Here is a 70,155-nt window from a genome sequence, read left to right as displayed (position 1 = left end):
TAAGGAATAACAATTCCATTCCATTGCAGAGGAAAGCTCTATCAATATACCTATAAATCGGACTGTCTCCACTTTTTTGCATTTCTACATATAGATAGATGTTTTCAGGTCATACCCCAATGTACCGATAAATAGTACAAAGAAGCATGTGTAGAGAAGCCTTTGGTAGCTTGCCTCGGAAATGATTTTGAAAAGGTCTGATGTCTTCAATTCATCTCTCATAAGTTAACTCTGAAAACTTGTGCTGACAGTTTAAGCATTCATACTGTTAAGAGGATATCTTGCCAGGAAAAGGATTTTAGAAATCTGGATTTCTGCCCGTTTTTGGTACTATTCTAATTATATTGTCTTTGCAGTTTAATTTCCTGGAATAGCCACAGTAGAGTCTTTTAGTAAAATCTGACTGCACCAGTGCTGGGCAGTGTACCTGTTTCACTATTTTGTTGTTGAAAAAACAGAACACACCCTTTTCCACCCCAGAAACCATGGAGCTTATTGGATGTAGAAACCGACAGGTAGATTCATGGGTTCTTCCCCCTCCTTGTCCCGTACTGGTTTGTCCTTTTACAGTAGGAATGAAGAAGTTGTCAATTCTCTTTTCCTCAGAAGAATTTATGGATGAACGAACGTTAGATTTATAGGTTCTGACACACTGAGAAAGTGAAAGCTGATTAGCTGAAAAGGGAAATGTAATACGATTCAGACTGCTCACATCCTCTTTTTTTTTTTTCTTTTTCTAACACCTGATTGTCTCAAAAGTGCGTCAAATGATTGGAAGGAAAATTCTGCCACTAAGGATACAATGCTTTTGCCCCATCCTTTAATGTCTGGGAATACTTCTCTCCTTTCAGAGGACAGAAAAGGTAACAAGAGGCATTCCCAATACTCATTTGATAAATTCTCTTAAAAATAAATAGACTTCCTTTGTGTATTCTAGAGAAATGAAAAAGGGCCAAACCTATTTTTTCTTCTTTAACCGTTTCGTATCTAATTTGTCCTAAGAAAGATAACCACATGTCTCAATGGATACCCGTTCCCACACAAATAAACTGTATTAAGGAAACAAGAGTGGGATTTCTGATTCTTAGTGTAGAACACCTCAGTAAATAACTGGTGTTATGTATAGAGTGATTTTTCTGTGGATAAAAGAACCTTTCCCCAAGAAATGCAGTGAGGAAAGGTACGCATAGCTAAAAACATAAACATACAAAAAAAAAAAAACCCAACCCTATTTAGAGAATGTCTTATGGGTTCAGCCTTTCAAATAATTAAAACATTGTGCAGAATTTGAAAAACTTTCTGGCAGTTCCCAAATGCTTTGCAGAATGCTGCCAGGATTAGTACAAGTGTAGCACTCTGAAAGTAGCAATAAAGCGCTCCCAAGGAAGTGAGTCCGAGCCATTGTTCGGTGTAGCATTAAATACACAGTGTCTCCTTAACATGGCAGGTACCTGAAAACCTGCGGTCGCTGATATAAAACCCCTGGGTGTTCTGAACAAAACTGGCTGTGAGTCGGAGCTCCAGGATGAAGTCACGGGCCGAGAACAATTGCCACTTTCCAGGCTCTTTGGTGCCAGGAAACACTGCGAGGGCACTGTGCCCAGCCACGTGCTCTCGTGCATGCACTTGTGGTGCAGATGTTCCCGTGGTGAAGGACAGGTAGCTCTGATGCAAAGAGAGGAGTTCTTTCTTCCTGCAGCCAAATGGAAAAGTTTTCTTAGGTTGCTGCTTGCTCTGTGTGCTGGCTTCAGGTGCTCACCTGAGGCATAAATCTGTGTGCTTGCCATTTGGTGCCAGCTACAGGAACTTGGAGAGCTTTTTCTCTGAGGGAAGGTACTTCGGAGCTGACTCTGGGATGCTTTGCTGGGAAAGCCTTGCTGAGGTGCAACTCCCTGACACGTGGAGCATCGGGCCACGTTTATCCTGTGTAGTGGGGGAACTGAAATTGCAGCTCTGGCTTGGCAGTGGGGTGACAGGTTGCTTTTCTGCCAGGGGCTAAGGGAGCTGGGCGTGAAGCATTGCCTTCTCTAAGTCAGGGTGGGAAGAACTTGAGAGATGGATAAAAGCCCTGAATAAAGTCTAGAACTCGGAAGGGACCTTTGTACTGAGAACAGTCTGTTTCAGCAGTTCCTTTAATTCTCAAGGGTTGTTTCCTCAAACAGGCATATCTGAGCATCTGATTCAGTGAATCGGTGACTTAATGTTTCTTTGCTGCTTTGAGTGCCACTGGCCTTCTGTCTTTCCCTGCTCACTGGAATTCTTTTGACCTTACACCAAGCATTTCCTACATGGGCCCGTATCTTGGCCAGTATGGCCAGATCCAGCCTAATATGAAAGAATAATTCCCTTCTTCCTTTGAACAGCCATGGGCATGGCTTTGAAAGCAGTGCTATTTGTTTGTGGCTTCAAGTGGAACTTGCTGCTGCCAAGGTTTTAGTCTGGGAGCTGGTTGTGCTGTGAGCAGCCTGCCTGCTGCCACTGGGAGCCCCGTGCCCATCTGTGGGACCCCCCCATCCTGTCCCCACAGCGTAGTCACACACCAGTATCAGTTACACCTGATAACGGGAGGAAGTTTCTTGACTGAGAGTCGTGGGAGAGTTGTTTAGGTGGTGCATGAGAAGGTCTGGGTTTGGTTTCTTGCTCACGACTTCCTAGGTGAGCTGGGGCTGTCAGCATCTCGTTTCCAGATGCATGCAGTAGGGACAGAATATCCTCCTCCTGTTTGCCCCCTGTGACTGCAGCAGCATGAGGCACCGGGGGGATGTGCCGAGTGAACAGCGTTTGTAGTGATTTGTTAAAAAAAAAACATGAAGCACAAGAAGTGCTCGTGCACAGACAGTCCAGTGCTGCCTGGACACCTCAGACATGCCACAAAGCCGCTCGCCAGTTGTGCAGCACACGGGCTGTCGGTGTGAGCAGCTCCTTTCGGCAGGCTGCAGCTCCTCCATAGGGGTGCCAGCAGCTCGTGCTGTACGTGATGTTTCCTGAAAGCCCCACGCTTACCACTTACCCAGAGCACCTGGGGGACAGACAGCAGCTTTGGCCTGGCTGCTGTGAGCCTGGGAAGACACCTAGCCAGGTACACAAACTCCTCAGTGCCAGCCTGGGGAGCTCCCTGAGTGGGCAGCCAGGAGAATCCATCTGGCAGTAACCCAACCTCAGCCAGGTCAGCTGGCGGCGTCTCATATGGGTCCTAGCAATGAAGCTCTCCCAAGTCTCTCCTCAGTGGGTTCCTGGCCAGCATAGTGCCACACTGTCACTCGATGCTGTGAGCTCTCACTCTTACCTCCTGCAGATACTGAGCGAGGCGTTATGGAAATGCACTGACGGGCTGAGAGTTCCTGCTGCCAGCGTGACACACCGCAGCTGGGAAGCAGCAGGCTGCTTGGGTTAAGTGCTGTTCCTAAGCCTGTAAAGTTTGTTGCATGGGAATCCCCAGAGGGTAAGAGGGAGGGAGAAGCTGGGGGGGGGGTTGTTTGCCTGGAGCAGTAATGAATGTATTTTTAGTGGAAGGGAAGGGACATCTCTAGTCGTGGGATAACAGCTGCACAATTTCAAAATTCCTCTGACAAGATGTAGCCAATTCCAGGGCTGCATGGTTTTGTGATTTTTTTTTTCCAGGCTTCGAGTGCCTTCAGCCAACCTCTTGCTCCCCAAGTGTTCTTTTCAAAGCACAGATGCTGTTTTGTTGTGTTGATTAGCTCTGAATGTAAGCAGCTTCTCTGCTGCCATCCCTATGCATTGATCAGGACCCGCCACTTGCTGGAGAAACCTTCTCGTTTCCAGGGATCAGCTGAATCCCTCCCTGATTTCTGGAAGGTGGATTTAAATGTATTTTGGGTGCTGGGAATTGTGTGGTTGACTCCCTCACCCGCTCCTCCTTTTCCAATTTGGAAATGCAGTTGCGGAAAGGAGGCTCAGGCCTGCCAGGTCATGTGTGGAGCCAAGCTGTTCCCAAGCTCCTTCAGCAGGGATTTAAAGTGTGTGGGATCTCCCTTCTGTGCTGTGCCCAGAGCAAGCAGCACCTCCCCGCCTTTGTTTTGAACTGGCATTAGGATAGGAGCATGAACCTGTGGGATTAGCTATTTCATTAAGAGACGGAAAGGTTTTGATGGCTTGTTGGAGGGAAAAAAATGTTTATTTGCTGAGAGGATTCTGGGGACAGAGGGAGAAGGAGCACTGGGTAAACACTGGGAGCCTGGAGCTGCTGTGGTCTGCCTGCAGACGCATGGGGTCAAACACAGTGTGGGACCCACGCTGGACAATGTGGGAACCCAGCTATCCGCTTTCTACACTGAGCATTACCAAGTAAAGGAAATTGCACTGAAATGTCAAACTGTTGCCCTGATTTCGGTTTTTAGAGGAAGAACTGGTGGAGAAAGCTCAGGGCTCACAGTAACCTGTGAGGCCTTGGGACCTGGCTGATGTTCCCAACAAACTGAGGGCCCTGGTTGCACTGTCAGGTTCGTACCATGTTGCTTCCCGGCTCTGTCAGCAGATTGTGGAAGATTATTGACACCTTGAGCCAGGTGTCAATATCCTCACCACTGTGGTTGCTCTTGGTGTGTGCAGTGCAGTAGTCAGAGCACTGTCCTTAGCAAGATTCCTCCTTTATGAGGCACTGACATGGTGTCAACTTTCTGGGCTGCTGAGGGAAACTGCTGGCCTTGTCTCCATTTTTTAAGGAACTTTAGTGATGTCTTCTTGGACTCCTTGAAGGTGCTGTTGTGGGGCAGAGGTGCTGTGCAAGGGAATGCCAGCCTGGCCTCTGCAGTTCACTCAGCAGCAGACTTCCCCAGAGCTTATCTGAGCGTGGATGTGGGGCCAGCAGCACTGTGCCTCTGAGTTCTTTGGTGCCATTTGGCTCGCAGATCACCTGCGAGACAGGCCAAGCAATTCTGCGCTAGAATTCTGTGCTAGAAGCCTGTTCCCTAGGCAGAATGGAGGAGCTACCTCATCCTTCGGTGAAGGAGCCAGAGTGGTTTTTACCACCAAGAGTCAGAGCAGCGCTGCCAGTTATCCAGGCTGTGAGATCCCTGTGCATGAGTTGGAGGTACACAGATGAAAACTCTATTAATTTCCCTGCTTTTCTGTAGCCTAGTCACTGCCTAAAGGAAAGAGGGGGGAAGTAGACGGCATGCAGTGGTACCGTGGAGTCCATGCTGTGCTGGGTGGGTTCTGCACAGCACTTCAAAGACCCATCTGAAGAAGCAGGTGCCGTTCTTGCTGTCTCCTGGGGCACTGGGCTGTTGTTTGGGTGTCAGGGGCTTGTCAAATGATACTGGTGTAATTCCCATTTTTTCCTCTGCTTTCTAGGTACAATGGCTTGGTGACTGGCTCTCGAGCCAAAGGTATCATTGCCATCTGCTGGGTGTTATCTTTCATCATTGGCTTGACACCAATGCTAGGGTGGCACAAGCGCTCCCAGATTGAAGAGCTGGGTACTAATAAATCCTCTCCCATCAACTGCAGCAACAGTATGGTGGTGTGCCTATTTGAGGCGGTGGTCACCATGGAGTACATGGTCTACTACAACTTCTTTGCCTGTGTGTTGTTGCCCCTCCTCCTCATGTTTGGTATCTACTTGAAAATCTTCATGGCAGCCCGGCGACAGCTCAAGCAGATGGAGAACAAGATGGTACACGGGGAGCGCTCACGCTCCACGTTGCAGAAGGAAGTCCACGCGGCCAAGTCCTTAGCCATCATTGTTGGATTGTTTGCAGTCTGTTGGCTTCCACTACATATTATTAACTGTTTCACCCTTTTTTGCCCTAATTGTGCCCATGCTCCCCTCTGGCTGATGTATCTGGCCATTATCCTGTCTCATGCCAACTCGGTGGTAAATCCTCTAATTTATGCCTACCGGATCAGGGAGTTCCGATACACCTTCCGCAAAATCATCAGCCAGCATATCCTGGGCAGGAAGGAGCAGTTCAAGGCAGGAACAGCCAGCATTAGGACTTCCACCCATGGTGGGGACGGCGAGAACGCCAGCATACGAATCAGTGAGTATGCGTTGGAGGTGTACACCAATGGAGAGATTCACAGGGATCCTGAAAAGCAGGACTTGAACAAATGCAAAGCTGTTTTGGAATGGCACCAGAACGGGAATGCTCTGGACATGGAGACAAATGGGCATCTCCCGCATTCCTGCAGAAATGGAATTCTCTCAGATGCATGCATGAACAGGGAGCTTCACAGCGAAGAGCTAATTGATGCCCAGGTGTCTTACTCGAATCTAGAAAGCACAGCCTTCGCAGCAGCTGATGTTTCCTGATGAGCCCTTTGAAGTCTTCCTGGTAGAATTATTTTATTTTCCATGGGTGGCCTCTGCCTTGGCAGAAAGGGAGTCTGGGGGGGCGGGGGGGAGAGGAGTGTATTCAGATTGCTGTGGAGAAAGGGGTCCGCACCCAGGACTCTTGGGAGGACCCTAAATACCAGACTGGAGAAAAGCCAAGAGACCATCGAAGTGGACTAAGAAAGGAGGGGGACACGCTACCCAACGCTGGCCTGTCACCAAGAGCAGTGCCAAGGTCAAAGATGGCATTCCAAGGTCAGCACTGGGAGACTCTCACGATGCAGAGCATATTATGACGTTATGCTGTACTGTGTGTCTGTGGTTGTACGTCAGTTTTGCTGTCTTTACCAACAGAAATTAAACCATGGCTGGAAGTATTCACTTAATTGCAAGGAGCAACAGGGAGGGGCCTCCAATTATTTGGCCCTGAAAAAATGGAAGGAGGATAGCAACATCTATTGGTCAGGAAGGATGCCAGCAGCTGTTTGGAGGAGGAATTTACCTGAGGGGAACTTTGGATACCTTCAACCATGACATTTTGTCTTTCAGTTCGTGTTTTTAAAGCTTATACTGCAACAGGTTGTTCGGACATTTTTATCTTGTCTTGTTTAGATTCCATTATGTTAAGTTATAAAGACGGGCAAGAACTCATATTCATTCCCTGAGCGCTCAGTGTTCCAGATGCACAAGACAAATATAACCTCATAGCTCTCCACTCTGTCAAACAAATAATGAAAACCCAGACCATAATATGGAGTTCCCTTAGCAAAAGGGCTGTTAGCAGGACGTGGTGCTTGACCTTGCAGTGGGCTGTGATACCAGGGCTGGGCGTGCCCCGAGGAGCTGTGGGGAGCTATCAGGTGGGAGGTGTCCACAGGCCGGTGGGCACTGTCTGGCTACTGCTTTTTCCCTCTGTGTCTATGTTTGTCTTGGGATCCCAGAATGCAAATTATCTCCATGGTCCTAAGTTTTCATCCTCACTCAAAATGCTGTGGGAAGGGATTTTTCTCTTTTTTTTGAGGGTGGGGGGTGGAAGGGAAAGGGGGAGGAAGGTGACGTGGGACAGGACGTACCTATTACTTCTGGAATCCCCATGAGCTCTATTTAAACACCTTTTCTCCTGTGATTTCAGTTGTTTTGTGATGTGCTTTACTGTGAAGCCTGATGTGTCCCTGCAGTGCAGAGGCCAGGGTCTGTCTGATTAGAAGATGTTCCTATTCTGAGGAGCTGGCAGTAATCAGTAGTAGTGGAAATCTGCTTATAAACTGCAGTAGTCTGTGTAAGAGAGAGGCAAATCTTCTGCAGCAAAGGTATGCACTGGTATGGTTTGTTGTAGATCAGTTTCACGGTGGTTTGGTAACTTCCTGTATCACTTGTTAGCTCTATCAGTTATCACTTGTGGTAGCTCAAGGATGGCAGACTGCCATGCTAGCTTGTATTCTACCTAAATCTTGTCCAGCCTTTGTTTTAAGGACAAATATCCCATGCCTAATGCCACTAGCCTTCTGGAGAGACAGGCAAGTCCTACTAGACATGGTCCTACAAGAAGGCTAGAAGTCTGGTAATTCCAGGGATCTGGACTTTTTCCATAGCTGAAAACATAAGAGGTATCAGCCCACAACCCTGGGTCTTCCTCATGTCCCTCCACTAATGTTTCAGAACTCAACCTAATTTTCGGGAAGGAAAGGGGAACTGAATTTTGACGTTTGGGGAAGAGCACATTAGGTTTGTGTTCTCATTCCATGTTTATTTTAAATATTGTGAAGTATTAGAATGAAAGTCAATTTTATTTGAAGAAACTTTTCTTTTTTTTACCAGTCTGTCTTCATGAAGGTGGGGAGTGGTTTAGCATGTTGAATGTGCTCAAGTATGTAAGTGCTCTAGGCTAGCACAAAGCTTACTGAGAGATGGAGAAAAAGATGTGGTTGCCACCCCCATCCTTAGCAGGAAGACAGGCAGGTATGAAGAACAATAGACTCTGCAGTTCAGCTGAATCGCTGCTTTCTTGGCACGGCTCTTCCACGTAGTCTTAACGTCAGAGGAGTGGATTATCACTGCAGCACCACTAACAAACACTAAGCTATTTCTCTGTGACTGACGTTGCAGGTAGTTCCTTTGTAGGGTGTTTTGGGATCTTGTTACTCTGTCTTGTTGGAATATTTCTGTAGGTTGTGTGCGGGATGACTCCTCTGGCCTCCTGAAACAGCAGCAGAGGAATTCAGTCAGAAAAATGGGGGTCTGAACTCTTTGGGCCTCAGCTGGGAGCTGAAATGTTTCTAAGAATAACACAAGATTACATCCGGTATTCATGTCAATAACAATTAGGTCCACAAAGAAGCAGAGCAGGGAAGGAAGTGTGGGAAAATACCAGCATTGCTCATGTGCTGGAACACACGCGAGTGCAGAAGTGTCTCCCGTTGAGCTTTAGTTGCCATTGTAAAGGGATATTTTATGCCACGTTGCATCAGACTTTCAACAGCTGATGTAGGTTGGTTGCTTTCTATTGTTTCCTGGGCTTCTTCACACTCAATTATGGGAGTTGCTTGCTTGCCACAAGAATAGGACTGATCTATGCTGATGTGACACACTTAAGATTGTCTCTCTGGAAAACTTTCCTGCCCAACCAGATCGCCATGCAAGTTGACTTTGCGTTTCCAGATGTCTTGAAATCAGTTTTTGTCTCACCAAGCGATGTGCCCCCAAAGTGTGTCCAGTCCCTTTCAATAGCAGTGATCTAGATGTGAAATGAAAAGGATATGTGAAGGGGCCAGGGGATGTGTGTAGGAGGAAGTGCAGTGGGTGTAAGGAGGCAGCGTGTTTTATATAGCACTGGAAGTCTAGTCACAGAAAGGAAGAATGGCCAATTGCACCACATGCTGCGTGCCTTCTGGCAAACATATGTCTGAGATGGACCTTCAGAAGATGTTTCCAAAGCAGTTCTTGGAGGGGGAGCATGAACCTTTTGAACAGAATTTTGGAATTCTTATTTGTTTCCCTGGGATCGTGATTTCAAGGCTTCCATCCCTATTTTTTTAAACAACAAAAAAAAAAGTTTTAAGGTTCTATGAATGAAGCCTGCTCTTTTCTCCTTCTGCCAGTGCCTTCCAGTCTCAAGAAAAGTACCTCTGCCAAACTACACAGGGCGAGGATCATTTTAGAAAATTAAATGATTTTTTCCTAACTTCCCCACTCGTATCCCCATTTTCTTCCCAGCTGAAGATGTAGCTAATGAAATAGCTGTTCTCGATAGGCAAAGACGGTACCAAGACGAAAGGAAGAATGAGGTGACCATCAGGAGAGGCTAGAGAAGATCTCCTTTGGAATCCAAGGTGCAGTGTGTCCAAAAAGTAAGAGCTGGGGTAAGAAGAGGCTAATTTCATTGAATTGGAACATGTTGCTAAAAATGGCTCACAACCCATAGAGCGATGTGGTGCCTCTTTGGTGTGAGGGCATTCCATGAATTTCAGCATACCCTTGGGACTCTCAGGCTCCAGGGTTTATTTGCTTTATAGGGTTTTGGAGAAAGTAAAATTCTGATCAGTTGCCAGGAGTAATTTTATCAAGAGTTCTTCTTAGGTCTGCCTTCTCTATAGGGCGCTGCTTTTTGTGTGTGCAAATGCACTTACAACTTTGTCCTGCAATTTCGTTTTGGATCAGCAGTATCTCCAAGCTCTATGCAAGCTCGAACTGCAGCTCTCAAACAGAGCTGAGCAAGAGAAGAAAGAGGCTGATGCTGGTTTGACAGAGGGCAAGAGCAAAGGGGCATGGTAGGACAGCTGAGGTTGCTGTAGACAAAAAGGACTTGCCACTGGTTCCATCTGGTGCTTGTGAGCATATTGTGCAGATGAGCTTGGGAGTTACATGGAGTACTCTGAATCTTCGATCATTCTTTGAAAAGAAGCTCCAGAGGATGCTGGAGGATGTAGGAAAGTCTCTTAAGGTGTGAGAGCAGACTGGAGTGTCAGGGTTAGACGGGGAATCTTGGTGGGGAAGGAGGATTTGTAGGGTATGTGTTTGGGAGGATTTCAGGGGAGTGGGAATGTGATGGGAGGTGCTGGGGATTGCACAGATGGTCTCGGGGGAGTGGGGCTGGCACAAGCCCAGGGCATGACTTGCTGAGAAAGGACTCTGGAAGGGATGTGTGGTCTCATGGCTCCTTGGGGTCACAGCAGAGAGGGAGGCAGCCTTGCCCCAATATCTGCAGAGGGTTGACTTTTTCTGGTCTATATATGATTGAGGTGGAGAGATTTTTCCTTGATTATCTTATTTTCAGATGCATTGTCTCATTTTGTGAGTGCGTTCAGGTGTAACAAAAGCCCTTCTGCTTCATGAACATGAGCAGTAACGCCCCTCTCTCCCCCTCATCAATTCAGCTGTTTTGTGGGAAGGGCAAGCATGCTGTAACTGCTGTGATGCATTAAATCTGCATAATACTCTAGTGGTGTTTGGTAGGTTTAGCTGCCTAATAGTCATTTCTCTCCTGATCTGTTCTAGGCATCAGACTGCTCTGAGACCAAGGAGCTTTGTCTTTCTAGCCCTGAGCTTTTGGCCTTCTTTACAGTAAAGCGCATCACGAGTAACTAAAATCACCCCAGTTCTTTGTTTGCATGAGAGGTGACTGAACCTAACAGATTGAGAATCCCCAAAAGGGGACAGTGTTCTGTGTAACTCCTTGTCTTATTCATCTGCTGGGGCTCTTAACACAAGCATGCATTGAATTCAAGACTGGAACCTGTTGATCTGAGAACATCCTTTGCTTCCCTGGTTCTGTCCCAGGAGCTGGTATTCCTGCCCCCGTCCTGTGGAGCAGTTGTCTCTGTGGTCAGTGAGCCAAGACACTATGAACACCCTGCTGCACACGCTGTCACTAGGAAACACTTACTCTTTTAATTTAAATGTTTTATGAATATAGTTGTTGTTTTCCCTCTGTTTGTCAGTTACCAGTGGGAGGGGAGGGAAAGGGGTGGGAGAATCTGTGCATGCATATATATTTAAAGTGCATTGACCAAAGTTGTTTTTTTTTATTTGTTTGTTTTGAATCTGTGAAATTTTCATATCTGTGAAGTCATCAGACTGCTGGGCAGTGAGGAGCCACTGGTGCTGCTGAGTCTGTCTTGGTTACATTTCTTAATAAGCATTAAAATAATAAAATATATTTGTAAAAGAGAGTGTGAGTGTCTTTGTCCAAGGAAGATCCTGCTGGCTGACCCTGTTTTGTAAATATTTTTTTATTATTTTATTAGCTTTTTTCCATAGATCTGTCCCTGGCACTACCTGTTCTTTTGCTGAAGATGTTAACATCGACTCAGGTAACTGGAAGCCCCGCAACATCCCTGACATCCTGGCATCTGTCATCTTGGCAATAAAAGTTTACAGCTGCGTACGGAACACAAGGTAGAGCACTGTATTTGCCCAGCACACTGCAGCAGCAGAAACAAAGTGTTACATAGTGGGACCTGGAGGAGATACCTGGAGCACACCACCTTGCCAGCTATGACTGGAGCATCTCAGCCCTTTGGCTCTCCTTCCACACATCAGACATCACTGTTACACCACTGCTACTTCAGCCCTCCGTCCTGTCTGCCAATACTGCTCAGACTGAGCTAGCCCCAGCCTGATAGCCAGATTAGTCTGGAAATGGAGGCAGTGAATTTAAATGCTACTGTGGTGCCTCTCAGGCCAATGTTGACAGGAAGCAGCAGGAACAATTTCCAGCTTTTCACAGCTGGCAGCTACTAAATGTGTGTGGGGAGGTTAGTGAAAGTCTGTGTGATCCAGGAGCATTTGGAATGGGGAAGCGTTGAAAGTTCACCAGATAACCATCAGCTACTGGTCATTCCCTCTTTTGGTTCCCTTTGCAGCTGGGCTGGAGGCCCTGGTTCGTGGAGAGGTGCTGGTGCCCTGGTGCTCTGCAGCCAGCTGTGCCTGAGCTGTTCAACCAACTGTGTAATTGAAAAGCTTTTTCTTTTTTTTTTTCCCCTCCTTTCACAAACACTGTGCGTTTTGTTCTGCAGCATCAAAGGCCAGGAGCTGGGAGGAACAATGGGTGTCTGCAGGAGCTGCAGGGGAACAATGGCCATACCTGGCCCAGGGAAGAAAGCGAGCACTTGGAAGAACAGAAAGAGCTCCTAGTTTAACTACACAATTGGCCTCATCTGGAAATCTAAGTTCAGAGATCTACACCTTGGCTTGGTCACCCAGAGAAACTTTGCAGGGCTTTTGTGGTAGCCTGAGCTGAGGGACAATACAGCTTGCTAGTGCAATATTTACTGCGGGAATGGGGAACTGATGATGCTTCTGAATGCTGAAGTAGGATGGAATAGTGGAGGATGGTGATTTTCCTGCAAATGGGTGGATAATCTTTTTTGGCTAAAAAAAGGCTTTTTTTCAGCATTTAAAGCAGCAGGATCTTCCTTGTCACTTCTGCCCCCAAACAGGAAGCCGTTGCTGCTAAGAATAGCACATACAAGTGCCTGCTGTGCTTGTAGTCATGTATTTCAAGGAGAAATTTTGATGAGTTAAAAGCTCTGAGGATCTTTTCTGTGGCCCTGTGGACCTCACAATTTACTTTCATAGGAGAGATTCCCAGTGTCTTGCATCTGACTGAAGTGACTGAGTGAGATTCTTCATGTATTCATTCAGGTCAGGGAGAGAGACTTCTGCCAGCTTGGATCCTGGGAGGAATCCCCCTCTGATCCCTGAAGTTAGATGAAGCGACTCACTGCAGGTTGGAGTCTCGCTGAATAGTAAGTGGAGCTGCATTCTTCCTACCTCCCTGTCCCTTCTTCAGTGCTGTTCTGAGGAAAAAAAAAAATAAATAAAAATGGGATGGTGCTTGAATAACAGAGGTTCCCTCAGATATGACCCAGGGGATGGGACTGTTAGGTTTTGGGCTGAAAGGTGCACCACTCTTGTAAGCAGCATCATTGCTCTGCTGTGAGGCTGCAGCAGTCATCAGTGAGATTCTGCTGGGTGACAGTAAAATGCTACCCACATCTCAGAAAACCAGAGGTTCGTTTTGAAAAGTGGCATCCTTGAAGTGCATCAAACCAAATGACCTAAGCCAAGTCTGGGGCTGAGAGTAGCAGGGTGATTTCTCAGCAAGTGAAAGGCAAGGAGTTGGAAAAGAGGATTCAGTCTGCAGGTTCAGAGTAAACTGTGTAAAGATGAGGTTATTTGGAGTGCAAATCCATACTGTGTGGTCTGAGTTCAACACATCAAACTCCAAACCTGGGACTGTGTTCCTGGGGAGTGTCCAGCTGCACTCCAGAGAGGTGACTGTAAATTCTGCAGAGCCCTGGGCAGTCTTTAAACCTGCTGGTGTGGACACTGACAGCCCTGGAGCTGCAATTGCTCAGGCTTTGTTTACCAAAGATTTACCTGGAGCCCTAGGCAGCTCAGAATTTTTGTCTTACCTATTGCAAGGAGATTAGATAACAGCTCAGAATGAGAGTGAAGAAAGTCCATGTGCACAGCGTATCTTGCTGCCTCAGCTGTTGGTGAAGTCATGGGGTCTTTGGGGTTGGTATTAGTCTGGGATATTATTCTAAATGGGGGGTTAAGCATATCTTGGTTGGATGCTTCATGTTGCTGGCACACTTGCAGCTGCATCATTTGGGCGTTTGGCATCATCTAGGCTGTGACAGTCTCAGGGCCTGTGCTTTGGGGTTTCAAGGGGTTCAAGATTCTTGTGCAGTGTGGGGATCAAGTCTAGAAGGGAGAGGGGGGAAAAGGCCTAATAAAGAGAGAACTGAGCAGCCTGGATCAGTTCTATGAAGAATGCAAAACAAGCCTGGGCTATCTCAGGGTAAGCTGCACTCGTGGTGCCTCTTGAACCCATGTCCTGTTATTGTTGGTGTGGAACACGAGGGTCTGGGCCAATGAAAACAAGGAAGGCGGCTTGACAGACACAGATTTTATCTTTTGAGATTCGTCATGACCTTTCTAGTGTATAATAAATAAAGTTGACTCAGGAATTGGCAAGTGCCCTATAACATGCAGTCCTGGTGTCGGGACTCGGCAGAATGTTCTGCTTAGCAATGCACTCTGTTAGCTTTGTTTGCCAAGCTCCTATTTTGGAGGTGTGCTGAAGGGCTGAACAGTGGCAGATGCCGAAGCCTTCTGCAGGCAGGTGCGCTGGACCCAGCATCTCTGGCCATGCTGATCCAGGCTGGATGAAGGTCGTTTTGAATCCGTGCTGATACAACCTTTTGCTGCTGGGCCACAGAAGGAAAAGAAACATCTTGCAAAGTAAGAACACTGCTTGCAGTGGGGTGAATCCTGAGGCAAGGAGGACTTCCATCATTCCACATTACTTTGTAACCCTTCAAGCATTTCAGTCGGCATTGAGAAGGATTGCTTCCTGTGGTAATGTCTTTAGAGCAGCCCTGCCATGCACACTGGGTCCTGTGATATTAAACATCTCCATCATTCAGAGGATGTGGCCAATTCTGCAGGTTGATGGGAATGGTAGGTCTGAGACTTGCCTGCTGCCCCGTGAATCCCTGCTGGGCCATCTCTGAACTGTGGCTGTGAGCAATCAGTCAGGTTTTGTGAGCTAGCCCTGGTGGCAGGGGCTGATACACAGTGCTCCTCTGAAGACAACTGGGATTCATTTGCTGCTGAACTGAAGCTGTTCTGTGATAGCAACATATCAGACTGTGAAGTTACTCTGCAGAGCCAAAATGCACTGGGAAGAAAGGGATGAATGTGTGTGTTCCCTGCTCCAGAGAGACCACGGGGGGAGAGCTGCAGTTAAATCATGAAGATTATGGCTGTGTCAAACGCAGAGCCTCAGGAGGGGAGCACTCAGCACTGGCACCGAGGTGCTGGGTGGGCTGCATGAGCACTCAGCACCTTAAAGTAAGGGACAACTGGTTGCTTCATTTCTGAGGTGCCTGCCATTTGGGAGCAGTCCAGTATTCCAAGTGTTTCCTGCCTTTCTTTATATTCATGCCAAAAGCACTAAGAGAAATAGGGTGGAGACAAAAAATCTCAGACCCTCCTCAAGATCATCCTCTAATTCCAGAAGGATCAAAATGCTAAAGGTTGCATTAGAAAAACAGAAATAGTCTTTTCTCCCACCATTGGTAACTCAATGCCACAACTAAAGCTGAGAGTCAGCTGCTTGTTCTACAGCTGTGTCCTTTCTGAATTCATGAGAAATAGCATTTTGATTTCCTTCCAGAGGAAATATACAGTAATATCCCGAACTTGCACTGAGGCCTTCCAGTCTGCAGAACTAACCCATGTAACGTTCATCTGCAACGGACTTAAACCCAAGATCCTCTTTTCCTTATGGATTGAAACACTGCTTGGGAATCAAGGCTTTTTGTAACAAATCTTTGCATCTCATTTTCTCTGAGCACTTGCTTCCCATGCCAGTTCCCTCCTGTCTTAAGTTCTCCATTTGCAGACAATCCTCCCTTTGCAGCATGCAAGACCCAGGCAGCACAAAAAGTTCAAGGTGTTGGGGCCGTCTATCCCTTTCCCATGGTTCAGCACTACCTGGACTTTCAAAATAATAATACAAAGAAGTGTAGCATCAATGTTCCTGTAGATTTTCACTTTATGTGAAAAATAAAGGCTGGGGGTGCTCTCTGCAGGCTACCAGCCGTCTCTGATTCCTTTGCAGGGGGATCTTTAGTTCAGCATTTGATCTGGAAGCACCATGTGGGACATGATCCTCCCAGGAAGAGTTCAATGCTTTCCTTCCCATCACAAATATGAGGCTGCGTTCTGGGGGTCAGGATGTCAGTGACATGGATGACACCGAACGCTGAAGCCTGCATGTGAATTAGGTCTTGGAAGAGGCTGCGCTCTGTCTGCTGCACGGACACGTTCGCACTCTCTGAAGGGAGGTCCTCGTGCACGTAGCCATGTGTTTGGTGTTTTCCAGGTGGCTGTGTTCTCTCTACGCCGGATGTGTGCCAGTGCTGTAAAACGCGTGTCCCTCTTCTGCTTCCTCGAGAGATGCATCTGCTGGTGTCAGCTTCCAGGTAGGACCCACAGGAACCTGCTCTCTTTCAGTGTCTGTGGCCTTTGCCCTCTCCTGGTAGTCAGGCATCCTAAGGAAACCAGAAGTGACCTAAGGCTGTTTTTGCTGAGCCTTGGTCACTGCTGCAGATGGAGAAGTAATGGCAGTTTTCCAGCAGGTGAGACCCTCCAGACCAGCTAGCCAGACAAGAAAAATAAACACAGGAAATAGCATCCATGCAGTAAGATAACAGAGAAACGAGAGGCTGGGAGGGCTTTCTGCTCTGTGTCAGGGGACACGCAGAGCTTGGAGCTCTCTACCAGGAGCAAGTAAATGTCAGGCCTTAACATGAAGGAAGGAATTACGGTTTGGGCGGAGAGGAAAGGAGAGAAAAGAGTTTGTGCTTTGGTCAGGTAGAGCAGTGGTTGCCCTTTAGGATGGGGTCTGTGGAACAAAGATCTTGGGCCTAGGAGTGGGGTGAGTTAGTGCTTGCCCAGGGCAGGGGCTGATCAGTCTTCACCTGGATGTTCCTCTTGTCTTTCAGTCCCAAAAGCACTTCTGAGGGTCACTGTTGGTGGGCACTGTTGGTCTCACCTGTGAAACCCATTCCCTAAGCTCCTCCTGTTGGCTTCTTCTGTGCCCCGTTCCGGCAGATCCTGGGGGTTTATCAGAGCTTTATCCCTGGTGGTTCGGCTGGGTGGTGGTGTGGTGAGGCATCTGCTGGCTCCATCCTGCACTCAGCAAGATGGAGAAGCCACCTGTGGTGCCCAAAATAGCCTCTGCCTGGGCAATCCAATCCAAATAGTGTTCATAGTGGTGGGGGATTCCCATGCCTCATAAAGAGGCTTTTGTTGGAAGGATCTAAGCTGAGCTCCAGGCCTTGCCAGCTGTGGAGAGGAGCAGATGGATCTGCAGTACAAAAATAGATTGAAACAGGCTTGTTCTGCCTCCTTTCTTCACCCATACAGTCCCAGAGGTGCCTGGTCATCTGAACCAGAGCGGGGAACTGGGTGCTTTGCAGCTGCCAGTCTGCCTGGAGCCCTTTAGCTATTGTCAGAGACAGGAATTTCTCTCTCTTCAGTCCCATTCCCCCTACAGCTGCCGTGTGGACAATCTTGTTTGCACACAGCTGCTGGCAGTGTGTCACATCCCATTTCCCTGGGGCAGCGCAGGCAGGAGAGTGGGGCGTTTGTGAGACGCTGTGTTCCCAAACTCTGCCATTCCTTGCCATGAGTCTGGCTGTGTCTTCTGGGTGAGATCTCTACGGCACCTGAGGAAGTACCTTGAGGTCATGTCAGTGTGTCATGGGCAGAGGTTTCAACTGGCTGATGAGTAAATTTTGCAGATCTGCGTATTGTACATGGAAACTTCTTTTTTCTTTTTTTTTTTTTTGAACCCTAGCTACAGAAAGAACATTTTGGAGCTCTATGATCTTCACTGCTGCTCCAGGTGACTTAATTTCTTGTTCCAATGCTGTAAGTTCACACCAAGGCTCTGTAGCTAAAACATCCTTCAAGGGCATCTGAGGCTCACTGAACCTAGTCACCATCCCTGGTCTCCCAGCCCTGAATTTTGCAGCATGTGGATGCAAATAGGATGTTTCCCATGGGTGGCTCCTGGCCCAGGTCATCCCAGCACTTTCCATCGAGGCTTAGAAATTTTCCAGCAGTAGAATATGATGATGTTGGTGCACAAAAGGAATTTGAAGCTGCACAAGTATTCAGAACAGACTGGATCTGGTCCCTCTGTGTTGTGCCTGCAGAGCACTGCCAGCCCTTCAGCCCTGAAGGTGCGTGCTTGTATTCAACCTCCTCCCCTGCTTCTCGCTTGGCATCCCCACTCCATCGCCTCCTGCTAACTGAATAAGGATCACATGGATATTTCCTGGATGAGCTTTTGTAACGCACTAATTCGATACACTCAGGGCATCTTCCTGTAATGAACGTTCCTGAGGTAATTGAAGGTGAGGTTGCATGGGTGAGGGGGAGAAGAGGGCAGGACTGCTGGCAGAGGTAATTAGAGGAATAGAAGAAAACCCTTTTGTTCCTGTAAATCCTGAATTTGTTGTGTCTCTGCACTCCCTGTCTACCCAGCTTCTACTTGCGCCATGCCTTGAAGGTGGCTCCACTCTTCTTATCCTCTTTTTATTTTTTTTTTTAGGGTATTTTTTTTTCCATTTCATCTCATGCATCCGTTCTGCTGCTTTGTTCTTTTGGCTTTTCATTTCTTTGCTTGTTTCTTCCCCTCTATGTTCTCCTGCTTCCTGAAAAGCTGATTGCTGCAGTGTGTGAAGGAGAGGCACTGGCCATATCTGTCTGCACCTGCACCCTGTTACAGTCATAGAATCACAGAATGACTTGGGTTGGAAGGGACCTTAAAGCCCATCTAGTTCCAAACCCTGCCATGGACAGGGATGCTGCCCACTAGATAAGGTTGCCCAGGGCCTTGTTCAACTTCTTGGAATATTCCAGCTGATTCTCTCTTTGAGGGAGCCATATAGGAGCAAGAAGGGAAAAGGGAGCAGAACAGCACCACTGGGAGAAACCAAATCAGAGACTGAGAAGCTGGGTGAAGAGGGGGTGTGGAGGCAGGCAGGGCCATCTCAAGAAGGTTCCAAGAGGCAGCAGAGCATGGCTGTAGAGGTAACTGCTCCTTTGCTTGACACATTGTTCTTTCCTGCCCTCTTCTTTCTTACTTTTCACCTCAAAATTACATCTTGAAAGATGTAAAGAAAAAAAGTACCAGCTTTAAAGCACTTGTCAGCCCTTGCTGGGGGGCTCTCCATGCCACAGCAACTCCAGTGCCCCCATGGTGCCATATTCTGCTGTGTCCAGGACTCCCACCAGCTGCCCTTCCCATGCTCCCTTCCAGCTGCCCACTGGTGCAGCTGTGTCCGTCCCACCAGCACACACCAGTCTCAGTGTGTTCCCAAAAAATCAGGGTCAAGTCAGCTCAGAAGATGGCTTCCTCCTAGCTTTCCAGTGCTACCACACCTTAAATGTTCAGTACACCCACTTTTCCTTTACATATACAGCTCGTTTTAGCCAAAGGAAGAGGCAGCACGTTGGTCAAGTGGAGGGAGGGCCGCCGGCCTGGCTCCTCTGACAGTTTTTGTGTGGGACTGCTCTCCTCAGGTACAGACCCGTGCTCAGTAGGTGCCGGGAGCCAGGAAGCAGCAGCAGCACCGAGCCTTTCCACGTATTTGCAGAATTTCCTTCTGCTTGCTGGGGGGGCAGAGAAGGGCTGTCCGAAGGGCTCGTTTTCTTCTAAGCAAGGTTGCTGGCCTTGCAGAGTAGAAGCCATTGCTCTAGTGTTGGAAGCATGTGGTAGGGGACAGGTAACTTCTGGGGACGGGGTTTCTCCTCACAGATCTAGAAGCTCTGGGCTGCCAGAACCACAGACACCGTGCTACCAGCGATGTGCCAGCGAACAGACTAGGAAGCATCTGCCGTGCCTTTCAGTAGTGCAAGCTTGACATTTCACCCCTGCCTGTTTCTTTCTTTAGCTCCTTAACATTTGGTATTTACAGCGATGTTTCTGTTACTAACTCGGTTGGAATCAGCTCCCACAACGCCCATCTCATCTCCAGCGATTGTCCAGAGAGGTCTCCCAGGCTCGCGGGGAGCTCGGTGTCACACCCACGGGCAACAGATGGGAGGCTGTCACAGGACAGAGGTGGGAGGCAGCCGCCTTCGGGATTATCCAGCAGCATAGCAGAAAAAGTAAGACCAAAACTGGCAGCCCCAGGGCCCAGTCCAGGCCTCTCTCCTGTCTCTGCATCCCTAGTGAAACTCCAGATTCAAACCAGAATGTGGACTGAGCTGTTTTGATAGCTGTTTCCTACCTGTGCCTGACGGTATGGGCTGTTAACGGCCAGGCTGTACAGCTGGGGAAACAACTTCCAAAATGTGGCACTTCTTAAGCCCCAGATTTGGGCGTGTAACTTGGTGTAAGCATTCTGCAGTGTTCATATTTGCTGAGAGTCTATTCTAACTTCTCTTTGGTTGTAGGGCTCCGACAGGTTTAGGTCCGATACTTGAGCTGCAGGACAGAGAGAGCTCCCTCTGCTGTCTGTGGGCTTTCAGGTTCCCAACTAATTTGGTCCCCACTATCGATGAAAGTCCCCGAGCAACAAAAAAGTTAAAAGGTGCTTGTGAAGAGATGACATCATCCGAGCCAACAAAGCCACAAGCAAAAGATCTGATAAGCTATCTAACATGCAGAAAGCTTTGAAAGTGCATAGTCCCACTCAGATTAAATGTTTTTGACAGGGTGGAGATGACATCGTAAGCTGTTCAGTCTATAGATAACTCTGTAAAGGACCTATATCAGATGTGGTTGTTGCTGATAATACGCAAGGCCCAATGCATCTCACAACACCTGTGAGTAGCTCTGCTGGCTTCTGTGGCACTGCGGTCGCAGCCTGTGTGTGACTGTGACTTCAGGTTAGGACCCAGCCAAATAAACCATCAGGAAGGGGTCAACGTTGCCATTTTGGTGCTCAGCAGAGGATGGACTAGACAGGGCAGGGAAACTCATGCAAGATGTCCACCCTGATTAGGTTATACCTTTTCTGTGTCATCCTGTGAGGCGAATGGAATGATGAAGTACAATCCTGCTCAGTCTGGGGCAGAAAGCTCAGGCCTGTAAAGCAGCTTGTTCTGCTGATTTCCTGGTCATTCGCTTCAGGCAGGTTTCCCCACTCTTAAATGAAACAATGGGGACTTGATTGTCTTCACCAGGATGCTCCTTGCGGAGGTGACTTTACCCAACTTGTCGTAAAGTCAAGTCATTCCCACCTGACTTCTTAGCACCTCCCAAGAGCTTTAGAGGTGCTAAGAAGTCAGGTGGTGGGGCAACCATAAAGGATTTTTCAAAGCAGCAATGCAAACTAAGAGCAAAAGTGCCCCTAAATAATCCAGTCATACTCTGAATGTTGGGCTTAGTAAGGTTACTAGTCTGGGTCCTTATTTGTTCTGGTGTAGACTGAAAATGTTCTGGCTAGTTGAATGGGACAGTGTCCTGCCAGAACACACACAGCAGGGCACTTCTTGTTTGTGAGGTCTCCTTTTTCTCTTGTAGGCTTGTGCCTATCATTTGCTTTCTAATTTTTTCCCCCAGCTCTCCCTGTGTGTAGGACACATGTTGGAATTGTGAAGAAGACATTTCTGTGTTTCTCAGCTGTAGCATAATCAATCCTTTGTTATGGTATTTCAGCTAGGTGCCCCTGAAGGGTGAGGAGCTCTGGTCAGGAGCAACAGGACTTTCTTGCTCTGACTGTTCGCTGGCCTGCCGACTCATAGAAGTGCTATTTTTTTTTTCCACCTTGGTTAAACTGCTAACGTGTCCCAGCACACATGAGATATGGAGGCTCAATAAACCCAGAGGGCTCATTGTTAAATGGTAAGTCCTCCCGAGGGACCTGACATTAGATGGTTTTCAGTGCTTCTCTCTGTTGTTTGTCATAAGATGGACAGTGAGGTGATGTGGCAGAACCCTCTGTAGCATGGCTGGAAATTACAGTGCTGTGGTTCTCTGTAAAGGCCCAAGAACAGCCGCTGCGCTGCTTCCTGTGTCTGATTGATGCCGAACCATCAAAAAGATGTTTTCTGTGGGTTAAACTGAACTCTCTGCGTACAAGAAAGGAAATGATCTTCTTAAATGTTTCTTTTGCTGCTGAGTCCAGCCCTTGCTTTGCTAGCAGCTGCATGTATTGAACAAACCAAAAGAGAATACAGTGTAAAAAAAAAAAAATAAGACAAATGAATAAGAGAAAAAAAACAAGCATCAGTTTGACAATGTGTTTGACTTTATCCAGACCATATGGAAGCTGTGAATTTTGAGCAGGCAGCTGAGAGACTAAATAGCAGTCATTTCAGAAGTTTTCTTGGAGTATGAAAGTAACTGAGGACATACTTATAGGGCAAGTGTACATGGTGAGGGAATTTCCATCACTGGCAAATCAGACACAGGAGGTAAGATTGGGATGAGAAGGTCTAAACTAGGAAGAGTTTTATTGCCTGGGACATGACTGTTTTGTCTAATGCATAAGGAGATGGAAAGGTGAAGAAAGGCCACAGGCATACTAATTGTTTGCCCAATTATAGCCATTGTTTGGTGCAGGCAGCAATACACCGTGCTTGTTGCATTCATCCATCTTTGTGATAGCTGGGTTAAGTTGCACAATCATTATGAATAGCATTTGAAGGCATACCCTAATTGCTACTCCCAGCCCCTGCCCACTAATCTGTGGCTCCAGGGTCTGAGCTTTAACATTTTGAAATTCTGGTCATTCAGACTTTTAAAAAAGAGACCAAATAATGCTGCTGCTTCTTTTACCTTTTTATTCCATCATTTTGCTAAATCATTCTGTTGCAAGTAAATGTTCTAATACTGGTAATTCAAGATCTTGTGATTCAACATGACTAGAGAATAGTTCTTTGTACCTAAGAAGGGAGGAATCCTTCCACTAAGATTGTGCTTCTAGCCTTGGGGAGAACTTCTGAACCAAAAACTCCAGCTTTGTGTACACAAAGCTTTCCAGGTAGTTTAGTAGTGGTTTCTAAAGAGGGCTTGCTTACAGTGGAAAATTACGCTGTTACAAGGAAGCTCTGGAGAACTGCAATAGTTAACATGAAATTAAGCACATAATGTGAAGGAGAAGAACAGAGATAGCCTGAACGCAGCAGATGTGACAGTATATTGTATTTTTGTACAAGGAATGTGAGGGCCAAGTGAATCTTGTAAGTGTTGTTCCTCAGGACCACAGTTGAACTTGATGCTGTTTTGCAATGCTGAGCAGCCCTTTGATATAATTGCTTCTTCCCTCCCAAAGCCTGAACATCTGGATTTATAGTGACAAAAGCAATCCAGTGAGGAAGGAAATGAAAAATGGTACCCCTGTGTATTAGCAAAGAGGCTGGGCATGGTCTGAGTCACAGCACATTGTGAGAGACATTCTGGCATCCTATAACAACTGTCCCATCCCACAATAACATCACCAGCGCTGCTCTCCTCTGCTGGGAACTGCCGGCCTCTGTGACTGCTCCTTAACATAAACATCTTTAAAAACCCCTCTGCCATCATCTGTAAACGATCCACCAATCGTTCCCAATGCAAACTACTGGTATTAACCTCTTACACTCTGTCCTACTATCACAGAATCACAGAATTTCTAGGTTGGAAGAGACCTCAAGATCATCGAGTCCAACCTCTGACCTAACGCTAACAGTCCCCACTAAACCATATCCCTAAGCTCTACATCTAAGTGTCTTTTGAAGACTTCCAGGGATGGTGACTCCACCACTTCCCTGGGCAGCCTGTTCCAGTGCCTCACAACCCTTTCAGTGAAGAAGTTCTTCCTAACATCTAACCTAAAACTCCCCTGGCGCAACTTAAGCCCATTCCCCCTCGTCCTGTCACCAGGCACGTGGGAGAACAGACCAACCCCCACCTCGCTACTGCCTCCCTTGAGGTACCTATAGAGAGCGATAAGGTCGCCCCTGAGCCTCCTCTTCTCCAGGCTGAACAAGCCCAGCTCCCTCAGCCGCTCCTCGTAGGACTTGTTCTCCAGGCCCCTCACCAGCTTCGTCGCCCTTCTCTGCACCCGCTCAAGCACCTCCATGTCCTTCTTGTAGCGAGGGGCCCAAAACTGAACACAGTACTCGAGGTGCGGCCTCACCAGAGCTGAGTACAGGGGGACGATCACCTCCCTAGCCCTGCTGGTCACACTGTTCCTGATACAAGCCAGGATGCTGTTGGCCTTCTTGGCCACCTGAGCACACTGCTGGCTCATATTCAGCCGACTATCCACCATCACTCCCAGGTCCTTCTCTGCCTGGCAGCTCTCCAACCACTCATCTCCCAGCCTTTAGCTCTGCTTGGGGTTGTTGCGCCCCAGGTGCAGGACCCGGCACTTGGCCTTGTTGAACTTCATGCAGTTGACCTCAGCCCATCGGTGCAGCCTATCCAGATCCTCCTGCAGAGCTTTCCTACCCTCAAGCAGATCGACACACGCACCTAACTTGGTGTCATCTGCGAACTTATCAGTTTATTAATTAATTTTCTATGCCTTAGGTGCACATCTGGTAATTTTTACCTACCACTGCACAACTCTGGGGAGAACATACAGCCCGTAAAAAAAAAAAAAAAAAAGTACTTAGAGGGGGGTGCAGGAGCAGCAGAGCTAACTACTGTCTGCCTGGGACACTTCTGGGTTTTGGTGCCTCCTGCAGGAGCCATATGGACCCTACTTGCGTGTCTTCACCTCTGCTTGAAGTGTACTTGAAGTGATAGTACTCTTCTGGGTCAGGGTGAGGAGGGGAAGATGGATGGGTAGGTGTCTATGTGGCCTTTGTTGATTTTCTGATTAACACAGGAGAAGGGGGCTGTGTTAGAGGAACTTCACGGGACACAACCTGTCTTGATAGCGTTTTTGTTCTGTTTGTTTTGTTTTGTTTTGTTTTGTTTTTTAATTTTTATTAATTATTATTATTATTCAATTTCTGGAGCTGAGCTGATGCTGGTGGTTGTCATTATGCTGGGACCCAGGAGTAAATGAGCTGTGTCAACATGTTTGTGAGTGATTGCTTGCTGTTTTCCGTGGAGCAAAAGATGTAAAAGGTGAGTAAGTGGGTAGTAAAACATGGGTATGAAGCTTTTGCAGGTTCTGAAGTTTCTGCTACGGAGACTGAATCAAGTATAGTGTGTGCTGGGAGAAGATCTATTGTAGCATTTCCTTTTGTCAAGTAGTGCCTTTTTTCTGCCACCACCAAATAAGAAAAAAAAGTCTCCTTTGTCGACAAGTACTAATAGCCTCTCTGATCGGTTAAGTTGGATTTGGTAAGGAAGCTCTGGGTTAGTGTTTTATGGGACAATGTGCTTTCTCATCTCTCCATGTGTGCATGCTGCAGTTATCCATCACACACCTCTGCCACACTCACTCATTCTCTGTGCTCCTTTTTTCCCTTGTGGGTGGACCACATCTAGCAGATGACTTGTCTGGGGAATATAAGTTACGTTTCTCTCCTGTTTATGTGACTCTGGGGATGTTCATTTCTTCACCGGTTATTTCTGAGATCCTGTGAAAAGGTAGCATGAGGTGGAAAACTCCAAGCATGCAGATGAAAAGGGCTATGTATTGTTTAATAATAATAACAATAAACATTTATTTCTGGGTTGTTAATTAGAGAAGGGATGCTTGTTCAGGGTCTTTCTCGCCCAGAGCTACATCTTGGAGAGGAGAGAAGGAAGAGCAAGTGATCATGCCATCAGCCAATGATTTTAAGTGTTCTGTCAGGAGATCCCATGTTTATTTGATATGGGCTCATTTATGTGTTGATTGGTTGCCTCTGTCCCCATTAGTGGTGCTTGCTCTCCTTTTCCTCTCTACACTCCCAGCACCTTCTGCCCCTATCAAGCTTTAAATGGCATCTTTTGACTTTGAATTTTTGACTTTTTGAATTTTTGACTGTCCTTGCTGACAATAGCTGCTTTAGCTTGTACAGAGGTTGGGAAGGCTCCTTAGGCAAGGAATGTTCAGTCCTTGGGGTCATGGAAACCAGCCAGGAATTTCTGCTCTTCCATTCCCAGGGGCATGAAGAGCCTGCAGAGGAAAATTGAAGGTGACCATTTCCTTGGCTGAAATGTCATTGACCTGAATTTGAGATGTTTTTCAAGACATTTTAAGATGGAGAGAGCAGTTTTGGAAATGGCGGATATCTCAGTGGAGAAGAGGTGATGGTTTCAAATCGCAGTCCTACAATACAATACAGGAAATTGTTATTTGAAAAAAAAAATCATAAGACAGTATCTTTTTCAAGACTTCAGAGCTTTTTTTGTTGCTGTTCTCCACTTGTTATATGTGTGTGGCTTGTTCAGTGAGAGAGCTGGGTATGAAATGGCCAGATATAATTTCTTGCATGTATGAATACAAAGTGTTAAGATGGGCTAAAAGTTAGGTATACACCATATGATCACCGAGAACAGTGTATTGCTCTGAAGGGTAGAGGAGGTGAGAGTGGGACTAGATTTGTCTCTTTTCTATAAGACTGATATCTTAACAGCTCTCATGGGAGGAAGGACATGTTCAACCTAATAGGATAATGGAATAATATGTTGAACATATCAGCTTTGACACAGACCAGCTGGTGGCTGTAGACACAAATAACATAAGGAAAACAAATTTTGAAATGTTTGAGGAAACAGCTATATGCATGCAGTGCACTGTGTGGGGGGTGCCTTTTGCGTATGAAAAAAAAGATGAAAGCTTCTCTCTTTGGCTGTGGGAGGATTGTCTCACTCATTCCTGGAAAGGACTAAATTCCATCCTTAATGATATTTGGGGCTATAAACTTAGCATGGTTTTCTCCTTTGGACCTACAGAACTCTGCACTGTGAGGTTGGACCAAAGGTCTTGTGTAGCATCTAGTTAGTAAGCAAAAAAATAATAAAAAATAAAAATAAAAACCAAAAGCAAACAATAAACTCTTCTACAGTTATTGCTGGAAATTTTCTCAGAAATTACTGGTACAGCTATTGCTCAGCAGGAAAATTATCTCCACCACTAAGTCCTCCACAATCTCTTCCTCTCCTTTCTGCTTCCATTAGTCTTTGTGTTTCTAATCTATCTTGTCTTCTCTCTATGACTAGTTTCAATTCCAGTCTCCCTAGGCTGATGTCCAGCAATTAAATGGACTTTTTATTTCTGTCTTTCCTTCATAAAGCCGCTGTCTGAGTTTTGGAGCTCAGCGAGATAACTAGGTGGAAGGTAATTACTCAGAGCTTTGATTTCATGTTCTCTCCAGACTTCAGCAGATGCTATTTCAGCTGCTCTGTTCTATTCATAAGCGGATTATTTCCTTTGAAACTGCAAAAGACAGAAATGCACTTCTATTTCTAAATTAAAGCTCAGATCCTGAACTTTTCACACATAAGGCAAACCACAGCTAGTTGGTGGACGAATGCATAACCATATAGGTAGTATGGCTAGAAGTAACGCGACATGAAAATCACTATCAGTGATGCAGCTGCTAAAGAGCCTTTTGAAGGATGCTGAAGATGCCTTGATGTGTTGAACAGGCCAGTCAATCCTACCTTTAGTCACTGCAGATTCTCTCTTTCTCTCATTATTTTTAATACATTTTTTAGCTCGTGCCATTACAAGTCAGCAAGCGTTTGTATGGGCTCAAGATGAAGCATAGTGGGATGTGCTACACTCTTCATAAAAGCAGCTTTCTTCTTCCGTATTTGCCAGCAGCATGTCAGCAGCAAGTCTTGCTTTCTTTTGCAAGAATGGCTTTGGTAAAAGGTACACTAATGAGATATACTCCATTGAAGAGTTATTTCTGGCACCGACAGAGCTGGAAGGAAGTCAGCATTACACACACACTCTTTGGCCTGGGAAGGTCTGAGAACCCTTTAAGTACTTGGCTCAGAAATGGTTCTCTTCCTTTTATCTAGGAGATTTTTGCTTTCCTGTTAAGTTAATTAAGCTTCTGTTTTGTCTTCCTCATGCCCTTTTGCCAACATCTAGCTTTTTCATGAAGACGCTAGTTCAATAACCATCATTTATAGTGTCAAGCTTAGGTTACTACTGTTTGTCTGCCAAGTGCAGCTGCAACTGTCTGCCCGATTTCACATGTTGCTGTAAGCCAGAGATACTGGCCTTCACTACACAAATGTGCCGTTGAGGCCTCAATATATCCCCTCCATGAGCTGCCCTTAAAACGTGTCACGCTTGTCGTCTTCCTGCTTTTCTGAAAAAATGGCTTGTTTACACTGGGCAACTGATTTTGGATTGCAGTAGAGTTAGCAGTTCAAGTGGAATATTACTTCTGATTTGCACTGTGTATGCATTCTCTCATTTTGAAATAAGAGGATGTTTACTCAGAAAGAAATCCCAAAGCCGATTAAGTTATTTTGAAGGAGAAGTTCATAGGCTAGGTGTCAATCCAAGTCCCTGTATAGAAAGCCCCTGAATGTCCAAAACCTTGAGAAGCTGAGTTCCTGCGTGTTTGTTGGTATGCGTCAACTCATGGGACAAATTCAGCTGAAGGGTTGAAGTGAACTTTCCCATTTCTTAGCAAAGTATGTGCTCCCAAATCATGTTGCAGCAGAGCAATCCCGTGGTTGCTCCCTTTCTCCTTCCCTTCCCTGCTGCCCAAAGCTTGTTGCAGCACTGCAACAAGCTTTGATCTGTGGGAACTGTGAGATGAATAGTTGAGGTGTTTCAGTATGGCTGAATTATAGGAGCATGGAGAATGTTCTGGTTTGGGGCCAGATCATGCAATCTATATTGGAGGTCTGGTTTTGATAGTGCCTGTTTATAGGTCCAACAAGTTTTCCTTAATAATCCTAATAGTAGAAAGGGTCTCATCCCTTTTGAGGACAGGCCTTGTTATAATTTCTTAGTTCATGCCTTGAATGCCTTCCTAGAAATGCAAGATGTTGACTGTTAATGGATGTTGTTATTCCTTTTGTGCTGCCAAGTGTGAAACTAGATTAACATAGACCTTTTTTGACTGCTGTATACAGGCTTTGATCTGCCTGAAGAATATTCAATGCCTATCCCAGAAGTTATCCATTAGGCATTCAGCTCAGTGGGCAGGTTGAAGAAATTTCCTCATTGAGTGGGTTTGAATAGCATCAAACCCATACAATTGAGAGCCAGACTGGAGTACCAAATCATTTGGCCAAACGTAGCCAAAGCTGCCTTGCTGATAAAGTTACAGTTTTGGGGCCATCTAACAAACTCTCTTGAAACAATTTACTTCCCTCCCTCCCCCCGAAATCTACTTCGGTATTTTATGGTTTATGTTTGTTTTGTTTTTTTCCTTAAGGGCAGTACACATCTCCTGCATTCTGCATTGTTTTTAACTTTGATGGCTAAAGTAGGGTTTACTTTACTTTCAAATCTTTAATAGAGCTAAAGGACTGAAAACTGACCTTTTCAGATTTTCAAAGAAGTTCCCACTGCTTTCTGTATGATACTCCTAATAAACCCTATCAAATGCTTTTTCAAAGTTAGAGTTTGCACACAGCCTCCACTCAGAGGAAAACTCCTTAAAGATTTTTAGATTACCCATGCAATAGATTCAGGCTCATCTTTCTCAAAAACAGGTTGTTCAATCCTAAATTAGATGACTGCTAATTCCATTCTGTACCAATATCCTTTCCAGAGGTCTAGGAGTATAAAAACATGTTCAAAGCTCTGTCTCAACTCTCTAGCTCTTTTACACTACAAAATAACTAATTTCAGCAATGATTCAAACAAAAGATTCTTCTGCTGTGAGGGAAGGGACATTTTCCTCTTCTTCTTACACCTTAAAACTCATTCATTTTGGTGTAGACTACTACCCGCTTTGATGAAGGATTAGAATGCTCTATTTATAGTAGGTGCTTAAAGACCGGGCTTCCTGGACCAGTGGAAAACAAATGCACCAGATTTTGTTCTTTTGTTCTTTTAATAAACTGTCCGTGAGGTTCTTCCCCTCCCCTCCTTTCCTGCTGGTTTACTTGCATTCTTATATATTCAGTGTTTTTCTCCTCTGCCTTTGTTCCAGTTTATCAGCAATTTACACACAGTTGTTTCCCAGACTCCACGATTTCAACAGCAAAAATAACACTGACCTTTTGAGCCCATGAGCAATCCTGATGATGGTAATTTAGCAGAAAGTTACAGTAATGAACAAGAACGCTGCTCTTAAATGTTAGATCATTAAATGTGCTTTATGAGTGTTTATTACTTTTTTAAATGCACTTCCTGTGCACCAGGGAGACAGCTATATTACAGGGAAGAATGAAGTTTTTAATTGGCAAAAGTGGTCAATTTGTGTATCTCTTCTAGTTTAAAGATGTATTTCCAGGTGTGATTTAGTCAAAGCAAGCAAGCAAAGTATTTCCTGCTAGAAAGACAATGGCACTAACATCAGAAGGATTCTTCCAAAGGTAGGTTAACTCCTTAATAACTGTGAGCTGAGCTTTTCATGTTGAATTGGAGGGAGGGAGGCAAGGAAGGTGACTGCAAACCTACGTTTTGCTTCCCAGACTCGGGACTGGTTAGGGACTGCTTTGGTCCCAGGCATGCCAGAGAGCAGATGAAATGTATTGTCAACAATAAACTTCCTCAGTTCTTCAGCCACTTCCCCTTAACCAGCCTTCAGAATGGCAGGAAGCCAAGAGCAGACGACAAAGCCAACTATGTGAGGTTTATAATTTGGCTCTCCTACTCCAGAGGTAATTGTACCACTGGCTTTGGTAATCCATGGGAAAGGCAGAGAACCCAAATGCGAATCCCAATTTTCCATCCATATCAAAATCCTTTTCACTATTGTGGCTTAAATTTGCATATAGGCCAATTTCTAAAACTGGTAAGAATGCTTCTAAAAATTTAATTTAAATAGAATTAGAAAGAGAGCTCTTTGTAAGCAGTTTATCTTAACACCCTTCCCTCCCCACGATGCAAAACCAAACCAACACGGTAATATATTAGTAGCAAGAGGTCACAGTGTAAATAAGTGACTTCAGAACAGAGAACTTTGATTTTCCTACATCACAGCACCCCTAAAGCTTTTTGCTTTTTTTTTTTTTTTTTTTTTTTTTTTGTATCAGTATATAAACCAAAGCGGGGTTTACTGTCTTCCTTCCTTTAGCTGTGTGTTAAGTCACATGAAGCTAGTGTGTACCTTCTCCCTATATTCTGGGTCTCCTCTCTTACTAATTACAACTTTTACTAATTAACCTTCACAGCCTGTTGCTTACATTTGAAATGTTTTGAATCAGATATGTCTGAAGATGATTGTTTTCTATCCCAATATAAATGAAGGGGATCTGTGTTTGAGATGAAGCAATGTAGAGATCTATTTTGCAATGTAACAGTCCTGTATTTAGTGGCCACTAGAAAAGGAACGTGTGGAAGATCATATAAAAGGATGTTGCAGTGTCTAGAAAGCAAGCTTAGACAGACCATCAATATCCTGTAGCCTTGCAGGACATGTCTGGATCCACGTCCACCTAAATCCCTTGATAGGTGTTAATAACAAGCAGCGTGACCCTATGGATGAACTGAGACAGATCGTCCCCTTATTGCATTAGGGACACAAGTTATTTATTTAGCTGCTCTGGGGAACTGTGTGTGACCCATTTCAAGAAATGACAGCAGAAGAAAGTGTCTGGAAACATGATTTACATGATAGTAGCACATTTTTTAAAAAGCTGAATGTTTCAGAGGGAGTGTATGTACATACTACTAACTTAAAGGAAATTCTGGCTCTGTCCTGCCTGCTGGCTCTGATATGTGTTGCTATTCAGCTGTTACTCCTATCTTGGTTTACAGTGGAACAACTTTGTTTGTTTAAATCCTTTCTCGGGTCTTTCCCAGCTTTGGCCTGAACTCTAGATATTTGGCTCTTAAATTCATTCTCCAGAGTGCTTCTGACTAATGCCAGGGTGCTATTGTGGGGTTTTACAGGAATTCTTGGGAACAGCTTTACAGCACAGAGTGTATGGACTAGTATTATCAAAACCCAATTTTAGCTCTGAGATCATATCTGTTCAACTCAGGGCTTCTCAAAGCACAGAAGAACAGCTTTTTTGTACTTATTACACCCGTGTGGTCCTGAATTCTTTATCTGACTTTCTGGATCACCCTGACTGAGGGCAATAGAGATTAAAAGTGTTTTGTAGGAATTTTCCCTCATTGAAAAATACTTATGATTCATAAAACGTACTTTCCTCTAAACCAATTATCATAGCCTGAGTTTATAGCAAAAGGTTAGGCTGTTTTGCAAAAGAATTTGTTCATCCAGGTAATGCAGGGAAGAAGCTTAAATACAGAGCTTTGAAGAAGTCAAAACCAGAACTGAGATCTGGATTCAAGCATCGTACTTAACAGCTAATTGCAATGACTGTGGTGGAACATCCAGGTTTAGATCCAAGCTCTCTAATATGCTTTGTCTGGGATACGGAAGGCATCTTCCTTTATTAGGTTACTTTCCTGCTGAACATTAACATTTCGTGCTTTGAAGGTTTATTGTGTTGGCTAGAGTTATACCTTTATATACGCATAGTCCCTATGGAATAGCCTGATCTCCTTTCATCATTATTAGTAATTCTAGGCTTGTCATTTCCTATTCACGCAGTCTGGACTTCACTGTGTTGTTGCAGGATGGTTGATACAGTGCACAGGAAATGTACTGTTTTTTCAGATCTCAACTGTTCAGGAGTATTCTTTTCAGGGGCTTCAGTTTTATTGCCATGAAGTCCATTTCCTACATGTAGCACAATTTAACAAATTACAAATAAACAAGGCACCAATAGAGAAGTCAGTGAAAGTTCACACTAAGAATAGAAACTTGAACAGAAAAGTTCAGTTATGTGACCTTCTTCAGGAGCTGGATACAAAATAGACCTGCTGTTTTTCCCTTTAATTTGCAGCCCAGGCAGAAAAGAACTTGAATCGTTCCCAAAGAAACCCAGGCTCTTCTGTTTGTTTCTCCGAATCCTCCAGAAACGCTTTATTTGTTACTTGACATCCTGGTTATGCTGATATGGGAACAAACTTACTTGGTCTAATTTCACCGAATTTTCAGCTGATTTCTGCATCGGTGTCCGGTTCTGTAATATTTAAAGACCTGCCAGCCATGAAGAGAACAAAATGTTACTGATACATATGTTAAAGTTGATAATTTTAAACCAATTAGGATAACCAGATGAAAAACGCCATGGAAGTATCAGTCACTGCTTATTATTGCTCTTCGGAATTATATTTGGGAAAGTAATCCCTAAGAACTGCTTTTCAGGCCATTGGTCTTACAAATGGAGACAGTGCTTCACTGATGGGTACAGGACAAATATAATGGACCAGGCATCCAGGCTTCTTAGAAGTTCCTTCCTTCAAATGATGGCCTGTTTCTTCTCTTTCATATTTTCTGCTTTTGTTTTGTAATATACTATCATGCCTACATTTAGCTGATTTTGAAAGTTCCCCCAAGACTGAAGGATTTTCCTGACTTCTGTCTCAGGGAGTTGGCCTGCCCTGTGTGGCTCCGGCTCTGAGCACAGCCGCAGGCCGGTGCACCTGCACTGGTGCCCTTTGCACAGGGAGCATTGCTGCAACCGCTTGCGTCAAAAAGAGAGAATCGCATCTCAAAATGCCGTGATGGCAACTGACCGTCCCTGGATACTTACTTACTGTTTAAAGTTAAATATTAGACATTCTCCCCCTGACTTCTTTTAGCTTAAAAGGCTTAATATTTAACCGAAAATGCCTAACAACTGCAGATGAGAAGTGCTGAATGTCATTATGTCCTCTAGAAGATTCATAAAGCAGTGCTTAAAATTGGTGATATTTGGATGTGTGTAGCCACCCAGGGGCTTGCTAACTGGTTTTCTCATTCAAACGAAGCACTTAGGCTCTGCATTTTGGTACCATTTTGAAGCAAAAGGCATGGCCAATACTTCATCAGGAGCAACTGGTATAAACAGCGTGGCTGCAAGCCATGTGCAGAACCCAAATACAGGTGCACTTTTCTTCACTTACATCTAGGTCTTAATGTCAGACAAAGGATAGATCAAATTAGCTTTATTTCTGGGACGGATTTCTGATGATACTTGGTCTCAAATCCGTGTTGAAGGCAAAATTATTTTTTACTCCTGGCTTCCGATCAGAGTCTCATTGCAAGTAAGACACACATCCGTAAAAACAATTGTCATTTTATGATCTCCTTCCTATTTCTACCCCTTTTTTGTTGAATGGCATTGCCATAAAAAGATCCTCGAGCATAAAAAGATCCTCGAGGTGTTCTGCTTTTAGATCACTTATTTATCTAGACCCTCATTTATTTAGATCACAGCTGCTCCAGAAACGGCAAGTGACCTGCCACGACCCTATCCGAACCTCTTTTAACCCTTCAGGGGGTCTCGGGGTAAGCCCCGGGGGGAGAAACACCGGGACTCCCTGAGTCCTCCCACACCCAGGGGCACCGAGGCTCCCTCACGGGCATGGCGGGCTCTGCCCGGCCGCCATCTCCGCTGAGGAGGAAGGGGCGGGGCCGCCGGGGCTGAAGTCCCCGTGCCCAACGGCCCCGGGCGTCGCCTCGCGCCGCGCCATGGCGGGGGAGCTGCCGTCGGTGGAGGCGTGCCTGGAGCGGTACATCCCGGCCTCGGACCTCGCCGAGGTCAAGCGGATCCTCTACGGCGGCGAGGCGAGGTAGGGCCGGGGGCCTGACGGGGGATGGGGCGGCAGCGGGGTGGTGGTGGTGGTGGTTGGAGGGCGGGGGTGATGGGGGTGTTGGGCTGAGGTGGGAGAACTGAGGCGATGCGGGGTTGGGCTGTGGTGAGGTAACTGGGAGGATGTGGAGTTAAACTGAGGTGGGAGAACTGGGGGGCTGTGGAGGTAACCCCAGGCTGGGAAGCAGAGGGGTGGAAGAGATGAGGGGAGAGGGGGGACAGGGGGCTGAGAGAGGTAGAAAAGCGGGGATCTGCCGCAAAGGAAGAGGCAGTGGTGGGAAGGCATGTGTAATTGGGAAGGGACAGGTGGCCTTGGGCTCTGTGGTGAGAGACTGGTGTCAGGAAGTCACGGCTTTGGGGGAAGAGGCTGAGGGTTTGCTGCTGGGGAGGAGACCTGTGGGATTGTCAGTGACCTGGGTATTGCCCCTCTGTGCCCTTATCTGAGAGCTGCGAACCGGGGCATGGGAGCTTGAAACGGTGGCGTCTCTGCAGGGGGAGACGGTATCTGTGATCATTTTGGCCGATTGCATTGTGGAAGAGGAGAGTGTCTCACGTTAAAACATCTCTTGTTTCTTGCTCAATCCAGAAAACTGAATTTGCCAGATGCTGCTCTATCAGCAGCTCAGGAAAGAGATTTTGAGCTACAGGGCTATGGATTTGATGCTGCTCCAGAGCAATTGAGAAGGCCACGTATCGTTCGAGTAGGACTGGTGCAGAATAAAATTCCTCTTCCCACAGACACAGCCGTGGCAGTGCAGGTACAAAAACCGGCATCTGGGCCCTTTGCATGAACCTCCTCATTTACCAGGTTGGGAAATAAGCACTCAAGCTGCTGGTGATGCAACTTTGTCCTAAAATGCCTGCTGGTTGTCTGGCAGCATAGAACCTGTCGCTATCTTAATACAACGTACTGTAAGAAACGTGAATGACACATGTGGTTTTATTGTTTCTCAGAACCATTTCTCTTGTTACGTTTACCTAGTGAATTGCCCAGCCTTGTTTGCAGGTTTTCCAAAGCTAAATATTTAGTCACTGATTTTGTAAATTAAAAGCTATTGCTTCTAAAATTAAACAAAAAAGTCAATTACCTGAAACCAAAGGTGACGGCTACCTGTGGTAACCACATGTGCAGTTCTTGTTTTAATTGAAAAATTTCCCTTGTGGGAAAATCTACTGGAGCGAATATGGATTAATAAATCTGTGTGCATTATTCATTGTATGGCAGTAAAACAGATGTTATTACATGGTGACCATCAGCTCTTAACATCTTAGACCCAAAAACACTGAGATGACACAGATATGGAGAAGTTAAAGTAGTTTAAAAAAAAAAAAAAAAGAAAGGAAAGAAGAAAATACTGTTTGTAAAATCTCCTGGGTTAATAGTTTTATACGCTGATAGGATAGAACAGCAATAAAGTAATTTGTTTTAGAAAGACTACACGTCATAGGAGCAAGTAGTTAATTTCATATGTGGGTCAAGTTTGTGGATTCTTTGTAGCAGCTATGAAAGAGAATACCAATTTTATTAATGATTTTCTTGTAGAAACAAATAGGTAACATTTCTCTAAAAAAGTGCATGCAGGTCACTGTTGACTTGCATTGCATCCATTTTTTATTGACACCTGAAAGTACCAATACAAAGTGCAAGGCTTATTCTTATCTGTAACTAGAACGCTCAAAGAAAAGAGTACTTTGAAACAATGCATTTTGTCTAATTAATAATTGCTTTGGTTTTCTTGGTAATAATCTACTTGGGTTTTAGGACATAGGGATTGAGAAAATAGTGTGGAGTTAATAACTTCTAGAGAATGTCCAAGATCCACATGTGTCAGCAGGATTTGAAGATAACTGGGGTAACAGACTGTCCTTACCTCCTATTTTAAGATTCTGAGCACTTGGCTTTGAGTACATGTTTATGTAGCATTGTTCTGCAGGTTGTTTACAGTGGACAACAAAAATACATTTTTTGCTGATAACGTTTAGCTGTTTACTAGGCAATCAGCAATGAAGTGCCATATATTTAAATGTTATACCATGGAATTAGAATTCTAGTAGATGTCTCTTTCTATTTTCAGTATCTAAATGCTTTAAAAAAATCGTTACCCAACTCCTTAGATCTTGATTCTCTTATCAGTGCTTGGGAATGATGACTTCTTGAGTTATTCCTCTGAAAGCAACAGGACTAAGTATAGAACAAGATAAATTTAATGTGAACAAAGTTTGTAAAACCAGGTTATTAATTTACAAGTGAGTTAGAACACAACTTTTTTATAGCATGACGCTTCTTGCAATCAGGTGGCTGCCCTGCACAGACGAATTGAGGAGATTGTGGAAGTAGCTGCAATGTGTGGGGTCAACATAGTTTGTTTCCAGGAGGCATGGAGTGAGTATTTTCTGTGATTCCTTCTAGGTTGTCAAGTTCTTCCTGTTTTATCGTGTAACCTGTACTGAAAATATGTCTTGTGAGCAAACAGCAGAGATCTTCCAAAATATAACAGTTTACTGTCATTGATCTGCTTTCTAAAAGAAAAAAAAAAAAAGAGGGGAAAAAAGAAAAAGAAAAAAAAATGGCAGAACTATGTAGAATATCTGCATGAAGTCTGTTATGTAGAAGACTGGTATATGCTACAATAGTGATATTTAGGCATGCTTCTTCACATCATCCTTTGTGATACTTTCCTCTTTTTTTTTTTCCCTCCTAAAACTTTGCTTCCTCTACACATATACTTAAATAAAAATGTAATTGTAATTAAAATGGAATATTTAAGGCCAAATGGAATCTGGAGGTGAGGGCCAAAATGAAGACCTGAATTGTGAAAGCAGGTTGTTCCCAGAAAGAAATTGGAGTTTGTTTTGTATCTTCAGTTCCCATAAGAGTGTCTTCAGTAAGTGCATTCTTCCTCTTCTGCTTTGGTCTGTGTGAGTCCAAAACTCCTCAGCATTGCTAAAAATACGTTTAAGTAGCTTTTTGCTGTAAACAAGGAATACAGTTGAATAATTTGTGTTTAATTTTTATCTGTATTTGTGGAAACAGAAATACCTCTGTATTTCTTGAGTGACATGAACGCTCTTGTAAATTGTCTTGCATTCGTGCTTTCCAGCCATGCCCTTTGCTTTTTGTACAAGAGAGAAACTTCCCTGGACTGAATTTGCTGAGTCAGCAGAGGATGGACCAACAACAAAATTCTGTCAAGAGGTAAAATAAACAAACAACTCCCCTAACCCTTCCCAGCTCCCTCCCTCAATCCATAACTACCACTGATTAGCATGGATTTCTTCATGTATTTTAGTACCACTGAGAAAGCTGTAATAATCTAAAATATTTTTCACCTTTTTTGACAAATATGATAACATGAAGTAGAATTGGACAATCACAACTGTGTTCAATATTTAAACTGCTTTGCATTTATAGGCTGCGTATTACCATGGTAGGTATATGAAACTGCCTATTTAACTATACCTGAATTTTATGTTTATTTCTCATCCAAATATTTTTAATTTCAATTTAAAAGGTGTTTCTTGCCTAGAACAGTGGAGCATTAAATGTTTGTATGACGTGTGAGGAGATGAATAGCTAGCCTTTTCTGAACAGAGAACACTTTCACATAAATCTTCTACATCTCCCTGTGAAATGACGTATTATTATTATATTATTTTCTGGACCCAATGAGATAAGTTATTACATGGTTTTTATTATTTCCAGATACTGTTGATCATAGATATGATAAACTTTATTTTTGTCTTCTGACAACTTTTTTTTTAAAAAAAAAAAAAAAAAAACCTTTGTGATTTCCTTTTGAAAGTAATTCAGAGAACCAAGATAGTTTGATGTCAAATTTGCCCAGGTATTCACTGAACTACTAAACTTCTGTGGACTGCATATCATGGGGAAGTATGTGTCACTGGAGTCAGTGACACTACGGAAGTCTGAAGAAATAAAAGAAAGAAGTTTGAAGGAAAGGTGACAATGTGCTAGTAAATTAGCAGTCAGAAGATGCTACATTACACTTAAGTTATTTAACATTAACATTTCATATAACACTATTTGAAATTTTCCTTGGTTTTTATTCACATTATACCTGTGAATAGATTTGGTTCAGCTCTGTAGCCTGATCATTGCTGTTAGGATGCCTCTGCCCCTTGGTACTTGTGGTTCCAGCTGCAGTATTCAGGTGGAAAGCTCTCTGTGATGCAGACATCTGTGATGAAGGAAACTCTGGCAATAATGTCATGCCAGTGTGGGTACAACATTAGCACTAAATAAGAGTCAAAGTAACGTGCAAGGTGGAAACTTCTTTTAATGCTTCTTTATGAACAAAAAGAGAAAGTAATTATTGTAGGCTTGTCTATAATAGAGGGCTTGTGTTCATTTGTATAGCTGGCAAAGAAATACAATATGGTTGTGATATCTCCAATCCTGGAGCGAGATGAAATACACGGAGGAACTCTGTGGAACGTTGCAGTGGTCATTTCTAATTCTGGAGCTGTCCTTGGCAAAAGTAGGAAAAATCACATTCCAAGGGTTGGAGACTTCAACGAGGTAAGATACAGCATTGTGATTGTCAAGCTAGTGTTACCTTGCAGCTCTTGTTTTTGTCAGCATGCATTGTATCAGAGTTGTATTGTCAGGAAACGTAATGTGTTTCTAGAAAATGTGGCTCACTAAGCATCAAATAGTTTTTTCTCAGGTAAAATTATACAAAGTTTATTTATCAAGAGCAGAGTGTGATGACTCTTTTAAAGCACAATCTTTTGTCATAAATGCTTCCATGCCTCTTAGAAACTACAAAAGAGTCAAGGATCTTTTTAAAATAAATTTCTGTAAGTCACAGCTTAGTTATGTTAGTTGTGCACGTTGGCTCAGTTTTTGCCACGTTGAACTTTAATTTGGAGACCGTCTTTTTCATGGTTCATGTGTGAGTATTGTTTGTGCTCTTGATCTGTGTTTCCCCATGAGATTGTCTTGAAAATGACAGTTCTTTTGCTTATGTTTCTTTCAGTAGAATCCCTTCATCCATTATACTTTTGACTGAATTGTTGGTTTAAGGTATCTTCTCTTTATTAACCACGTTACTTCCACTGAAGCCCACACCAGTTTTTAGGCCTTCCTCTAGAATCAGCTTCAAAAACTGAACTGGTAGTCAAGGCAAAAGAAAACAGGTTGATCTGAAATGTGTTTATCCATCCGTAGAATTATCACAAGAAGAAAGATCAGAATTAAAAATTAACTGAAGGCTAAAAATACATTGTCTTACCTAACTTAATCTCTCCTTGACAGCTAAAGTGAGTAGTTAACAGTGCAATTTCTTCTAACTGCTGTTATCTGTATGCTTACAGTTGCTGTTGTTCCTTGTCTGAATGTCCAGTCACTAAACTGAGGCTTCAGAATCAAGACTGACTTTTTATTAGTGTTAAAAATATGTATGTATCTTTGTCTTGAAACTGTGTTCAGAGACCTCTGGAAGTTGACCTGGTCCCCTAGACCTGATCAGACTGGTTTGGGTTTCTTCAGAGGGAGGGCATTAATAGGTTTCCACACAATGGATTTCTGGCATCGGTCTGTCAGTCACCAGTGTTGACCTCAGTCTTTAACAATTACTTTGATTTTTGATATTGTTTTTATCAGAGCTGTCTTTTAGCTAGCAAAACAGTAACTAGACAGCAATTTTGTGGAGTATCAACAGATTCCAAAAATATTCTTGTTTCCAGCTATGAAGCTGTAACAAAAGGTACCTAAAAATCAGAAAATATATTTTCTTTTCCGTGTTGAAGTATAAATATAGTTTCATTGAGGACTTTGCATAATTCCCAAAATGAGTTAGTTCCTGTAATCCTAACCTACAGAATTATCACAAAGCAATCTGTTATATTGCTGGTGCATTGTAATGACTTGACGTCTCTTTTTGTATCTATCTTGTTACAACAAGCAAGTAGTATTTACTTAAAACTGATCTCACTTTTTAGCTAGTCTGGTTAGAAAAGCATTAAAGTCCATTTTCTTTTGAGCTGAGCAGTTCTGATAGTCTTGGCTACTTCTAAATTTCCTCTAAGAGGGAGGATTATGCTTATCTCTTATTTTAATTTTTTTTCCTTTATCAACAAAGTAACCCCCAAGGAGGGGTTGAATTTGAAATTATTTTCTTGGAGCCTTGTTAAAATCATCCTTGATGAATCAGTAAGAACTAAATGGAAAGGGGAGAGAGATTGGTCTATAACCTATTCGACCGTGTGTGGGAGGGCATATAAATAAACAAAAATCAATCCTTCTTGAGGCTTCACAATTTGTTGCTGTGGAGATGATTGTGACCTCTGGTGGGGAATAAAGAATATGAATGGATGTATTCCCCAAAGCAATTGCATTCTTGTTTTTCTTCTATTGTAATAAAAGAAAACTGAGAAAAAATGAAAATGTCTTAAATCAGCAGAATTGTTTTGAAAAAGGGTTATGTGAGTGCCTACCACATGGTATGCTCCCTGCAGACATGAAAGGAGATAAAATCTGTGCCCAAGGGTTTGTGTGAATTCATGAGACCTCATAATAAATAAGAAACAAGAGATTGTCACATTTACTGGGCAGATTGAACCTCTAGCCCTTCTTGATTTCAGAACACAACCCCTTCAAAGCTGTGTCTGTCACTTCCATCATGCCCTTCTCCTACATCTAGGTGAGGCCCTGCTTTTTTCCCTAGCAGTAGCTGTGCTTACGTGAGGCCAGACGTGATTTAGTTTCCTTTCAACACCAAGGGCAGTAGCTGATAGAACGGACAGACAGATTCAATAAAAATAGAATTGTTTTATAGCACACCTATCTTATATGGTAAAAGCCACACCCCATTGGGGCAGACTAGTGAATTGTGTCCAGTGCTCTTCTGTCTCTGAAGCCACCACGAAGGGATGCTGTTAGGGGTAACTCTGGCCACTCTGCAGTGTTTGCACTCCATCAGTACCCACAGACATTGCACGAGGGATGTTAAATTGCATGTTCCTCTCCATTTTGTTTCTTATCTGTTTGTGGATTTTTTTATCAATGACTTTACCTAATCCTTTCTAAACCTGGTGACACGATCTGCTTTGCAGACTCTGGTAGAAGCAAATTCCAGAAGTGCACTGCCTGCTGCTTAAAAAAATACTTTGGTTTAAAACTGATAGAGGATTGTAATTTCAGTGACTACTGCTGTTCCTCTGGGATTTCTGTATTCATCTTATCCACTGCTTTTTTGATGTTGTAAATCTCATTCATAATCACCCTCAGCCTTCTGTCTGCAGATTAGAGAGACAGCCTTTTTAGTTCTTCACAAAGCAGCTGCTCTATCCCCTTCATTGTTTTAGTTGCCTTAGTTTATTCCATCTCTGGTATATCCTCATTGAGACGGAGAGACTAGAATTGTCCATAGTAGTCAAGCTGTGGGCACACAGAATTCTTATTAAAAAAAAAAAAAAAAAAAGTAAAATTATGTTTTGTTACATTGCAGATGCCTGAGATTTTCTTGGGCTTCTGACTACCACTGCACACTAAACAGGCAACCGTCAGTAACTCCACACATACCCTTTTCTTGTGTCTGGGAAGAACTATTTCTGTAGATTTCTAGTAGGGTATCTCTGTGCGTGTTTGTCTCTCTCGATAGCTGTTAAGTGTCCTGTCCTCTTCACTAGTGCCTTTTACAGGAACCAGTGCATTCCTAACTGTATAGGAATGTTTGATATGATAAGATGGAAGTTCACAGCATATGGTAAATGAGATCTTTTAAGCCAACAATTGGCTCCAGTGTCTTAAAGGAGTGTTCTGTGGATTTATCCTGTGATTTTCCTGGTGGTTCTTTCAAACCTTCTGTTAGTTTAGAGCAATTGGCATATAGGCAATGTAAATAACCAATCTTAGCTATACATTGATATGACCAAGCGTATTTATACAATTACTGCGTGTCATTGCATAACAGATGAAAGTAAGGGAATTCCTTGTTCTTTAAACACAGTTTATCTTCTCTGTCTTTCATAGGACTTCAAAGGATTGTGATGATGCAGGAGAATTTTCTTATGTGGTGAAATGACTAGAGATGTGACTAAAGTTTGGCAACTTGTGGATTGATTTTAAGCTTCTGTAGAAGTTGCTAATGTGACTAGAAGTGTTTATGTGAAAGTCACAGTGTTTGGGGTGTAGTATGAATGAAGGGAAGCAGAAAGGGACTTGAATTCTATCTCAGTAGAACTCTCTTAGAGCCTCTTTTTTTCCAAATACTCATTACACCAGAGCAGTGTACTAAATGAAAAGTGCTGTCATTGCTTACGGTCTCATGACTTGAAGTTGGTAATTAGAAATAAGGTGTCAAAGCAATGTTGAATGTCTTTTTTTTTTTTTTTTTAAGAGGTCTGCCTTTGGTTTTGATTTTGATTTATTTATTTTTAAAATTTTGTTTGTTTTTTCCTAGTCTACATACTATATGGAAGGAAATACAGGGCACCCAGTGTTTCAGACACAGTTTGGAACAATTGCTGTGAACATCTGCTATGGGCGCCATCACCCTCTGAACTGGCTCATGTACAGCATGAACGGAGCAGAGATCATCTTTAACCCTTCAGCCACTATTGGAACACTCAGGTGAAATACAAACTGCTGTAGGTTGTTGCAGCTTCCCCATTAACTGAACCTCTGAGCTCCTCAGTGAGGCTTCAGGGGCACCTTGCTGAGGTCTTGGAACCTGGGTCATCGCCTCCTTGTTCTGCCTTCATGGAGGAATGTGCATTCTTCTCCCTCTGAAGTTCTGGGCTACCAGTCTGTTCACAGTCACTGAATCTCTTTGAGAATTTCAGTTGCACATCTGTGGGTGTTTGATCTCTGAGACACAGTTAACCAGTGTCCCACTGGTCTTCTGAAAGCTAATAAGTTTATTTAGATTGTCAACGTAATATTTTTGTTTTATGGTAGGCTGTAGGAATTTAAGCTCAAGTTTAGCTTGCCAGGTTATTATGCACCCGCCACCTAGGAGCCCATAAGTATGGTATCAACTGGTAGTCTTCAGAAACAGCCTGAGAAACCCTTTTCTCAGATAAGTTGTTTTTTTAATTAAATTTACTATTGGCAATTTTGTGAATATCAGGCCTCCTGAACCAGGCTAAATCAGCATAAGCTGTTTCCCTCGAGAATAACTATAGATTTATATTACTTGCACCCTACTGACTTGATTTCCTGAAAGAAAAAAGTAACTCAGCTAAGAAAATACAATTCTTAGTTAGCTCATAATGAATAATTTGTGGATTCGATCTTGAATATTTTGTGTCTTGACAGCATCAGTCACATTTGAATATAATACCGTTTGAATGTACCGTGCTTCCATAGCATGATCTGACATGGGCTGTGTATTGCCTGGAATATTACAATGTGATGTAAAATAACTGCATACCACATTTATCGGAGGGAAGCTTTTTTCTAGGTAGAAAGCTTGTAGAAAGAGTTTAATCAGCTTACCAAGTGATAGAGCAAGTGTGCTTTTTTCTCTCTTCCTCCTCTTTTTTCTTTTTTCTTTTTTTTTCTTCTTTTTTTTTTTTCTCCAGATAACAGAAGTCTAGCAGTGTATGATGTTTACATGTATGTGACTTGGGAAGCAGTGTTAGTTTAAGCTGGGTTATAAGCGTTAATAGTTGCCACCATTTTCAGCATAAGCAGTTAGCTTTGTAGAGGGGAGGGAAGTCTGGCATTGGGGGTTCTTTGGAACAAGGACATTTCCTTTGTGAGTTAAAACTGTATTTTATGTTATCTTAACTGTCTTTGAGCTTCCAGCTCCAAATGTGATTATTAGGAAGCTAACAGGATCTTGTATTTTATCAAAAAAAATATTTTTTAACATTTTCATTTACTTAAGGCTTCCCCCAACTCCCTATCTTCTATTTAATTTCAGTTTGGAGTTCTTCTGTCTCTATAAAAAAGGATCAAGAGTAATCATAGAATATTTGTTGCAGGCAAGCTAGAAAAACCTGAGGGCACAGACCATTTACAGTAGGATAGAAATAGTGAAAAACAGATTGAAGGCATACAATTTTCATACCCACAGCCAGTTCTAATGCAGAGAACTGTGTATTTACAAACCTGAAGAGCTGAAGCTGTGGGCTGAACTCAATATACTGTCACTGAAACTGCCTTTAACAATTTTTAATGTAAAGGACTGGATCTTATTTAGGTTGTGTAACATTTCAAAATGTTATTTGAAAAGAGTTCAATGAATGCACAATGCTTTTGGGGCATTTATATCACTGCTAGAATGATGTTTGTGATGTTTGTCCACTTACATCCCATTAAGAGGAGAGCAAATAGAAATTACCCTGTCGTCATACAGCACTTGATTGGTACTCTGGATGCTTCAGGCTCTCCTAATTATTGGCTTTCACTTGATTGTTTTTAAGCACATAATTTTTATTGCAGGAAGAGTACTCTTGAGGCCTATGTAGAAAACTGTCTCTGGGGGTAGCTTCTTGGCTATAGCCTTTTCTTCCTGTCTGTTTTCTTCTGTAAATTGTAATTGCAGGAGCTTTTCAATAAAATCACTTTTTCTTAGCAGAGCTTGCTGCCAGACTTAAACCAATAGAGAAAAAGCAATAAACCAAGTCCTCTCAATCAGTCCGGTGACCATCTCTAAAGATTCTTCTGGCTGACAGGAAGATTAATGACAGGCAGGCACTTGCAACCTGGTCTTGGTGGTCAGAATCTGGCAGATACATTTTATACACTCTTCTGACAGCATGTATCACCTTTGTTTTGGAGCTTTGAGTACTTCCAGACCTCCTATTAACTAGTTTGATACCTGTATATCAAATTATTTTATAAAAACAGGAATGTTTCAGTTTAAAACATCAGTCAGAATTGAAATCCCTATTGAATCGTAAGTGGCTTGCAGAAGAGAAGGAATTGTTCTATATCTCATTTCTCAGTTCTTCGTTTTATGTAAATTTTGGTGACTGGTGTAATAGTTACTGGGAAGTTTTCAGAAAGCTTTTGTTAAACGTTCTTTCTTATCAACCCACCATGGAATGACTTACTGGAAATTGATATGAAAACTGTAGTTGAAATAACAGAAATGGAGCATTTTGGTGGAATTGGATTATTTTTTTTTAATTATTATTACTATTATATAATAACTTTTTTATTTGCTGCTGCAAAAGCTGCTACTTGATCGTTTTGGAAAAAAAAAAAAAAAAGAAGGCAACTTGTGCATCGCTACAGATGATGTTTTGAAGGGAATGTTGGAAGCACATAGGTAAACTCATTCCATGGATTTGTGTAGTAAAACATTTTAATGGCTTTGAAAATCCTGAGACTTTTTTTTTTTTCCTTTGATGAAACAAATTCATATTCACCAGGTTATCAGATAAAATTGTTATACCTGTGTTTGAGTAGAAAGCAATTATGATACTTGCCTGTATCTGTGAGGAGATTTTGATTGTATGATCAGGGTCATAACTTTGGCTTCCTTGACAGCAAATGTGCAGTGCTCCATAGTCATAATATAAATTTAGCTCTGAAGTAGACAAACTGAATACCTGCTTCTCTGTTGTGTATTGCAGCGAGTCACTGTGGCCAATTGAAGCAAGAAATGCTGCCATAGCTAATCACTGCTTCACGTGTCCCATCAACAGAGTGGGAACGGTAGGTATTTTCACTTTACTTCATTTCTTAATTTAGGTATCATAGCATGAGTTAATTCAAGGTAATGAGCAGCACTAGAACACATATATTCCTCTAATGTGTAAAGCACCTTCTCTTAGTGTTTTCAATATGATTTGAAGATGAAGATTGAATACAGTGATTGAGAGCTGCATTGTTGCTGGCAGCCTACTTTTTGTTGCAGCTGTTTCCTATTCTTGAATTTCCTTCTTTGCAATAAGCACCCACCCCTTTTGCTAATTACCTTAGTTTCTGTGGCAAAACTAGTACTCTTTTTGCCAGAAGGACTGAAAATGAAACATTGTCAAATGAGTGGTACACAACTTGTTGTTGGTATCCAGGTACTACCTCTTCCTGGACACTGAAGTTCTATAATCAGAGTGAATACTGCACACCAGAGGTCACTCTTGCTTTCAGATTTGTCCAATATCCTAAATATGTATTCTTCTGTAGTTTTTATTTTATTTTTTTCTTTGCAAATATCCATACCTGTTCTTGCTGTTATATGAATACGTTTGGATTCTTCTGTGATCTGCAAAAATGTGACTAGTTAAATGCACTCTTCTTTAAGAGTTGTGATGAGGCATGTTCCCCAAAGTGGGTGAACAACAGACAGTGATACAAAAACATTGTTTTCCAGCCTACCCATCATCGAAATTAGACCACTCTGATGACTCTTTTTAGACAGACAGAGAAGTCTTAATATGTGTATATAGACTCCCATACTAGACTAGCAAGGATTTCTTGAATGAAATGGAATTATACTGCCACCTATGGATTCCTTCTGTTTCACAGGAATACTACAAAAATGCCTTTACTTCAGGGGATGGTGGAAAAGGTACGTTCAGAAATCTCCTTCAGCAATTGCTAATAATTTGTTTTCTGTAAAGTAGGAAGAAATGATAGCTCTCATACAAGTGTCTATCCCAGGACAGCTGTGGTGGCTAGTGACTGCCATACCTAAGACTGCAGTTTTGTAAGTTGTAGAGAAGCACTTCCTGTTAGATGTGGTGCTACCATGGTATGTGGTCACCAGAAGTTCTTACCTAAGATTTCTACTTACTTGCAGAAGGCTAAGAGCTTTGGAATCGGGGAGGTACTGTAGGACTGGAAAATAGGAATCCCACAAATTAATCTATGTTGTCAGTGCATGCATCCCATTTTCTTTATAGGTTTATGATTATTAACGTTAATAGCACTAGCCTGCATCACCAGCCAAAACATTTTCACCCTGTTTTATAGATATTCTGGAGGTTAAAAAAAGCTTGGAATTCTGTGAAAAAGACAACGGCAATATCTGAGTCACGACTAGTGAAAAATTTAGGTCTGTAGCAGGGTTTTCCATGGAAAAATTTTCCTGGCTATTATATTGGTTTTTTTCATGACTGTCTAGTAAGGACTGGTTGAGAATATTGCTGGCAAAAAAACAAACAAACAAACAAACAAACAAAAACCCAACAAATAACAATTATAATTTTAAATTAGAAAAAGAAGACAGTGTCTGACATTACCGGTATTCTTCATACACCTGAATGAAAAGGTGGATTCTGAAAGTTAAGTGCATGGTCTGCCCTTTGACAACTTATTATTAAGCAATTCAAAGAAGAGCACAAGATTTGTTTGTGTGTACTTCACTTATATGTTGGAATACTGGAATTTGTCCTGTGATAACTGTGACTTTCTGGCTTAATCTGGTGTGGGCCTGAGGCCTTTTTTTTTAACTGGGTTTGAAGTTAGGTGCTGGTAACAGCTGCATCAACAAAGCCAGTGGTATCCATTACTTAATACATCAGCATTTGCGGCTGATTGCTGGCACAATTTGGAGTTGTGCAATAAGATGTATGATTTCTTCTTGCCTCACATCTCTGCACTGTCACCTCTGATCTTGTATTGAGAATTGAATGTGTGCATCTCCATCTGTTTTGGAAATGTATGATTTGACAATTAGCATTCAATCAAATCCCTGCTTTCATTTTTTATTTATTTAGTCCTTCACTTTAGTGCAGAGGCTTAGTAATGGGAAAGCATAATAATGCATTATTTAAAAGCCAACACAGTGTGTTTTTTTTGTCTTTGTTTGATACATGTGAAAGCTGTGCAGTGCATGAAAGGTAACTAATGGTCAAACTGGCAGTTATCTTAGTGTTGTGCTGTGACTCCTCAGAATGATACCGTGCTTAAAGCACATTGAGTGAGCAACCACAAGAAATTGAACTAAGTATTATGGGAAGCTGCATGTAAGTTGTGTAATTATTTTAAAAAGCATGTAATGCTGTTTGCAAAATTTCTTTAAGCACACCATGACTTGGGCCATTTTTATGGCTCAAGTTATGTAGCTGCACCAGATGGCAGTAGGACCCCAGGACTCTCTCGAATTTGTGATGGACTTCTTGTGGTAGAGATGGATCTAAATCTTTGCAGGCAAGTCAGTGACAAATGGAATTTTAAGGTAAGCCTGATTATACAGAAACAGCCTGTTTCTAAGAACAGGTTATGTATGAGATTAGAACAAACAAGCTTTCATAACAGTCATATAATGTTAAAACAGTTAAAAGGCAACCTTTCTTCAACAATCCAAAGCTTAAGTTGTGGACCTACTTTAACAGGATGTTCTGGAGGCCAAAGGCATAAATGGATTCAGAAAGGGAACAGATGAATTCAGGGAAACTAGGACAAAGGATTTTAAATGAAAAACGTAACCTTTGGTCCTTACGTGCTCATTGCCAGAAGTTCTGAGGACTACTAGGGGGTGTGTGTTTTTTTTATGCAATGTACCTAAACATTTGCAACTGAGCTAAGATGGGCCTTTGATCTGACGTAGTATGGTAGCTCTTTATATTCTTATGGGTCTGCATTGCTATTCAAGTAATTCAAACTATTCAAAGTTCAAGCATTGCTATTGTTATTACTTTTGAATTCTCAGCCAAAGCTAATTTGGATCATCTGTCCCGAGCGTGTAATTTGGTGTAGTTTCTCCAACAGTAGTGCCCGTTTAATCAGTTGCCACCTTGGTACTGCAGTTTGATAACTCTTCAATTATTCCAGTACTACTGGGGGGTGAGTGGAGGGTGGCTATATTGTATACTGGTTTAGTGGAGTGACCAGATTTGAAAAAATTAAACAAACAAACAAACAACAACAACAAAAACACACCCTCTAGTTTCTTCTTTTAGTCTGCAATTTTACAATAGGTCCCACAAAAAAAAAATGTTGGTACAACAAAAATGGCAAAGCAAAAGAAGAAAAGAGAGGGCAACTTCTAAAATACGTTTTGATGAAGAATGTCTTGCTCCCTTCTGCAGAGGCAAGTCTTTCATTCTTGTCCTCAATACTGGTAGAGATCAGAATTCTTTCCTGCTTGCTCTTAGAATTGGCATGATTTGAATCCTAACAAAATAGTTCCCAGCTGGGAGCTATCATAGTATATGTAGATTTTTCAGTGTTATTACTAGTATTTAAAAATAAATAATTGTTTGTAAGCAGTGTTGAGTTTTTAATTAATGCAGTAATTTCTTAGCTGGAGCAGAATTTATTTGTTAAATTTGTTTATTTGCTATTCTGTATATAGGCATTGAAGGCAAAAAAAAAAATTTTGTCCTTTTCTGTACAGAGTTGCATTTGTTATTTTGCAGGTGTTTGTGGTAGGTACATGGTGGTTGACATAGTGTACTTAAATTCTGCTGAGAGATCCCAAGTCTTTTGAGTCAGGCAGGCATTTATTTCGCTCTGCTTTACCACGGAAATCCGAGGCCCTTTTTGCAGAACAGAGATGTAGTGATTCAGGAAGCACAAGGAGCATTTATTGTAACAGCTTAGTACAGGCATCCAAACAAAAGTAATTGTATCGATTGGGAGGAAAAAAGCAGTAAAAGCAAAACACTGACCTTTAGCTGTTTTGAACAGAATTGTGTATGTCTCATTGTATTCAATGGTTGTGCTTTCAGCACTTTACAGTTTTCTGTTGATGGTGTAGATTGCTATTGTTGGTCTTTTGGCGCATAAGGCACAGCTGTGACTTTTGTTTATATGACAAAGGATGCCTGATTCTTTTTCCTCTTGTATCTGGCCAAGACCGAAGTAGTTCCTTGATGTGAGGGGAATGAGGAAGTCCATCATTTATCCACTGCAGAAAACCCTCGGTAGCAAGTAGGAATCTATTTAGCTTGCTCCAGTATGTGCTATATGCATCCAACAGCACCTGAAATGGGCATTAGTAGAATACCTTTGCAAAATTTATCAGCAGCAAAATAGTTAAACAGATTGTCCTCATTAACATGCTGGCAAGAAAGAGGCAGTTCACCTTCCAGAATATTGCGGACTGTGCACTTGGGAAGAGGATAACAGAGCGTAAAGTGCTGTATTTCAGCGTCCTAGCTTACTGTTTCACCCAAAGCAATGAGAATTGTTTGTGCTGTTAATGGATAAAGTGAGCGTAACCCAAATACCCGCAGTGACACATACACAAACTTACTGCTGGCAGCAGGGTTCATCAGTTGTCAAGGATATAATATGAAGACGTCCTTCCAGGTACACTCCTTTTCTATCATTGACATAATTGACTTACAAGAGAATTTTGTTGATGAGTAAGAAAGCAACACATTCAGCCTTCAGCTATCCAGGAAATCAAAAATAGCCTTAAGTAATTAGTGAGCAAACATGAAGGACAGCTGTGAAGCAGAAAGGTGTTTACTTTAAACTTGGACTTCTTAGAGTGGAAGCATACTTCACTCTTTTTCAGTTAGAAGTCTAGTTCTAGGCAACACAAAGCAAATTCTTTTATGGAAATGTAATAATTTCTGGAAAGGCACTGGTGGGCTTCCATACTGGGTGGATTATCATTTTACTGTTTTGGACAGTTAAATAATTAGCCTTCAAAAACAACAACATGGTGGATATCGCTATTTTCTACTGAAATACTTTCATTGCTAACAGAACTGAAGCTTTGATTTTCTTTTCCAGATGACCGGTAGATATGAAATGTATGCAAAAAAGCTCACTGAAGCAGTCCAGCCTTATTTTACACCCAATATAATCAGAGAGTGAGAGACCATCTCGTTACACTCAAATGTTACATAATAAATGAAAAGATACTAATGGATGCTAGATTTACTACAAATTGCAAGTTATTTCCATGTTGTCAATTTAATTTCCTGGAACAAAATTTTAAATAGTAGAGTTCAAAACTGTGTTAAGTAAAGTAATTTTAAAGTGTCTTTGTTTGTTTGTTTTAATTTACACTAAGGATTCCAAATTTTTATTCCTTACTAGAATTATATTCATTGAGGAATACTTTAATATGAAATCACAACAACATTTATTCAGTACCTTGTACAGGGATATATAGAGAGGATGAATTCAGAGGAGATAAATTTTTAAATAAGCTTTTTAATGTGTTGCATTGTTTGTCTGTTTACTTCTCCTTTCCAGTTTTTATGGTCTACCCAAATGCTTAATGTAGGGAGGAGACATGCATTTTAATTCTTTTATTAACAACCATTTAATGTAGTTCTGCTACAGCTAAGTAATGTCCCAGACATGTCCTAGCTGTTTGAAGATGAGTGTATTATAAAGCAAGACCACTTTGGGTCTTTGTATTTCCCTTCACACAATGTATTATAACCACAGTAGGACCAGTGCTTTCGAAGGGCTCCTTCTGGCTCCAGAAGCAGTGCTGCAGACAGATGCTTTTAACATTTCCAGAAGCTTAGTGCTGCATTGTGGGGCAGAAATAGAAGCACTGACGAAAGCACCAGCAAGGTTGTTGCAGTTGCATGCTTTTCTTTGTGAACAAAGCCACACGGATGCTATTAGGAATTAAGTCAGAATGGGGGGCCATGAATACCCCTTCCTCGGAGCTGCACTCCAGTAGCATATTCAGTGGTTATGAAGTACACAAAACAGCTGTTGAATATAGATAACAGTGGATGGACTGGTCTATTGTATACTGTAAGTTTGTTTTGTATAGTTCAAGTGATGCAGCAGGTGTTTAAGTGTAGAAGGAATACAACTTACAGGTTGGCGATTATGAATTTAAAGTTGAAACATATTTGACCTCCTAAAAAGAAAAAATAAATCTAGAATTACAATTTCAGCTGTGCCATTTCCAGTTAAGAATATAACACGTCATCTAAAGACTTTCCAACATTTTTCAAAATAAATCAGTTAATAAATGCAGCTGCTACATTGTGCTACAGGGTTATCCATGACTTTAGACCTTTATTGAGAATGGCTTAATTACAAATAAAAATATATTTATGTATAAAATCCCTGCATGTAAAATACCCTTTCCTTTGCTGTGGACATCATAAAGGAAACAAAGTGATTATACATTTTCAGAATGCATACTTTTGATGAACACCATGGAAAACAATGTTTCAGAAAATGCAGATGTTCTGAATACTTGGCCAGTGAGCTGGTTTTTATCCTGAATTTGCATCACGTAGTCTTCTTTTGACTTAGGTTCTGCTTCTTTCTTGTGTTCTCATCTCTCATAACTGTATTCCATTTAGCCATAAGAGTTCCTGTTGCAATGGGTGGAACTCTTGTTTTCTCTGTATTAACTTAAACAGCTTTGGTTCTTTATCTTTCAATTCTGTTAACTAGTTGAACCCTGGGTACCAAACATTTATTGTTACACCCCATCTGTACATTTCAGACCACTTAGAGTGCCCTTAAGTCCGTGTTTATGTACAAGCTCAAGATTCACATGTAGAGGCAATTTTTCAAGTCTTTTTAGGAATTTTTAATTAGCTAACCAATCCTGCTCTAAAAAAAAAATAAATCCTGTGGCAGTTCAATGCTACAGAATGAACTACCTAATGGAAAATGCCTAGGTTAAGAAACTAAGTGCTCTTATCAATCTGTAATTTACATACCTGTTAATGAGTAACATAGCTTATACGATCTCTCTAAATCAAACATTATTAATTTGGACTTGCACAGAACGTTTTCCAGAGCAGTAGCCTTCTGGTGACTTATTTTGGAGGAGTCATAAAGCATTATCTACTGTAGGTTTTGTACTCTGGTCATTTTCTGGGTTTTTACTAATGTATTTGTCTATACTACTCCCAAATCACATCCTGATTTTTATTTATTTTGCATATATAACTGCCAGAATGTATTCTAACTTCACCAGTGCTACGTAAAATCGGATGCGTAAAGTTTCTTGTCACGTAATTCTGTTCAGAACTTTTCAAAGGCTACTGCATTTTACATCTGTTATTATTTTTCAGCCTCTGTGCACAGGAGCACTCTTGATTCTGTTTGCTTAATGTTTTCCACGTCTTACAGAAAGTCAGCAACTGATAAAAGATGTCTTTTCTTAGATTTTTTTTTTTTTTATCGTGCTGCAAGTAGGTTCCTATTTATTATTTCTACCACTCAGTAACAATGTCCTTTAATTGTTCCGCACAGTTCCTGAACTTGGACAGTTCTTTTCCTAAAACCATGCCAAAGGTGTGGGATCTCTGTCTTAAGTGCAAAACAAAGTTTTGTCAGCTTTATGTGAGTACTAACAATTTTTTCTGCCCATTTTAATTTAGGTAGGACTGGAGATCCAAGACTTGTAAGCAATTGTGATGGACAAATCTGAAGTAGGCTATTTCCTACACTTTTACAGTGCTCCTCAGCAAAGTAAATAAACTCAGGTAATACACAAAAGGATTATGAATGGGCTGCTAACAATTTCACTTCAGAATGTCTGAACAAAACTTCAGCTTAATCCAAATACACCTACAGTATAAGAATAACTACAGTTTCTGTCTTTTTTACTGTTTGTATTCCCCCTTTTCTTAATTGAGTTCAACTTTTAGAAGGTCACTAAATTAATACCAATAGCAAAGTTTGGCTCAAAGTATGATTCAGCATTTCAGCTGCAATCCAGTCTCTCCTGTCAGTTAAAATTTACAAACAAAATACATACCATTAGTATATGAATGAATATTTTCTGTATTTGCTTAAGTTTATATTTAGATTGGGTGCATCAGAAACTGGTGTGCATGGATGTCATAATGCTTAGAGACTTTTTTTTTTTTGCAAAGAGCCACAAAGACTCTCATGTCCAAAAAAGTCTTTAAACTTTTGGGGTAATACAGAGTTCTGGGCAGTCATCTGAAAATATTTAGCCAAAAGAGATGCACTTTGTAGTGCAAGGGATCAATCCCAATAACTGCAATTCAAAACTTAATCCAGTGACATCAATACTAAAACTGTAAGGTGAATTTTGTACATGGGAAATTTTCTAATGTACATGTTTAATTCCTACAATACTGATGAGCCAAAAGGTGTTTTCATTATTTTAAAGTGGTTTAAGTTAGTATTTCTTCCTTTCACAATACCCTGCTGAACCTCAGATCCCTCGATTTAGGATGAAGATCAGCCCTTGTTGCTTTGAAAGAGAGAAACAGGTATTTTCTATTTTTTTTTCTGGTTTTGTTTACTTAAACCTATGTGTATATTACCAAGTGTTAAAGTTCATACATTTGGTGCTTCTTTTCTCATATGTTTAATTTGAAAATAAGCTTAAAGTGAAGAGGCTTAGGGCCTGTATTTTAAAACTGCTGTCAAATGTGCAGTGTTAGAAATGAGAAAAATGTGTGACACATTGTAAAATCAGATATTTCATTGGGAATAAAAAGGTAAAGACAGCATTGCAATATAGTCCTATCAATGTCTATAAAGCCTCCCTTGTTTAAGATCCCACTGCAATTCAGGAGCAAGGTCTCTGCAGGGGTGTCCTGAGACAAGCAGCCAACTGCCATGCCAGCTGCACCAGAAAGGACCAGAAGTATCGGGTGTGGATGTCAGCTGTCTGTGTAGATGAACAGAATATCCTCATCCGTGCCGTAACTTGTCCTGGCTTCCTCAAAGTTACTGATGCTGGTGCAGCATGTTCCTGTAAAAGAGGAATTAAATGTTAGTAAAAACTCAGAAGACGCCTGTGAAAGGCTCCCATTCTGGGTCTAGCAGCATCTACAAAGAAAAGTACTGTACATAGAGTAGATCAATTGTTGCTTGTGTTACAGCTTTACTTGCTCAAGTAGATTTTCTCATCTCCAAGGCAAGGCTCACTGAAGTGATGCTGTAAATAGGTCTCAAAGTGGTCATCTTGCTATACTCTGCACATAGGTACAGTGCAGCATCTCTTACTAGCCTATCTTGAAGCCAAACAAGTTGCTAGAATGTGTATCTCAGTGACTCAAGTAAATCACAGCACAGATTGCAGCAAAAACTTCGTGCATGTAGCACAACCCTTTCTGACAAATTGGTTAGTTATGCTTGAAATATGTGCACACTAGTAGAGGAACTCCAGCTATGGCTCTGTGTTATGGACGTGTTAAGTAACAAGGTGGCTGAGAATCCACCCAAAAAGAGCAGGCTACTCACGGTCAGCATAGGCAGGGTTGTTGTAGTAAATACTCCCTGAGGCTTTGTTGTAGCCACACAACACAATGAAATGGCCCTGGTAGTCAGGATTCCTGCAGAAGCACTTCTGTCCAATGGGGAGAAAGCAGCAATATTTGACAGGACTTGAGCAAAGATCACACAACAGCAGGACTGCATTCACTAGGACGATGGCTACATGACCTTGGGACAGGTGTTTTTGGATGTCTTGAACAGTTACTGTGCTGTAGGGGAAAAAAAATCATGTTTATTTACAAGTTTAAGAAAGAGACTGGCATTCAGTGAAGCTAAACCCTCCAGGCTTTGCTACAAAGCCTGACAAAACCTGTGCTATTCATGGTCTTTTGATCTCATTGCTGCTCCTGAAGTGTAGAGCAACAGCACTGGATTCTGCAATAATGTAGATGTAATCTCAAAATGTATCGGGTGCCTGGGAGAAGAGTATTAAAGAAGTTGGCAACTTACTCAGTAATTTAAGAGACTTTTGTTGTGGGAAAATCACAAGTGAAATGTTCTATCCTGCTCTTAGAAAAAGCTTAACTCCGAAGCACCAAGTCTTCACTGACTGAGCAGCTGAAGATCATGTAATCACTAACCAACTTAATGCATGCCCACATTTGCCTCTTTCACACAGGAATATGCATCTCCCAGTTGCAAGTTTGGACTACCTGATTCTTTTCAGGCTGTACTTCTATAGTACCTCTTACAGAAAGCAAGTATTAACCAAACATAGCCTATAATCTCATCTGTTAAAAGCTGTCCTTCACTGAGGCAGATGGTATATACCATATGCATTAGAACTCATCCCTTGGATGTGTTTCAGATGTAGTGCTGTGTGTCATACCTGACTGAACTTGTTCTTTTTAAATCTTTCCCAGCGTTGCTTCTACTCTTCGGTGCCCCAAGCTGAGTACTGCACAGGTACACATGCATTCTGTCCCTGCCTTGATCAAGGACGCGATCTTAAGATTTCTACACCAAGATGGACTGACTGTCCCTTCTCTCTTGACACACAGCTCTAGTTAAACAGGTGGTGCCATACAGACTGGATATGTTAAAAAGAACACTTAACAATTCTGTTAAATGAAAGTTGCATTGCAGCATTCAAATAATGTTGTGGCTGCCCGGTACCCTCTCTTCTTTCCTCATTCCTAACTACTTACCGCACTTTGACAGAGATCTAAACCAGCTTCTCTATAAAAGGGGGTGCAACTCAAGCTGAACATGCATTAGTTATTTTCCATGAATAACAAACATCACTGTCAGTTATAGGTTGTTTAAACAATTCCACAGTTTTTCCTCTTTTCCTGGGTTTACAATTCTTTCATAAGGTTCTTTATTTTATCCTCCTATCAGCAAAGGCTCACATGCCAGCTTTATCTTTGTGCTTCTGTCTAGGAACAGAGACCTATAATATTTGCATAGCTCTAGGAACAATGGGCTGTGTGTCCACATAGCATTCTCCTTAATTCAAATGACAATGGTACTTAACAATGGCCAATTAAAGCTCTGTAGGCATTCCCTATTTGGATAATCTTAATGGAAAATCAAATTCAAAATATAATAGCTAACTTCTGTCAACATTTGCTAATCACTCTGTCATTACTATTGTTCCTCAAATTTCATTATTAACTCTTTGCGTCCACTCTTCTGAGATATAAAGTAAAAAGACTAATTCACCAAAAAGGCTGTGGGTCTGATTTCAGCCTAGCTTTCATAAGTTTAGCTCAGTGATTCCAAAAAATGCATGAAGCCCCCAATCTCCAAAGAGCAAAGTGAAAACAATAAGCTTACCACTTCTCCACCAGCACCTTGCAGGCTTTGGCTTGTGCAAAGAGCTGATTCACTCGATTTTCTTCTGTGTCAAAGTGCTTCCTATAAAATGACTGGAGATAACAGAATTTATGAACTGGAATGATGATCACCTTAGGTAATCCACCATTTACAATGTCTGCTAGCAAGGGCCTGTGTAAGCTGGAGATCTGGCTATGGGATAAGAACTCTCTCCCTTAGTTCACTGGTAATAAGAATTCCTGCTTTAAATTATCAGTTTAATTTAATTCCTGGTCAGTTACTGTTGCAATTTCCAAGCAGTGGCTATTCATCTGCCAACATGAAAGAAGTCTGCCTGGTTTCTACTGGGCAGGAGGCTGCATCAGAAAAGCTGTTGCTTGTTTGTGTGTTCATTGGTCCCCTTGTTAGCAACCTTGAAGAAGTTCTCCACGGTCATGGAAGCAGAACTGGCCTCTAGAGGTGGTTCCTCCAGGCCAGGGCTGAGGCATGGTGGCAGGGAAAGTGTGGAAGCACAACCACTGCCTGAGCTGTGCCTGTTCTGGAGACAGCTTAGAGGGCTTCAGTCTCCAAGGGTGTTGAATAGTCTGGAACCTTTCAAGAACACTATGCAAAAACTTTTTTTAAAAAAATCAATGGGATCAAAGATACAGAATACATGAGATCCTATCTAGCCATGCCTTTGGAACTGATTTATACCAATTTGGGCAACAGACAAACCTTGTTTACAGGAGCTATAGTTAACCATCAGTTACACAGCAGAGCCTTTCTAGCATGACGCACAGCACTCCCTTTAAAAACTGCCTGCTGTTTCCCAGTAGATAAGAATACTAACCTGATTTTTGTAGCCCTTGTCCACTCCAAGTGTTTGGGTGCAAAATTTATGCTTAACACCGAAGTGCCGCATTAGGTAGGCCAGGTCAATAGTCCAGATACTCTTTGTTAACTGGAGCTCTTGGATGGCTTTCTGAAATTCATCGTTGTCCAAGTGATTCAGGTACCTATGGGGTTAGTAAAGGCAGGGGAAGGGAAGCACAGATCTTAGGAGAAGCAAAGTGTGTGCTGTAGCCCAAGCTTCCACATCACAGGAAGGAAAAACTGAAACAATGGGCTTGGCTAAGAAGTAACCAAAAAACATCCCACAAATGAGCCACAAATTTAAGGGAAGGGAAAGGGAATAGGGAATATTTAACTGGATTTATTGCTGACTTTTTTTTAGAAAAGTACCAGTATCTCAACTGCTTTATAGCACTAGAAGTATAGGGGATGCTGTACAATAGGCAAGCTATACTCAGCAAGTACAGAACTGTCCTGAAGGGCTTACAATCTATACATACAATCTTAATAGAGCAAACACAGAGAGGAGTGTTAAAGTCTAATAAAAACTTGCTTCACACAATAGATGGATTTCAAAAGGAGGAACTGCAAAGGAAGTTGGTATATACTCAGAGGAAGTTTGTCTTAGGTACTGATGACAGAAAAGGCAATAAAGGGGAGATGGTCTTGAGAAAGTTTAGGATGTTGCAAAGGGATGGAGAGGGGCAGTAACGAAGAGTTCTGGAAGTCAAAACAAATGGAATCAAATGCAAAAGAAAAAAAAATACTGGAATTGAGGAAGCAGGGTAAACAAGGTCAGATCAACAGGGTGAGAAGATTAATCTTAGATGCTGAGTTTTGGGCTGACAGGTGTGGCAAAGGGAATGAAGAGGCAGAGGTTACAGTAGTCAAGATGGGAAATTACCAGCACACGGACTAACGTCTTGGTAGAAGGGATGGAGAGAAATGAAAATCTTCTGCTTCATATCTACTAAGTGGACATCTAAATAGGTATTTCTCCTGCACCTAAGCTCATGTTCCTCTGTGGAAGGAAAGAGGAGTTCAGCAGAACAGCTACTGGCTTGAAAAAGAAAAAAAAAAAAAAAAAAGAGGGCAATACAGTGCATTGTTTTGAAGTTGAAACTACTCCTGGAACAAAACTGTTCATCCCCCAGATTTGGGGCTCAGCAAGACCGAGGCAGTATATACTCACAAACTGAGATAAACCTACCTATTGCTTGAAAATACAGAAAGGAATTACATGATCTGCTGTGGTAAATACCAAACCTGAATTATAACAACAGGAAAGAGGGATAACTTTTTATCAGCTTAAGCATGCCAACCTGCAAAGTTCTTAGACTCAGTGCTGAATGGATTATTTTCAGTCAATCAAAACAATTACTGAAAAGGTCATAAGTCTGTCTTAGTTTCTATTTTCCCTTGCTTCTCCTGGAGGGCGGTGCTAAGCCCTGGCAGCAGTATTTCTCCAAGGGCACCCAAGAATATGTGCTCCTGTAAAACTCAGTCAAACTCACAGCTGCTTCTGCATGCCCCTTCTCCCTGGATGTTCTTTCCTGGATCCCCCTCTCCCACAGATGGGATTTCCCACCCCTTCCAACAAAATCAGTGACTTACTGGAGCACCATCCTGGAGCAGGCCAGCCCACAGTCCCAGTGGTACAGCTGCTGGATGATGGGCACTTTCAGCTGGACACATTCAACTGTGGTGAAAACACCCCGTTGTGAGCAAAACGTAAAATACATCAATCCATACAGAAATGCTTCTGTACCTCAGCATTCTGTAGTAAGAGAAACTTGGAAATGGGTGGTGGTGGTTTTTGGTTTTGTTTTACTTTATCTGATTGGCAGGTTCTTCTTCTTTTAGTAATTTGCCATTTCTATATAATTAAGCTATTTCTATATAATTAAGCGTTTAGTATAAGCTCATACTCCTTTACTGTTACACACCCAGATCACCCTGCTGTATGGTCCACCCTTCTCGTGGAAGTTTTACTTTGTTTTTGGTGGGCCAAAAATAAAGTGAAACTTTAGCCCCAGCCCCTAACTGGGGAGCAGTAACCCCTCCTAAATAATACTAGGTAAGGTGTAGATACGCATCCTTCCTCATGTGTCTGAATGTATTTCTACGCCTCAAAAATCTTAAACCAAAAGGGAAGAAACTGGACACACCCAAGATTTCTAGGCTCTGATTTCTTATGAGCTTTTCTAGAGATGTATTTTTCCTCAAGGACTGTAATTGTCAGGAGTAATTTTAAGTTAACGAAACTCAAATGACACCAGCTAGCCTCCTCTATTAACTCCCTCGATAACAACAAAGAAGAGGGACAGGGAACAACGCTGTCCGAAAGTCCTGGGACACCCACAGTGCTGACAGCCCTTGCGTTTCCTTCAGAGGTGGCTCTGTGGTGGTTTCAGTTTCAGAAACACCCTTACGACTTGGAGGGCTCTCAGCATTTTTGCCTGTTACTGCTACTTCAGAGTTAAGCAAAGCGAGTTAATCATAAAAGCTTTCTCCACATAACCTCACCTTTGATCTGGAAAAGCCCCTCGCAAACCTCTGTTAATACAGGGTCAGCTCAGCTGCGTTTCAGGACGGGGACAGAACGCGTTCGGTGCGGGCTGGCGGCTGTAACGCAGCTTTATTGACAAACGCTGCGGGTGACGCCAGCTGTGGGCTCACCCCGCTCCCTGGCGCAGTCCCAGCCCGCTGCAGGCACCCGCCGATCCCCGCGGCTGTGGCGCTGCTGGAGCCGGCACCGCTCGGGGCTCCCCGACCCCCTCCACCGCGGGGCTTCCCCCTGAGGGCAGAAACATCCCCCGGGGACCGGGACCCGCGCCCATCCTCTCCTTTCCCTCAGCGCCCCGCTGTTAGCGCTGCCCCGGGCCCGTGACGAGTCCCGAGACCGATTCCGTGCCGGGCAGGCGGCGGCAGCCCCCGGCTCCCCCCTCAGCGCCCCCCGAGCCCCCTCAGCCGCCTCCCGGGGCCGGCACTGACCTGATGGAGGCGGCGGCGGCTCCCCCCCGGCCCCCTGCGGGCTCCTCATGGCGGCGCCGGGCCCTGCCGGCCGCTCACCGCCCGCCCATGCCCCGCCGCCCGCCCGGCTCCTCCCGCCCGCCGCGCCTCAGGGGAGGGGGGGGGCGGAGGGCACGGAACCGTCCTGCCGGGCCGCGGCGGGCCCCGGGCGGCTTTGGCGGCGGGGCAGGGCCCGAGCCGGGAGCTTTCCGCTTCCGGGCTGCGCTGCACGGCGGGAAGGCGGCGGAGCCATTACGGTGCGCGCGGGACGGGGACGGCGCTGAGGGGCCTCGGGGCCTTGGGGGCGAGGTTTTGGGGCCTTGGGGTTGAGGGGGGCGGCCGGGGCTGGAGCCGTTTCCCGACCGAGTGCCCGCTGCTCACGGGTGGGTTCCCTGCGCCAGAAGTGCGGGGAGGGCCGGGGGGTGGTGCTGGCTTTCAGCCCCTTCCTGCTACGGGCATCTCTCTGGAGCAGGGTTATCGATACACGCGTGTGGGGCAAGAGAGAAAATCGCCTCCCGTAGGGAAGGCCTGTTGCACAAAGCACTTTGTACGTTATTTCCGTTATTTTGAGTCTTTTTCCCTCCCTTGACGCAGGTGTAGAGCCCCAGCACCGCCAGCATGTCGATCGGAGTGCCCATCAAGGTGCTGCACGAGGCTGAAGGCCACATCGTGACCTGCGAGACCAACACGGGGGAAGTGTACCGAGGGAAGCTCATTGAAGCCGAGGACAACATGAATTGTCAGGTATGTGCTGCAGGACAGAAGGCAGGCGGGCTGACCTGGGCTTGGAAGCTATTATCTGTAGCAGATTGACAGCTTGATTTAGAGACCCTCGGTTTTACACTTAGGATAAGTAAAACTTTGCTACTGATGCCCCTAACGTAGTGATTTGAGATTACTGAGCATGCCAACATGCAGGTTATTCTTTCCGGGTTTAAGAGTGCAATTGGGAACTCCTGTCAATGGCATCAGAGTTACTAAAGTTTTGTTCTGTGAACAATGTTCTATGAATAATTTTTCTGCAGAAGTTGTTTATTTAATGTGTCATTGGAGCTGTTTTTAATGTACGTGCCTTAAGGCATCCCAGGAGGCTTAATTTCAATTGGCTTTTTGTAAATCATGGTTGAAATCAAAATGCTTCTGTAATAGTTACGGCTAGCAAAGGTTTATTAAAAATAAGTTTTATTAGCTTTGTTTTGTACTCAGACTGTGGAGAAGGTAAAAATTCTGGTTCCGCTTGAATAGCGGCATGTGTAAGAGTATATTTAACTGGTGCTGGATGCCTTGTGGTGCCACTCTGGTTGAGAAGACAGCGTGCTTGGAAAGTCTTTGACTTTGGTACTTGAATCCTGGCTGTATATTCTGCAGGCAAGAATAGTGGGAGCCCAAAACTGTGCTAAAGACCTCTGTGAACACTGATCTGTATTTTCCAGATGTCCAACATAACAGTGACGTACAGAGATGGGCGAGTGGCACAGCTTGAGCAGGTGTACATCAGAGGCAGCAAGATACGGTTTCTAATTTTACCGGATATGTTGAAGAATGCTCCTATGCTGAAGAGCATGAAGAATAAAAACCAGGGTTCTGGAGCTGGGCGAGGAAAAGCAGCTATTCTCAAAGCTCAGGGTAGGTACAATCTGTTAATGATTTCCTGTCTGTCCTCCCCATCCTCTCTCCATTTTGCTGTAGAGGAACTGGGCAACTTTCATCTCCATCACTGAGGAAGCATAAGCTGTAGGAAGCTGAATGACTATTTCTGGCATAGTTTTTGTTTTATCTTACGGTGAGAGTTAAGACTCAAACTGTCCCATGCACAATATTGATGTTGCAATAGTCCAGGTATGTTAAGTAGTCTGTTAGAGACTTGATGTAAAATTTCAGCTTTGGTTTTCCAGTGAAGGCAGCCACCAGCTGTTTGGACTACTCGAGAAAGGATTCAGCTGTTCTTGTTAAACTTTTTAGGGGAAAAAATAATCAAGTAGAAAGATGATACTTAAATTTTTGGGAAACTGTAATTATTAGCATTTCATCCTCATTAGTACCTTTCTTGTGCACAGTCTACTTACAACAAGACTTGCTAATAGTCATGAGTTCTAAAGTCCTTGGTTAACTCTAGCAAATGCAGGAAGGACGTGTGTGGGAGTAACGTCTGCTGAAACATAGCGAGTTCTGTTGCAAATCCTGGGAAGAGTGTGGTCTTAAATCTCATTGGCTACAAACTTTGTGTGTCAGATTAGAAGGACACAAAGTGTGTTAATCTTTTATTGCTCTTCGTACACATTGCATCTGTTATAAATAGAAGACTGTAACTATTGGTTATGCTTCCTTAGGCAAGAAACTTTTGCTTACTATATCACAGTCTGAACTTAACCTGAATAGGATGGTTTAGTTTCCATGCTTCTAAGCAAGAGACTTATTTATTTTAAAGAGAGTTATTTATTTTTGGTTTTGTCAGTTTTGGTGTCAGTTTTTTAACTGTGTAGTTATATCAAATTCATGTAATCCCTGGTGTTTTCTTTCTTCAGTGGCTGCAAGAGGAAGAGGTCGTGGTATGGGCCGTGGCAACATCTTCCAGAAACGAAGATAATTTTGGCCTTGTCCAATGTGCTTTTTTTATTAGGGGGTATTAACTGTACTACATGTGTGTTACTATCGGTTTTGTTTAATAAATATTTCTGAGAAGAACTTGTCTGCTCTTATATGGCAGGACTCCTCTTTGGCACATTAGAGTTCTGGTTTGTTTCTGTAGGTGGCAAATACATTTTAGGTTGATTTTGACCTTAAAAGTGCATTGTTTGGGAAACAGCAGACTTGGTATCTAGATTTGACTTCTTTGTACTTTTGTGTAATGCGTTGAGTTTTAAAGATCATCTTGCTTCCTTTTTCTTGTTTAATCCTGTTGTTATTCACTCTAAAGAATTAGAAGCTATTCTTGATGAAGAATTTTTAAATGTTTTGAAGCTGTGTTAGTGTCTGCGTTTATGGAACGTACAGCCAAATGGAGGCAGCTTCCTGAGAAGCAAAGCAGTGTTCTTTTACTTCACATGGATCTACCAAGAGATACAGGTCTGTGTTCAGAGCTGTACGTTGAGCTTATATTCTTGTATTTTGTATTTTTCTCTTGGGACATGGGAAAACTTTTCACTATAAACACCCAAATTTAATATTTGGTAGACAGGCTTTTCTAGCCTGAGTCTCGAGACCACTCGCCTGAGGTGAAAGATTTGATTCTAACCCTGCTATAATAGTTCACTTGTTTTTCCTCTTGCCTGGGAAGATAAGATGGAATATTAAAAAACAAACAAAAAAAAACACACCTCATTGTCAAGGATTAATTTGAAGTGGTTTGTGCATCTGGAAGGTGTATGGGGAAAGTCATAAGGATGGTTATCTCTTAAAAAGGCTCTTTAAAAAGGCTAATCTTTTGAGCAAAACTTAGGTCTAAATTTTGCTTTTGTTTTTAAAAATCTACAGTTGGTCACATTGATCACCAGCTCAATTGTAGGAAGCCAAATTTAGTTGTAGCTTTATTCTGCTAAAAGTATGGCGTGGCTGTTCTTACCAACATTAGTAGCTGAGATATTTAAGTTGAACGCGCCTGTACCTAACTGCATACTTGCATACAATCAGTTATCAGTCCATACATGTATAAGAAGCTATCTAGTCTTGCTTCTCTCCTCTAATCTGTAAAGACTCTTCCCTTGTGTGCAGACATGAAAGTTGAACTAATGTATTCGGTTGTTGAATTGTCTGTAAATAAAGCAGTGTTTGATTGCAGATCACTAGAAAAACCCTGCTTATGTTTTGTTTTGTTTTCTGGTTAGTAATGATCCTAAATATTTACATTAGAAACATCTATGAAGAGTTTGTGATGTATTTGAGATTAATTTATAAAAAACTTTGCCTTCTTATGCCTAGATTGAGGAACCTGACTGAAAGACAAGACAGTTTTCACAAAAATGCTTCCAAACATGGCATGTGAGCCATGCTCATATAGCAGTAATGTTTTCCCAAAGACAGTATTTCAAAGAATCACAGAATTTCCATCTTAAAGTGAGTACCTAAAGGAATTTTGTAGTGATGTTGAACACTCCCTTGTGGGAAATCTGTTGTTCTTTGTATCCGCAATCACTTGAAATAGAACCCTGACTGACATCAGCTGATCATGCGCTTCCCCTCAGACTACACCTGTGTAAAATCCTGGCGAGCAAAACTGCGGTGGTCTACCTGCAGAGTGCAACATTTTGAATAACTAGTAGAAACAGTTGTTTGTGGAGCTCTAATACTCAGCTTGTTTCCAGCTCTTACTGTGGGAGAGGACATTGTTACTTTCACAGAATTTCCTCCCCATGCCTACGTAAGTTACTGAATTTCACAAGATTGTTTTGAGAAAAAACATCTTAAAATCAGTGTGAAGCAGAAGCCCATTTTGAGTCTGTAGTAGATGCCCACTTGAGACTCTCCTTTTTTAACACACAAAGGAGAAAAGAATTCCATCCTGTTGCTGTGCCCTGAGCTTCATAGTAGAAATTGAACTGTCTGCTTATATTAGTTGTGCTAAAGCCTGGGATCTCTGGAAATGGCTGGTAAGACTACGTGCGTTCTGTTGGCGGCTGCTGGCTTTGCTTGTTGCTAGGTGGTGGTATGTGAGATGTCAGCTTCACTAACAGATAGCATTATATCTATATTATATTTAGATGTTTTCTGTTTGTAGTTTGCTAATAGTTTTTTATGCATTTTAATACACCAGGTTTCTGTTGCTAACCTAATCTGAGTTTTTGTACACTGGAGTTACTCTACTGACAACAGGTAGGATAGGGATGGCACCATACATTGCTTTCTGTATAACCTGAGGCAAGCGTTTGCTGCAAGATTTTGTAGGATGCTGCTTCAGCAGCTACAACAGCTGCTTCTTCCCAAAGTAAACACCTGATAAAAATCTGAGATTGATTAGTGCCACAGTAAATTGCCATGAATATAACCTACTATAGGGTGGGGTGTGGTGTTGAAGAATGTCAAGCTGTTCTGCTTTAAAATGGGTGTTGTCCTGGCAGTGGCTAATGTAGGGTGACTGCCAAAGGAGCTTACTGTTACCTTGTTCAGGAGCAGGAGACACAAGAAGTGTGCTCACAGTTTGAACAAAGAGAAATCGCTTTGCTGGAACACTTTCGGATCTGACTTCTAGTGGGTCTCCCTGCAATCTCTAGGGGAAACTAATAGTGAGGCTTAGTGCATTTTTTTATTTTCTTACAGCGACTATCAAGTACTTCCCAGCCTTCAAAGCTTTATTTTCTTTTTCTTAAAAGCCTCCAAAAATTATTAATAAATGGAAAAGGAAACAAGGCACAGATGGAGAAATTGACTAAAAGTATTTTTTGGAAAAGGTTCAACGTTTTGGCAAGACTGCAAATCTGTCCCACTGGCTTTGTCTCACACTATTTCCCTCTGGCTCTTAAATAGCATGTAGCCCTTTGCTGAAGGACACAACTTCTTTTGCAGAGGGCAGGGAGAAATGGCACTATTTTTGACCACAGAGAACTACAGGAATGGCCAAGGTTTTGAAACGCCCAGGGGAACCCTAAAGACCATAACTGTTAAATTTAATTTACTTAAATTAGAGCTGCCTCACAGTAACATATAGTTTGTTCAACTAATGATGATTGCCTTACATTTTCTATTATTTTTAGAAGTTCCTGTTCCTCCTTCCTGTGCAATGCCAAGCTTCTGTTCTCTCCATTGAGATCCCTTCTCTTCCCTGAAACAGTTGGTGTGGCATTCAACAGCAGTGAGGGCAGAGGGGCAACCAAGAATTTCAGAGAGAAACAGGAACCCTCTGCAGTAGGTTTGATTGTTGCACTACAGGGTTTGTTCTATTTGCTTTAAGAAGTTTATACCCCACTTGATGTTTATCACCCTTTATTTTTGTAGATGTCCACTGAACACTGCAATGAAACATTTTTTTCCAACTAGTGTTGCCTTAGCTTTTAAGATTTGCTTAAAACATATAACAGCTCTGATCCACATCAGCTTTGAAGAAGATTCCGGATTTTGCAAGAGCAAAAAGCTTTGCACTATGAATTCAGCTGAGGCTAAGTTTACGATGAAATGTTCACCCTCTTCAGAAAGAAAGATACTGGGAATTAGTGTTGAAAAGTTTGAAGTTTTGTAACTGTAGGAACGAAAGCCAAGATCACTTAGCAACATCTTATTAGTTGCTTAAAATTTGACTAGAACAATGGATATGTTAGTTTGTTACAGGTTGTTCTGAAGATCAGATCCTATGTGTATTATCCTTACAGCGTGATAAATTGAATTTCATTCTAACAAATGTTTTTTCCTCCGCTAGATGGCTCTGTAGGTAAGTGAATGAAATCCATCAAACCAGAACCCTCTGGAAGGGAAAAATGCCAGAAATGTGACTTCTGGTATAAAATCCATAGGATAATACTATTACAAACTCCAGCATTAAAATACACGGTCTATTTTCCTTCTTCTTCAGCATTCCCAGAGTGCTGGTTTCATAGGCAACCAGGTTATTCCATCTCAGTGCTGTGTGTGTCCCACACTTGGCTAATTGGGCATGTGCAATTACAAGTAGGCATTACAGATTCCTCTAGTTCAGCAGTGTACGTGATCTATTTCTCTGAGACAGGATGCTGTGGATAGATGAGGTATCTTTCCTTATTTGACACTTTTTTTTTTTTTTTTGTCCCAGATAGCATCTCTTTTCACTCTTTGTCATTGCTTTGTGTATGTGCTTATAAACTTCTTCCCATTCAGTGGCTTCAGAGCTCACTGTAGTTCCCTGTTTTCAACAGAAAGAGACTGTTATTGACCTGAAGCTTTGACATGAATTTATATCTTTGGTATAATCAGTGTAGATGCCTTTGAACTAATGTGGTACAGAGAAGCTACACTGCAGCCATGCAAAATGATGTATGGAGAAGTGCAGGTAGAAATTCACCTAGTCTTCCTGAATGAAAAAAATAGGTTGTGCTCTGGTACAAAAACAGAGAGGAGATGCTAATAATAACAGAAGAGTTAAATGGTTGGAGAAAGTATCACTTCAAAAAATTACTTTGCACAGAACTGTGGCACTTTTCCTCACCGAGCTGGTGCTTTCATCATGCACGGTTCTGCTCAGCAAGGGGGTCTAACTTCCATCCTAAAGCTATACTTTTCTTCAGTTCATTTTCCAAGGGTACTCTGTGAAATACCAGTCTGAAAGTTATCATGTTATGAAGAAGAAGCTAGGAATGGATGTAGTGTAGATGAGGTATGTGGCAAGCTATGGTATCTCTTCTCTGAGACTAACTCCAGACCACTTTGCAAAAGCCTCACTCTCTGGGGTATTAAAACTTGGTTTATACCAGCTCTCAAAATTGTGGGAGATGCAGTAGTCTCTTAATCTCTTCTGTCTGTCAGTGAAAGTCAGAAGTTAAGGGATGTGCCCCCCTTTCTCCTATGTCTTCCAGAAAATCTCTTTTAGAAGGGCAGAGTGGAGTAGAAGATCCGAATTTCTGCTGCTGGTAATCAGGGTCACTGTACGATCTCTATCGCATAGCTACTTAAAGCTTCACAGCAAGGTTTCATTTAAACGTGGGAGTCCTATCTCCTGCCATTGTGATGTGAACAAGGATGGAAGGTTCACATCCCAGTGGAGTAATGACCTGGTGATGTAGCAGAAGGTGGACTTCTGAGGTCTACAAGTGTCTGTAATTTGGTTACTCATTTCTCAGCCATGAGTTAAAATGGAGAAGAGTTCTCCCAGAGTTCTTTGATGTGTCCATGCTCACAAAGGCAAAAATTAAAATCTGGACTTGCACCTTTTTGCAGCTAAGCTGATTTCAGACAATAAGGGCTGGTCCTTCTCCTTTCAGATCAGATAATAATAAGTTTGTGGGACTGCTATGCTTTCAATGTTTCTTTGGGACAAAATACAGATAAACCATGTTTAAAGCATGATCTAGAATTGCCTTGAAACAAATGCTGGTATGGGCAGTGTGGTTTATATTATTTTGCAAGTAAAAGGATATTTTCCCACTTCCTAATCTGCTCAAGGATAGATTTTGCCTGAGGTAGAAGAGCTACCATATGATTACAATGTGCTGGTGCCTAAAGCTGCCAAAACTGCGCTTGTCTGCAAGTATCTAGCCAGATCAAGTTGCATTTTAACTGCCTTAGGTGTCCTGTTGTTGCCTGGTCCTGCAATAATAGTTCTTTATAATAGTGTCAAGAGTACTTTGGAGGTAATGAATAGGGAAGTTCAATCTTCTTCTATTCATTCTAGCTGTTCCTCGAAAACTACAGTATGAGATTATTTAACACAGTCTGGAGACTGACATTAGCGTATGCTACAGCCACCAGGTTTGGGATGTTTTTACTCCACCTCATTTAGATGTTTAATGAGAAAAGTATTTTGGTTTTGTGTGTGAGTTGGTTGTCCCTAGTTGACAGGCTATTATTCCTGGCACAGGGCCAGACATTGCATAAGCAAGTATTGTGCAGTCCTCTGCTGCTGAGCAGAGACTGTCGAATAGGAGTCTATGAAAAGTGGAGGTTTTCCAGCATCATTAATTCAGGGGAGAATGTTGAAGCCCTGGCAAAAAAAGAGATTGTTTTCAAAAGATGTGTAGTTATGCTGAGAGAAATGAAAAGAATGGCAGAAAAACACTATTATTGTTTGCAGCGAACACTTAATTTGTTCTTCATTTTCTCTTGCTTGGAGGCATGAAAATTTGTTGTCTGATTAGGGGTTTGCCCTATTTCCAGCTCCATGGAGAGGTGCTAGTACATCCGCTCCAGAGTAAACCACTGCTTGTTGTGAGGCAAAACTTCTCACGATTTTTTCCATAGTGCCTAACTGGGCAGTGCTTAACTGGGAGCAGAACAGAGCACTTAGAGGGAATATCAACAGCACAGGGTTGGTGATGCAAATGGAAGGTAATGGGAATGCCT

The 70,155-nt window shown here is 42.6% G+C and overlaps 4 protein-coding genes across 6 annotated transcripts in view; 3 read left to right on the top strand and 1 right to left on the bottom strand.

The window, feature by feature from the left end:
* The window catches only part of ADORA2A (adenosine A2a receptor), a gene marked incomplete at its 5' end in the record, with an annotated part of 8,068 nt that extends 1,777 nt beyond the window's left edge, over window positions 1–6,291 (top strand). Inside the window, one exon of the mRNA XM_084296955.1 lies at window positions 5,317–6,291. Within this exon, the coding sequence (XP_084153081.1) occupies window positions 5,317–6,277 (961 nt within the window). The 3' untranslated portion in view covers window positions 6,278–6,291. The remainder of the gene's footprint in view (window positions 1–5,316) is intronic.
* A 28,090-nt stretch (window positions 6,292–34,381) lies between these two features.
* UPB1 (beta-ureidopropionase 1) lies at window positions 34,382–51,198 on the top strand (the record flags this gene model as incomplete). Its single annotated transcript, XM_084296971.1, has 10 exons — window positions 34,382–34,482; window positions 35,089–35,260; window positions 36,798–36,885; window positions 37,604–37,698; window positions 38,881–39,042; window positions 42,929–43,098; window positions 46,056–46,137; window positions 46,951–46,993; window positions 48,450–48,604; window positions 51,115–51,198. 10 exons carry the CDS (start codon window positions 34,382–34,384, stop codon window positions 51,196–51,198), a joined length of 1,152 nt encoding a protein of 383 aa, XP_084153097.1.
* Window positions 51,199–52,344: 1,146 nt separating this feature from the next.
* GUCD1 (guanylyl cyclase domain containing 1) lies at window positions 52,345–61,375 on the bottom strand. 2 transcript variants are annotated; one of them, XM_084297202.1, is made up of 6 exons: window positions 61,180–61,375; window positions 59,800–59,884; window positions 58,184–58,349; window positions 57,352–57,443; window positions 55,540–55,781; window positions 52,345–55,048 (listed from the first exon to the last, which is right to left on the bottom strand). In XM_084297202.1, the coding sequence occupies exons 1-6, from the start codon at window positions 61,226–61,228 to the stop codon at window positions 54,957–54,959; spliced, it is 726 nt and encodes a 241-aa protein (XP_084153328.1). In that variant the 5' UTR covers window positions 61,229–61,375; the 3' UTR covers window positions 52,345–54,956. The 2 variants fall into 2 exon arrangements, with proteins under 2 accessions (XP_084153328.1, XP_084153329.1); XM_084297203.1 differs by lacking the exon at window positions 61,180–61,375 and adding an exon at window positions 60,712–60,787.
* Window positions 61,376–61,401: 26 nt separating this feature from the next.
* Window positions 61,402–64,982, top strand: SNRPD3 (small nuclear ribonucleoprotein D3 polypeptide). 2 transcript variants are annotated; one of them, XM_084297200.1, is made up of 4 exons: window positions 61,402–61,454; window positions 61,792–61,941; window positions 62,631–62,823; window positions 63,723–64,982. In XM_084297200.1, the coding sequence occupies exons 2-4, from the start codon at window positions 61,816–61,818 to the stop codon at window positions 63,782–63,784; spliced, it is 381 nt and encodes a 126-aa protein (XP_084153326.1). In that variant the 5' UTR covers window positions 61,402–61,454; window positions 61,792–61,815; the 3' UTR covers window positions 63,785–64,982. The 2 variants fall into 2 exon arrangements, with proteins under 2 accessions (XP_084153326.1, XP_084153327.1); XM_084297201.1 differs by lacking the exon at window positions 61,402–61,454 and adding an exon at window positions 61,533–61,580.
* The last annotated feature ends 5,173 nt before the right edge of the window (window positions 64,983–70,155 follow it).

Source organism: Netta rufina (assembly GCF_964035555.1).
Source record: "Netta rufina genome assembly, chromosome: 17".
NCBI classification, from domain to species: Eukaryota; Metazoa; Chordata; class Aves; order Anseriformes; family Anatidae; genus Netta; species Netta rufina.
Note: the sequence above shows the minus strand (reverse complement) of the source record. Positions and strands in the feature narration are given on the sequence as shown.

Excerpts from the sequence above, each read along its gene's own strand:
- SNRPD3 (XM_084297200.1), top strand. The coding sequence starts at position 61,816 with ATGTCGATCGGAGTGCCCATCAAGGTGCTGCACGAGGCTGAAGGCCAC. Across the intron at positions 61,942-62,630 it reads AGGACAACATGAATTGTCAG|ATGTCCAACATAACAGTGAC; the intron begins GTATGTGCTGCA and ends TGTATTTTCCAG. Across the intron at positions 62,824-63,722 it reads AGCTATTCTCAAAGCTCAGG|TGGCTGCAAGAGGAAGAGGT; the intron begins GTAGGTACAATC and ends TTCTTTCTTCAG.
- GUCD1 (XM_084297202.1), bottom strand. The coding sequence starts at position 61,228 with ATGAGGAGCCCGCAGGGGGCCGGGGGGGAGCCGCCGCCGCCTCCATCA. Across the intron at positions 58,350-59,799 it reads TGCTCCAGGATGGTGCTCCA|GTACCTGAATCACTTGGACA; the intron begins GTAAGTCACTGA and ends CTAACCCCATAG. Across the intron at positions 55,049-55,539 it reads CAACCCTGCCTATGCTGACC|GAACATGCTGCACCAGCATC; the intron begins GTGAGTAGCCTG and ends CCTCTTTTACAG.